General features: G+C 33.1%; 1 long non-coding RNA gene and 2 other non-coding genes across 3 annotated transcripts; 2 read left to right on the forward strand and 1 right to left on the reverse strand.

The window, feature by feature from the left end:
- The first annotated feature begins 5,708 nt into the window (after positions 1-5,708).
- Positions 5,709-13,563, forward strand: LOC138713740 (uncharacterized). The gene is made up of 2 exons (XR_011335981.1): positions 5,709-11,654; positions 12,003-13,563. It is a non-coding gene; the product is annotated as an uncharacterized lncRNA (long non-coding RNA).
- A 31,795-nt stretch (positions 13,564-45,358) lies between these two features.
- TRNAC-ACA (transfer RNA cysteine (anticodon ACA)) lies at positions 45,359-45,434 on the reverse strand. The gene has a single exon. It is a non-coding gene; the product is annotated as a tRNA-Cys (tRNA).
- A 62-nt stretch (positions 45,435-45,496) lies between these two features.
- On the forward strand, positions 45,497-45,572 carry TRNAC-ACA (transfer RNA cysteine (anticodon ACA)). The gene has a single exon. It is a non-coding gene; the product is annotated as a tRNA-Cys (tRNA).
- Positions 45,573-72,089: the final 26,517 nt, after the last annotated feature.

Genomic DNA, 72,089 nt, shown 5'->3' on the forward strand with positions numbered 1-72,089 from the left:
AAAGAAGTTGGTTGACTTGTAAAATTTATTGTATTTGCTTTTCTAATAGGTAAACAGATGCAATAACTTCAAACGTATAAAAAAAAAGTAAGTAAAACTAGTTTTATTTAATATTTTAATTCTATTACTAACGTATTTCATTCTCTTTTTTCTACAGTGATGGATGTTTCTGCCTTCGAACATTTCTTCAATCTAGAAACAGCTGGAAATGTTGATCAGTATGGTAATAGAAAGACCAGAAGAACACATAATGAAATTGGTTCTTTAGTATTATTAGCGAGCAACCAAACTTCACATGAGGACAAGCACAAATGTGAACAGTGTGGCAAATTATACAAATGGAAGCAGTCACTTCGTAACCATGTACGTCATGAATGTGGAAAAGACCCTCAATTCCATTGCCACATTTGCTCATACAAGACACATCGTAAAGAAAATCTTTCTAGACACTTCATATTGTTTCATAAAGTTAACCCATATCTCAAATAATGTATGATACTGGTTCATAGAAGCCATATAGACTACATTTCGTGAATAAATATTGAAACAAAGACATTTTTTAATAATTATTACTTTGTATTTATTTACCATTGACTGAAGTGTGAAACTTGTTATGAATTATTTTTCTACAGTCCATATGAGAAGCAGTGTTTCGAGATTTCTACATATTTTCTTATTGTAATTCCCTGTGAATCACTTCTTTGTTTTTTCAAATTTTGTGATTAGTAAGGAATACCGACCATTCTGATATTACAGCTATTAGTGTTGGTAATTATGTAATAAGTGAACAAATGAGTAGAGATTGCTTTATAGTATAGTGTTGTTATATGAATCAAGGTGTCAGTTGAGATGCAAGTATGATGCCTTCTTAGAAAAGGTAATTTTTTTCAAACAATACATCCATCACTAACAGCAAATCCACATTACAAATCAATCAAATATACATTATTTACATTTTTAAGAATACTTTATTTGAATATTAACTACTTTAGGAGGCGCACTTTTGTAAAATATTCTTGTGTGTCTTTTAATAAGCTATGTTTTGAAGTAATTTAAAATTACTTTGTTTAGGGATTGAATGTCTTTTGTGTGCAATCCAAGAAACGAAGTTTATTTTCTATTTGGGTGAAAAAGATTTAATTTATATATATATATATATATATATATATATATATATATATATATATATATATATATCTTGAAAATAAAATTAAAAAACTGGAAATGTTAGTATCATTTGTGTTGCTGCTTAACACATAAAATGTGTAATAAGAAAGTATGTGTCATATTTGTGACACAACATTTTTGATTATGTATTTTAGCATTTTTAAATTGTTTAATTTTTATTATATTAGGACTACTGGTTAGTACTAAATTCAAAACCAGAAAATAGACGAAATGTTGGTAGACAAAAATTAAGATCACTTGATAGTGTGGAAGAAGATTTTAGAGTTCTGGCGGTAAAATGAAGAAGGCTAAGAGTGTTCAACAAAGTTTGGTCGTCCGCAATAGTAAGGGAGTCTAAGGCTGACCTACAAAGATAAGTCACGAAAGAGGTAGTTGGTACAGCGTCGTTAAATAATTGACTTAAAAATGAGATTAGGCTGTGAAATTGTCTAGTCAACTTCGACATATTTTTTTAGTTTCCAATGATGGAATGATAGAAAATAGGAAACATTAAGTGGCAGTTTATCTTTTAGTAACTGAATATGGAAGAAATATTTGGATCGTTTTTTAATGAAATAGCAAAGGAATCACTGAATATATTTATTCTTTCATTTATATGGTTGTTCTTATAACAACTGTTAGTGAAAATAGAGGGTACTTTTTTACATAGTATTCTGCTGTTACCAGACCCTACCTGATAGGAGCATCACTGCAGAAAAGAAGATTGAATGTTGCCATAGCTTTGTTAATTATACAGTAAGGATACTTTCACATAACAACTTAAAATTAGAAGTTTGTTACCCAGCCAATCACAAGACAGGATTGATGCAGAAATGAAAGTCGAAAATTGATTCAAAATGCAGGATAAACTGGTCGTCTTATTTTTGGCATGTTCTCCATTCTTAACACTACTTGCATAAAATGAGCACTACTGCAAAGCCTGCTTACATTATCAAAATTAGTATCCCAAGTCCTTAACATAAAATATAAACAGACTCACTGCATTGGCAACAACATACAATTGACTCCTTTCCACAGTCGATTCCAGCAGTCGACAGTACCACTCAAGAACCAATATAATGGATTATTTCTCAGTTTATATTGACTGTGTTTAGGTAAAAGAACTTAACCCTCATTTTTTAAATATGACTTCTTTTGCTGTCGTTTGCATAAATAGTTAAAATTTAATTACAAACCATGAAGATATATATATATATATATATATATATATATATATATATATATAATTTTTATAATTATGCTTGCATTTCTTCATATAAAGTAACAAATAATAAATTTAATTATAACTGTTTCCGAAAAATTTTTCATTTGTGGGATAAGCCCTTTTACTTGAACACCATCAATATGTTACCGTACTCATTTTGAATGCTCGAATTTTCTTTCATATATCTCTGTTTATGTACAGCAATAAATGATTATGTATTATTACTATTCTGTTATTTATATCATTGTTGTTATTATTATTATTATTATTATTATTATTATTATATTTACTAGCAATGTTATAGCCTATTTTATAGTTGTAATATTAACATATTGTAACTTTTTATTCAAAGCAACAATGTAATTTTATTATCTCAACAATAATTATCACTCTCTACAATTTAATTCTGCTCCCGTCAACAATGGGATTTGCTCTCCACACAGTAACACAGTATTCGTTATTGCACTCCACAAACAACAATGACAATTTATTTGGACTATTACGAACAACAATGAACTGTTAATCTTAACTAATATTCACAAATCACTATTTACAACACAGAACTGTCAGTTCTCAGTTCACAGCTCGTTTGTCTTGGCTAGTTCTTCTAGCTCAGTCACTCGCGTTCACAGAATCTCGAACCCCAGACCTTCAGAGACGATTCGCTGCACTTCGAACTCAGGTCCCCCAAGTGCGGTCCACTGCACTCGAACTCCGGGCTTCAGGCTCCACAGTTACGGACACAACTCAAGTCGCGCTCTGGTCTCGAAGCTGGCTTCAATGCTACACAAGACTGGATGACTGGAACTGGAACTGCTCAAGTTCGCTCGCGTTTCTTCTTTTATAACCACAGCGACGTAGCCTGGAAAGTTCGAGTTCACGATCTTTCGACGCGTGTGTCCATTCTCGAATCATCTCGCACGCTGCTGCTCCCCTCCTTCACTGCGCGTAGCACATGCCCCAAAAGCAGATGCGCGTGCAACCTCTAGTTTGCATGGCTGCAGCTCCCTTCTCCACGTCACCCGAACCTTCCACGCGCACCCTGCCCTCTGTGGGACGTGTGATCGAGTCTCGATGGGCTGTCACAATATTCATGTGACTTAGTAATGTCATAGTAATTTAATTTTTGAAATGATTCGCAATGTTGTGCTGCATACATAACACGTGCTGCTGGCTGATGCTTAACATATTAAAACTTACTTACATATCCTGAGAGAGAAAGCAATATGCTTCTCTATCTTTCCGTCTCTCTTTTTTCCTCCCACCATGGTCACAAGCAGGTACTATAGGAAGCTAACATCATATTTTACTCATGCGTTCAAATTCATCTTGAGTCAAAGCATTGTATACAAAAATGAAATGTAAGAAACAACGAATAATAAAGTTTTGTCTGTGTACAAATAAAGAAATCTTTCTACATTTTTGTTGCTTTTTAACTAAAGGAATTATCTGCTAGAATTAATGACATTACTTACGGTAATATGTGAAATTCTGAATTTTATGATTGGTTTAGTGTTAAATTTCATATATTTTGTGCCAAGTTTTTAAAGTGATTACAGTAATCAAATTAAATTTCGTTATTTATGATTTTTTATCTGATGTGTAAATTCACTGATAGGGCAATAATTCTTGAATAAATAGGTCTGGAACACTTAATTCATTGAGATTTTATTCCCACACTATTCGATTCAGAAAAATGTAGCACTTCATCAGGATTTTATCAAGAAATGCAAAACTCTATTAAGATATTTAGTAAATGCTATTGGGTGGAAAAACGCTTCATAGATTTGTAACTTGTAAATCTTAATTTGTGTCATGATCATGATTGTTTGCGTCTAAGATAAAAATTTATTTTCAAGTTATATGTGAAGAACTGAAGAATTCGGAGATAGTAAGAAACTCCAGGCAATATATCATAAAATTATGTATGGACATTTTGATTTTCACAAGTTTATGGAAATTAATTTTTCACCTACTACTTAAAGCCTCCATCCTTAGGTCACTTCACTTAAGACCTGAAGGGTTCTCATATTCTGCTGGGTCCATTATGTTGGCCAGTCAAATTGTTAGAGATAGTCAAGCGATATGGGCACAGAGCAATAAGTGAATCTTCCAGGTCTTGAGCTGTACTACTCTAAGAATAAAACTTAGATTTAGTGCAGACACTTTTGAGAAATTTGCAAAACCAGATTACTTCAATACAACTTTCTTAGTAAAGCTGAAATCTCATAAGTAATAAAACAAAATAATATATGGAGGAAGGGGGAAAAGGAAAAGAATAGATTGTTTATGTTGAATCTAGGAATACATTCAGACTACTTTTATAAATTAATATTAAATTATTTTTTAAATAACATGTTGATATTCATAAACGATATGTAGGTAACTGATTATAGTTACCATAAGTGTTTGTCGATCTGTATTTTTCCTGTATTTATATTCGGATTTCTATTAGAAAAGTAGTTTTAAATGTCGGCCCAAGAGTATCTTCTAGGTATTGCGTTTGTTTTCTTTCGGGATTTTACATAGAATGTAATTTTCATTTAAAAGTGTAAGTATTGGAGAGTGGACATTATATCACATGCTATTTATGTTATACTCTTCATACAGTATTGATTTAAGACACTTGATCCTGAAGGAAATTTGAAGGAAACAGAAAAATTCTAATCCTTGAGAAAGGGTCTACCATTACATTATAACGTACAGCTTTTATAGTTTTCTCATAGTTTATTGTGAATATTTTCAAGGAAATTCTGTGGTCATCTGAATTCAAGAGAATATAATACTGAGATCCATTTACATATTGTCTGAATACTTAACAGTGTGCCGTAATTGGCGTAATTTTGATCTTATGTAGATCGATAGAATTGAATATGGAAACTTGTTCTGTTAGCAATTAATGCATTGTCTTGTATTTACTTTTGATTGTATTTCTAATGTTGTTTTTATACAAGACAAAATACATGCAAAGTTCGTATTTTGTGATAGAATAGCATTTATTCTATAGCAAGGTATAATTTTGTTACTTCCTCCTGTATTTGGTAGACATGTTACATACTGTATGTACATATTATTTAAAAATAGTTATAATTTCAAGGCGATATATATTATTTTTCTCCATTAAATGAATTGTTAAACTAGGCAGGAAGTTTTGACTTAGGCTTCCACGGCTGGTGTTTATAGGTTGTAGGTTTCTGGCTTTTTACCGCATTGTCATTGTTGTCTAAAAACTGACATTTTGACCATCTTATTGTGGTCTTCTTCAGAATTACAGTAACTTCTGACTGGTGCTATATAACATCCTCACTAGCAGTCAGAAGTCACTATAGCTCTGAAGAAGACCACAGTAAGATGGTCGAAACATCAGCTTCTAGAAACCAATAACGATGCAGCAAAATACCCGGAAACTACAACCTATAGGCAGGAAGTTACTTGAAAAAATGCTATGCTTGGTTGAAAAGAATAATAAGGATCCTTTCCAGTTATCTAAAAAGTAAGAAGTAACTTTATTTGCTATATTTTCTTCATTTTTCTACACAAAAATTCTGCCACTGGTTTATTACACAAGAATGGGATTTTTTTGCATCATCATGAAGAGTTTGTTTCTTACTGTTTTGGTAGTCATGTTATAGTAAGCATTTTCCTGTAACTCTGCAAGATTACCAGATATTAACCAGCGGATTATTGGTTATGGTTATCTTCAGCAAACCATGATAATTGATGAGTTGAAGGAGTCCATCGCAGATACTGTGACAGAATATTCTAGAACATGAACTCAGAGTGCTGTATAGATGCTGTTACTTGTACAAGAAGAAACTGATGGAAATATACAACTTTTACGGTGAAGTTTTGGCAATAGATGGTCATGCAAAAATTCCCATTTCTTGTGTAATATGCCAGCACCAGCATTTGTAAGATTGTGTAGAAAATGAAGGAAATACAAACAATTAAAGCTACCTCTTACTTCTGAAACACCCTATATATCTATTTCTCCTACTGTCCCGTGATCTTTCTCACAAGTTGGTTTATCCAGCAGTAATCCATGAAGGTTACATTTGAGAGATAACTTGACTGAATTATATAATTTAACGCAATTTCTTGCATACGTGTTTTTTGTTAGTGTAGTAATATGAAAGGAGGTTGAGCAGTTATCGTTATCTATATTAATAAGTTTTGAGGTTATATCTTAACTTTTATCTCAAGCTTTGTTTCAATTCAGATTCTAACATTGTTTTGGGTTTACTTTTCCAGATAGCAGCAGTGATGGGGATACCAAACGTTGGTCTGGTTGGTCAATGACTCGAGGAGAAGTATTGGCAGGCTTGGATCCTTCAGATTTCATGGTTGTCAAGAAAGAATCTAAATCTTCATCAAAGAACAGCCCTCGGAAAAGCACAACTTCTCGTGCTCGAGGAGTATTCCCTTGTGAGCGATGTGGAAGATCATATGTGCGTAAAGATTCCCTTCAACGTCATCTGCAATGGGAATGTGGCAAGGAACCTACCTTTCAGTGTCCATTTTGTCCACAGCGTTGCAAACGCAAAGCACACCAAATCCGTCATATTCGAAGGCAGCACAGTGATATGATCAGTCTTGTGGATCCCAAAGATCACGCTGGAATTGTGGAAGCTATAAGTGAATGAGATATAATGTAAATTTTTTTAACAGATTTACCATAATTTACCGTATTTAAAAAGGTTAATATAAAAACATTAATAAACCATGATATGAAAACATAAGTAATTACATCGTCATTTTGTGTGCCATTTTTAATTTGTTAGCAAAAACCTGATTTCACTGATGAATTCACAATTTATAGTTCTTTAGGCATATGCATCATTAATGAACTTATTTTCACTATGTAACAAATTTCTGTCAACAGATTAGGCATCCTCATTCATATTGTCAGGGTAGTATGTTTACTTTGCAAATTATTTATTTATTAGTATGTTGATATCTATCTGTCGCAAGTGTGTGTGTACGTGACCAATGGCACCCAATGCAATTTGACTTTTCATGATAGAAATATTTTCTTTGTGATGTAATTACTGTCACTGTCGCTTGTGTATTTGAATTATTGCAGTTACAAAACAAACAATTTTAGTGGGGAGATGTGGTATTTTCGTCACTTGAACATGTATTGTTTCCAATAAATAACTAATGATTAATAAAATAAAATAAATAATAAATACCTTTAAAATATTAGCCACAGTACTCCATTGGCTTCTTTTGTCGCATTTGTTGTCAAAAGATGCACATACCCTATTTATACAAGGTTGCAATATTGTGTTGTGGCCATTTTCCCAATGGAGTAAGGATGGCTAACTTTATTTTTGAAAGAATGAAAAATATATGCAAATATTCAAGATTCTCTATAACAACAATTTAGATACTGTCACCATTAATATTTTGAGTTACTTCGGTCTACTGATTTTTATTTCCTTTGCACTTAATTAGTAGAACATATAAGAAATAACTGAGCCTTTGAAGAACAAGAGACTCGTCATTGTGCATTTCATGATGGTATGGTACATAAAAGTCCTTGTTGAGTCACTTGGACAAAGAACATGAGATGAGTTGACATACTTCACTTTTTCCAAGTGGCTAGATACTACAATAATTGTAATATGTGTAATAATTTCATATGATCAGTAATTTTGTGACATTCTTGCAATCATGTGAGAGCAAATAACACGAGTAAACAGTATGATGAAGATCAGTTGGAGACATCATAATGGTAAACGTTTAAGCTATGCATGTATTCTGTATTTATACATTTTGCTTTAATTTAGAATTTACTTAACACCGCTTGCTTCTTCTGATTTGTATTGCTATTTTAAAATGATTAAATGTGCATTTGAGACAAACTGTATAAGCTGTGATATGATGTGAAAAGTTAATTTGGTACAATGTTACATACATGTGTGTGTGAATTATTACTAAATTACACTTTCTTTATGATAGTCTCGAAGCGCCCTCATTATTCATGACTATTATTATTCTTAATTTATTTAAACAATAATAGTATGAATTCGAATTACAAGTCACTCATAATGAAAAAGTTACACGAGAAATAACATTTTAAACATGTGTAATATTATTTTTCGGGAAAAGACAGTTATTTATGCTTACCCATCTTACATCCATTATACTCATGCCCAAGTGCACAGATTTCTTGATCACATGTGCATGCACAGTTGAATCATAATGTTGATATATAATTTTAGTGAGTAGTTCCTTTACACTATAGTTTAGCTATAATGTTAGTTTTGTGAATGTGAAAAATTGAATCATGCAGGCCGAGTCAAAACTATGAGACTGACAATCCTGCCATCTCTTGGCACTACAGTCTTGTAAATAATCTTTCGTATAACTAGTGAATTATTTATTTAAGGAAATGGAGAAATCTTAAAGCAAGGAGATGCACTATCACCTTTACTTTTTAACTTGGCTCTAGAATATGCCATTAAGAAAGTTCAAGATAACAGAGAGGGTTTGGAATTGAACGGGTTACATCAGCTTTTAGTCTAGCAGATGACACGAATATGTTAACATAAAATCCACAAACGATTAGGGAAAACACGGAAATTTTACTTGAAATCAGTAAAGTGGTAGGTTTGGAAGTAAATCCCAAAAAGAAAAAAATATATGATTATGTCTCGTGATCAGAATCTTGTACAAAATGGAAATATAAAAATTGGAAATTTATCCTTCAAAGATGTGGAAAAATTCAAATATCTTGGAGCAGCAGTAACAAATATAAATGACACCCGGGAGAAAATTAAATGGAGAATAAATATGGGAAATGCCTATTATTATCCGGTTGAGAAGCTTTTGTCATCTAGTCTGCTGTTAAAAAATCTGAAAGTTAGAATTTATAAAACAGTTATATTACCGGTTGTTCTGTATGGTTGTGAAACTTGGACTCTCACTTTGAGAGAGGAACAGAGATTAAGGGTGTTTGAGAATAATGTTGTTAGGAAAATATTTGGAGCTAAGAGGGATGAAGTTACAGGAGAATGAAGAAAGTGACACAATGCGGAACTGCACGCATTGTACGAGGCGCATCCATAAAGTAACTTTCCCACTCGTCCCACAGCTAGCAAACCATATGTTGTGCGTAGTGACTGCATATACGTGATAGAGTAATGTCCTGGCATGGCACATGCGCTAACGGAACTTCCCGAGTGCTCTCAGTAGCTTCGTTGAATTGGTTGAAGATGGACGTTCCTATTCCAGCTCCCGCTGTGTGAAGTGCGGTCAGTGATAAAGATTTTGAATGCACAGGGCATAGTGCTGATTGAAATTGATCGCCAGCTGTCAGCTGGGCCTAATGTCATGAACAAGCAGATGGTGCGTTGCTCCACAAGTCGTCTGTGATGATGGTTGGCCTCCCACTGCGCTCCTTGTCATGCACATTTTGGCATCCTGCTGAAAATTGTCTACAGCAGCACTGCACCATCGGCTTGCCCATAGACCTGGCACAGCTGACGATCTATTCCAATAGGTGCTATGCCCTATGCATTCAAAAACTTCATCACTGATCGCACTTCACACGAGGCGGGAGCTGGAATAGGAGTGTCCATCTTCAACCAATGCAACAAAGCTACTGAGAGCACAAAATGTCCTCCATTACTTTCTGTACACATAGTTCAGCAATTTATGAAGTTCTGAGACACTTGCTCGAGCTCATACTCACTAACATTACATATAGCTGTGTGTAACATTTCTTCTTATCGAGAACGGAGCCTGTTTCTTGTCACATATAACTTTACAATGCTATGTTTTCAGTGGTTGTGTAGTGTTTGGAAAGTGCTGCCATGACTTGGGTATACACAATTCACAGACTTCTTCTTTAGTAGGTACTATCTTGCAACAAGTAAAATGTATTGCTGTACAATGTGTTTAATCATGTTTAAAAGTACGTATTTATCATTAGAGTTCAGACAGCTGACTGAGCATGGTGCAGCAACTATTAAGGAAAACCCTCCCACACATTGTGTCCTAACCTTAATCTAAGTTGCTGGTATTCTTAGTCGCGAGATTCCTATGTAGCTATCATTGCGTTGAGTTTTTCTGGTCTCATGTATAGTGTCCCATTACTGCAACCAAATACTCTCTAACATTAATACTGGAAAGTTCACAATAAGAGAGGCGAATGACTCATCAGTGCTATCTAGCGGCAGGGAATGTTGACAGTGAGGATAACGTGACACATAGCGCGGTAAACTGTTTCTAACAAGAGTTTTGTACTTCAACACGTGGTGTAAGTCGTAAGGATTATTCTCTTGGTTGTTCCACAAAATGTCAGGGAAAAGTGGAATTGTTTGTTCTGTGTTCTTCTGTAAAGACTACGCTTGGCAAAAAAGATGCTAGATCGTTCTTCAGATTTCCGAAAGATACAGATAGGTGAGTGAGTAGTCATGTAAATACGAGTAGTCTATTACTTTTCTGCCACAGGATGATGATGATGATTATTATTATTATTATTATTATTATTATTATTATTATTATTATTATTATTATTATTATTATTATTATTACAGTAGAGGAGACAGTAGATAACTTGTTCTGTGACCTTATCATGTGTTGTGGCTATCACCAATGGGTATGGAGAAGGAAGATAATTAGTCTGAGATGAACTTTCGTGTCAGTAGATTCGTATAATTTTAATCATGAAACAAACTCTCTTTCAGTTAGCTCATTGTTTTCCCCACTCGCACGATTCACATGACAGGTCTCGTGTCCTCACCATCATCATCATCATCATCATCATCATCATATTATTATTATTATTATTATTATTATTATTATTATTATTATTACTGTTATTTGTTTTTGTCTTATAGATGTGCCATATGGGTAAATAAATGTAAAAGACAGGACCTAGACGAAACGTTTAAAACTAGAGGAACAGAGTATCTGTACAAAAATCACAGAATATGTTCAGATCACGTTAGATTATCGGACTTCAATAACCCTAATTTGAAAAGTCAGGGGTAAGTAAAAATAAGGTGTAATTGGAAAAGTACCGAAGTTTCAAATGAGTCATAGACCTGTTAATTTTTAATATTTTTTTTTAATAACAGACTGAAGAGAACAGCTATTCCTTCACTGAATTTAACAGCTCCTTCTTCCGAAAATATGGGTCAAAATACGATGAAAGAACTGCGAAGGTCCCCAAAGAAACGCATTAGACCTTCCATCGAGGAGGCGACAGGTTCTCCGATTCCAGACAGAAACGACGATAGTCCTCTACCAGGTACCTCATAATCAGATAGTACATTAGCAATAACATGTTCTCTGTGCTAAGTGAATCAGTTATTAAACTGCATAAAACTACTTTACTTCCATCATACCAAACACAATTTCTTTATAGTTTCTCCATATAAAATACTAAACGTCATGACTTTTTCAAACTAAATAGACGCATATTGTGATACGTAACATAAAAATACGAATTATTGATTTTGTGAAGAAAGTGTGTGAACTCATGTTTTCTCATAAAAACTGATTCAGTTATTTATTCGCAAAATATTATTTACCTAGCCCTAAACTTTGAAGACGTTATTAATATTTCACTAAATTAAGTCCCTATTTATTTTTTAAGATGCAAGAAATCCTAAAAGGTCAAAGATGGCTCAAGATCTTCAGATAAAGACACTTTCTAAGAAATTGATTGCAGCTCAAAGGTTGGTATTTAAACACAAAAAAAATTATTTCATCTCTTCGGGCGGAAGTGAGAGCTCTGAAGACAACCAGTTCAAATACTGATTTAATCAAAATTGTTTCTAATGATGAATTCATTATGTCGCAAGTGCGCTTAAAAAGAAAGAAAAAAATGGGAAGGCGGTATTACAGATGTCTCCGATTTGGATGTAACTGTTGATGACAAAAATGTACAGCATACAAATAAAGAAAACGTGTTGTAAGAAAATGCAAGGGCTTATGTGGCAGGTTGGGTGTGTAGCAGAATAAATCACGAAATTTGTCGAAGAAATTTATCTTGTAAAGAAAACCCCAACGATGACGTAACAACGCACATCGCAAATAAAAAATACTGTAAAGATTCAAAAATTGTTTTCCCTAATGATGTTTCTCTAATGCTCAGCCAATTGTGTTCTGATTTTTCAAAGAAATTGATCATGTTATTTGTAAAACTAGAACTGGTGTAAAAAAAGAACTAGTTAAAATGGTAGTGCTCCCTGTTAACATGTCCATTTGCAGTGACTGTGCCAATGTCTTCATTGATAAATATTTCAATGTGTTAATAAATTGTTACATCAAAAATAAAATTGAGAACCATACAGCTAAAAAACAAAACAAGCGATGTATGAAAGCTGCTAAAGTCATGCACAACTAAATTTCATCAAATTTGATAATATGAGAATTTATCAATTCATTTCTATTCTAATAACTTTGTAATTTGTTATTAATTAAAAATGTTATGAACAAAGTGACTCTAAAGTATACTATTTATTGCTTTGCAGCTTATTGAAATCAAATGCACACCTCTCCTCTTTTCTTCACGTAACCCAGCACAACGCACGGAGTGTGCGAACGTTTCAAGCCGCTAGATGGCAACACTGTTACTTTTCGCCACCGCTTGCAATGCTAAACAGGAAAGCTTTCCAGTATTAATGTTAGAGAGTATTTGCTTCAACATGTTAGAACATAATGGTAGACATCTCTGAGCAATTGTTCGAAATTCAAGTAAGATTCTCTTCATTTCCGCGAATAAATAATTCACTAGTTACGCGAAAGATCATTTGCCATGCTGTAGTACCATGAGATGGCTGGAACATTATCTGTGAGAGTTGATCTACTTGCGAGACTGTAGTACCGAGAGGTGGCATGAGTGTCATTTTGACTCTGTATTATATTATAATGTTAAATCTTGGAACTACCCATAAAATTACCAAACATTTCCGGGAGGGCTGAGTTATTTCTGAGATAGGTAAATGGGTATGAAAATATGAACAAAAATGAGTAGTTTATGACAATAAACATGTCTGCTACAGTAAAATCATATGGTACATAAGATGTAGATTGAAACTTGCGAAATAAATCTCACAATTTAGTGATAGTTTATTGCAGTAAGTATAAAAAATAAATTATGTAAGTTTATGACGAAATTGTATATGACATCTGAAATATATTTATCTCACTTAGTACTGTAGATGACTTGAAATTATTTGTACCACTTAGTATAATTCTTAAATATAAAATTAAGATCAAGTAAATTGCTAAGATTGTCAGATATTTTCGTAATACATGTGTGTGGGAAGAGCTTTTAAATATTTTGGGCGTCATAATATGGAAAATCATTCTCATTGAACGTCACTGTGATTTCGCATTTTAACACTTAAGTTTTTGTTTCCTTTCAATTTACAACTGTATAGATTTCTTTTGTTCCTTTCAGGCAAATGCAGGAATAAAATTATCATACATGCATTCGTCATTTTGTTCTTTGTTATCACAAACCACTAATTTGCACTAATTAGATTTTGTAGTTGCTAAACACCATTAAATAAACAGATAAATGATAATTTGTTTTGATAAGAAAAATTGTTATTTATTCCACTAGTTTCATACGATAATTCGATATCCATTCCTTGCGAAGATTTATTTTTACCAATGTGCATATAATTTTAATCCTAATAAAAAATTTGTTTTCCTTTACCTGTTGATACCTTTTTTTTTTAATTAATTTTGTGTTCGTTTGAATGTTGATCATGAAATATTTTGTCATTGATAAAAAAAAACACACAAACAAATGAAAATGTATTTTAGACATGCTTACTATGTTTGTGTGGGTGAATTTTGCTATTTAACAGTTATTTTTGTTCGAATAACGAAAGAGTGATTGTAATTTTGACTCTTAAGAAGAAAATTAGAAGAAAATGATCATGGCATATATAATGCAATTCTTTCTATGTGGTTGTTCACTATGGTCGCACAGCATGCTTGGGAATAGCCTTGAAGAAAGAATCATTCATGAGTTTCATGAAATTTAGATGAAGAGATAAGTTTTCATCATCAGGATTTGAATTTAAGATCTTTGAAATACATAGCTAATAATATGAATTTTTGGATTATATATTCCTAATGCAAAGAGATATCGTTAATTAAGACCTTCCTGGACTCTGCTAGTCAGTGTCTAATTTCACTTCTGTAAGGAGTAACTCATTATTATCAACAATAGAATTACATGATCAAGAAATGACTAGTAAGCTTGTTTTCCGTCATCTCATGCAGAGACATGGCTGTTTTACATAGGGTAACAGTCGCTCTACAATATGGAATTATCTGGTTTTACTTTTCATTTAAAAATCTGTACATCTTGATTACATAACTTTTAACACTGTATCGTCGACCTGGTTGGCGAGTTGGTATAGCGCTGGCCTTCTATGCCCAAGGTTGCGGGTTCGATCCCGGGCCAGGTCGATGGCATTTAAGTGTGCTTAAATGCGACAGGCTCATGTCAGTAGATTTACTGGCATGTAAAAGAACTCCTGTGGGACAAAATTCCGGGACATCCGGCGATGCTGATATAACCTCTGCAGTTGCGAGCGTCGTTAAATAAAACATAACATTTAACACTGTATCACTTCGGAATATGTATAATAAGACTTTCTTGTGTTAAATTCTAACGTGGCTTGTTTACATGTTTCGACCTTTTATGGGCCATCCTCAGAACTGGTCTACATTACACCACACAAACACACCCTCACAGGAAACAAAACAAAACACGCCAAGACCAACAGCGACCAGTTTCTGAGGATGACCCATAAAAGGTCGAAACATGTAAACAAGGTACATTAGAATTTAACACAAGAAAGTCTTATCATACATATTCCGAAGTAAAAATCTATCTATAGATTTAAACCCATGAATCTCGAATTTAATGACAGACTTTCATTTTGATAATTACAGTCTTGTTAAATCAACTATGCTAATTTACTTATCATATTAATGATTTTAATGGAGAGCTCCCTTTACAAAATTGTTTTGTAGTAAAACACGACCATCTTAAAGAGTGAGTTATTTTTAATGAGTAGAAGTGCATAATGGCTGCCGAAAATTATTATAAAGAGTAAAATGTTGAGATTGCAGATATTTTCCATTTCTGTAATAAAGATGTAATTAAATTCAAAATTTCTTATCAGAGAGCAAAGTATGTTATTTTGATATTTGTTATTTACAATATTGAAATTTAATATCCAGGAAATTATCTCCATTACACATGCATATACAGTACTTTATTTTTCTACAGTTTGTTGACGTTTTAAATGTTGCATAATGAAATATTTTTGTAAACAGTTATTTAGGTGAAGTAATTTTTTTGGACGCAGTTTCATATCAACACTTAAATTACCTAACATATCTCTTTCTTTCTTTTTTGTTATATTAATTCTGAAGAGGGTGTATTTTCACCTGACTTATAATAAAAATAAAAAAAATTATATCTAACTTTGTATGTTTTCAACATTCCAGTTACTGGTAATGTATTGGTAACCCAATTTTGTGTAATATTTAAATGCTGAGAAGTATGATAAATGTAGTTATATAACATGAACTCTGATTCTATCAAAATAGATAATATTAGAGTAGGTCCTGACATATCTTAATGTTTCTGTTTCAGAATGCATGAATAATGGAGGAACAAAACCTTGGTGTGGTTGGTCCATGAGGGCTGATGTTGTTGAGACAGGGTTTAATCCCTTTCAAGATCTTGTAGTTAATGCTGTTGAGCCAGTATCTGAGCCTATGATTGTATCACTTGAAAGCATCAGCCCAAATACCAAAAGGGAGTTTTTTTGTGAACAGTGTGGAAGGTCTTATATGCGTAAAGGTTCCCTTCAACGTCATAAGCAGTGGGAATGTGGCAAGGAACCTACTTTTCAATGTCCGTTTTGTCCGCAACGTTGCAAGCGTAAAGGGCACCATATTCGTCATATTCGCAGGCGACACAGAAATATGCTTATTTTAATGGATAGAAAAAAATCATCACAAAATTAAGTGTATGGTATACCAGTGCACAGTATAGAATGGAGGTATGTAATTATTGGTTATTTGTGTATAATTGAATAGATTATCCACAATACTCTCGAGAAATTTTAATAGTGTTAATTTTTTTCACATTTAAACATGTTTTGCCTCTTGTATTTAATAAAGGATTCATTAGTTATTTGCCATATACATGGACTTCAGTTATTACAAGTCACAGAGAATATAACGTAGTTTTTCTGCATTTAATTTGTGTTAATATGCTCTCATAGTTTGCAAATGGAATTTAATCCTTTGTAAGTATCTCTTTGTAATACTCAATTGGTGTTTGATGATACTGGGGACTTTGGAAAGATTGTTGTGTTGACTTTGATAATGCGATTTGTACTTCTTTCTCTACATATCACATTTATATATTATTTTAAGGTAGACCTAATGACTGTTGTATTTTCACCAAGAAGGCTGAAATTTGTTGGTAGAAGGGAATTATTTATATCGTACTCCTTACCATATTCATTCAGACAATTAATACATTCTTTTTTAAAATAATTAATTTAATTTAATTTATGCTGTACCATATTGCATGCTGCATGTCTATAAGATCATCCAGTGAATGCTACCGATACTGGGAAGCAAGAGGTCATATGGATTAATGGCAACTATGCCAAAATCCTGCCATTGGAAAAGTGGGGGGGGGATGTTGATGTATATAAAGTTCATTCAGGTCATTATCAGTATTCATGAACAAGACTTTTTTTTTAGTATGTTTATAATGAAAGTTGTGAATGGACATCGATTTTAATGAGAGATATCGTGTGTGGTATAAGTTTGGTTCATTTTATTTTAGTTTATTGCTTGAGGAATTTATTATTGATGGTGACTACTCATCTGAATCTCTGTTGTTCTTTTTGATATGAGACTTTGACTGTTCTAGACTCAGTTTATATTAGCTGAAGTTTGTATTTCAATATATGATATTTGTCTTGTTTGTTGGTGATAAATTACTGTGTTTGAAACAGCACCACTGATCCTCACTAGGCAGGCATATAATTTGTTGTTGTTTGGAAACAGGTGTCATCCCATTTTTTAATATATACTTGACATTTTAATATTTATTTATGGTTTAGTAACATTTTCAACATAAAAAACTATTGTAATTAATGTAAATTGTGAATAAAAATTTTCCATTTTTACATATTAATCCAAACAAAAATATGACATTCGTGCTTACTTAAATTAAAACATGCTTATTTCACAAAGCTTTTCTATATTATCGGTAGTAAGATAAATTTTCTAAAATAATAATGATGATAATAATAATAATAATAATAATAATAATAATACATACCTCCCCCTCTCCCTCTCTCCTCTGTCTCTGTTCCTCCTCCCCCCCTTCTCTCTCTCTCTCTCTCACACTCACACACACACACACACACACACACACACACACAGTGACAGGAAGAAATTTTCGGATAGAGGTGTGTGGTATTTAGTGCAGCAGTGCATTTAACAAACATCAAGAGATATTTGTTGCTTGATATTTGAACTATGCTACTGCCCTCCACTCGAAAAGTCGTCGTCTTCCTAACAAGTATTAGGCCAAATGGCCTGTTACGGTCTCAAACTAGAATTTTCAGTCCATCTCTTGATGAACTAAATCTTGGCAATGTTGTATCAGCTGTTTTAAGCTGTCCTATGGGTAGTTTTTTCAAGTATTAGGGTTTTAAATTCATTTATGCAATACATATTTCATTGGTTTATTTTACGACGTTTTGTCAACTGTGATGATTATTTAGCATCTGAGGAAACTTTTCAAAATATGTATTATTACTTCTGTTCCACCATTACAAATATTTAAAAAACTGCAAAGTCATATGCTGAAAAGTGAATGTGATCTTTGCAAAGAACCAGGTCTCTTTGCCAATATGATTATATTTATTATTTCCAGTATATTTTTGCTTTGGATGCAAAATAATTTAAAGAAGAAATATAGTAAAAGGAGAAAATTTACTATTAAGTGATTCAAGTGACGAAGAAACCAAGATAGATTTCACTGTATTCTGCACAGCTATTGGAAATTTCTATTGGACAATATGTTACATTTAAACATGCATGAATCTCGTCAAAATCCTACTCAGAAAATAATACTGCATAAATAACAGTACTGTTATATTATTTTTATATGCGAAATTAGCAGCACTAGAGAGAGAAAGAGAAATAAATCATCCGGCCTTAATTAAGGATGACCACGAGGATCCGGAAATAAATGAGAATGTCAATATCCAAGCACATGACAGTTACTCAATGTAATGAGAACTTGGTAAGAGTGTTTTTTTATTATTTATTTATTATGAACTTGATATTTTTTCACACTTTGAAATAACACTGATGTAGTTCATGTATTTGTTTAATTGATAAATAGCTATTTGATGTTTTGTCTTACTTCTCTGGTAATAGTCTTCTGTATCCCATTCCTTGTCACTATTTTCAATATGTGACTATTACAGTACTGGTACTAATGTTTTCTGATTTACTTTCTCCAAACAAAATGCAAGATTTTTTAATAAAATAATAACACGAATTAAACTAAATTTTACGAAAAATGTGTAACATGCTGTGTAGTTTCATGTCTGATACGAGATGTTATTAGTATATTGCTTATCATTATGAGTATTGAGTAGTACAAACTGGTAAATTCTTTTTAGTTAGAACCTTATATTCATTGATAGGTAATGTGAGCTATAGTACCTTGATTGGAGAATAATAAATACAGTAATAAAAGAGAGTGACGTATTTTTCTGTAAAGAAAAAATGTAGGCCTACTTTTTGTAGAAGAAATTGCAAATGTAGGCCTGTTTTCAAAACCTTTTTTACTTCTCGTGGCAAACATTAAAATGTTAGGTAGAACTATGTGGAGATGGTTTTTTTCCAAAAGGATTAGGTCTTTTTCACTAGCTCCAATAGTCCCTCTGGTACCTGTGGACATGTTTCCATGAAAGGGCAGCTCTGTTGGTTACTTGACAGTAAATTATAGATTATATTTAAAATAATTTAATTTATTTAATTAAAATAATATTAAAATGGATTTGAGGGAGGTGGGATATGATGGTAGAGACTGGATTAATCTTGCTCAGGATAGGGACCAATGGTGGGCTTATGTGAGGGCAGCAATGAACCTCCGGGTTCCTTACGAGCCATTAAGTAAGTAAGTATATAAAATATCATTATAAATTACTAGTACCTAATGTTTCAAATACTATTAAATGCCGATTATTGTGAATAACTATTTTGTTTGAAAATGTGCTTAATTATTCATATTGTATTGTATTTATTAATATTCCATGGTATTCATACATTGCTTCGCAGCTAGAATATGGAACAAGTCAAAAAACTTAATACTATTATAAAATCTTAATTTATAGGCATAGTCTAGATGAAATATATACAGAAGAGATTTACAATATAGTCTACTAGCACAACACAAAGTTTTAGTATCAATTTTATGAAGCATTATTGAATGTCATGAATTCACCTACAGAATAGAAGGCGTGAGAAATTAGGTACTTCTTTAATTTGGCCCTAAATAATCTTATGTTTTGAGTTTCATTTTTTATATCGATAGGGAGGCTATTAAAAATTTTTACTGCCATATAACGCACTCCTTTTTGATAGCATGATAGACTTGCCGATGGAGTATGAAAGTAATTTTTTTGACGTGTATTTATGCTATGAACTGTTGAATTAGTTACAAAGTTTTCACGATTACATAAGAGGAAGATTATTAATGAAAAAATATATTGACAAGCCATGGGCATTATTTGTAGTTTTTTTTAAATAGTCCTACAAGATTCCCTAGATTTGGCACCTACTATTATTCTAATTGCTCTTTTTTGTAATAGGAATATACTGTTACTATCTGTGGAATTTCCCCAGAATATTATTCCAAAACTTATTACTGAGTGAAAGTATGCAAAGTATATTGTTTTTAAGATATTGATATTTACTATCTTTTGCATAGATCTAATAGCTGAATTTAGTTTGGGGGTAATTTCTTTAATATGATTTTTCCAATTTAACACATTATCGATTTTTAAGCCAAGAAATTTGGTTGAGCCAAGAAATGAGTATGCTAAACTGCCCAATTCATATATGAAACAGGCCTAATATATCTAATTTTTTTAATTTGAAAAATGTCTGTTATAAGCTATGCATACAACGAAATTTTAACTCATGTGGATACATAGTGAATTATTTCATATCTAAATGATAGTTCAAGAAAATTAACTTATGAATGAAAGTATCAGTAGCAATTTGGTACGAAAAATGAATTACTGGTGTTGCAAAGCTCTTAAACTACATGAGAATGTAATGTGCCAACTTCATTACACCAACTTTTTAAGCATATTTACTTCACCTTTAAATTGCTCTGAATGTTGATTGAAGATTTAGTGTACATTAACTACATACTGTCAGTATCATTGTCATTCTTTGTCTGTCATCTTAATCTGTTTATTTTCATTTATAATATAGAAACAGTTGGTAAAATGTGAGATCTTAAAGTATTGAAAGATGATAGATAAAGTTGAATTTAATGAATGAAAATTAATCCGAAATCCAAAGACAACAAGATACCCAACAATTCTGCTTTCATCAGTTGAGAGGGGTAATCCTTGAGACAAACCCATCTAGATAACTTGTCTCAATTAGGATTTGAACCCAGACCCCCCCATTTCACAGTCAGGTCGGACATGTTAACCATTACTGCATAGCAGTGGACTTTGGGTGAAGCTTACATTTGAGTTTTATTCAATTGTGCTATTCCTCATTGTATCATAATCTGAGATTTCTCTTTTAGAGATCGCATAGAAAGAGCATCTGTAGCAACAAATATTCATTAAAATTTTCCTCGGCTCATGTTCGTGTGTTTTCATTTAACTCCTAAGAGCTAGATTAATGTACTTAGGAAAACAATAAAGTTATTTTTTTACTGACAACAGCTTTTCACATGCAATTCTTTGTGTTATAGAAATCTTTATAATCAGATCTGTACTGCATTATGATTACTACTACTACTACTACTACTACTACTACTACTACTACTACTACTACTACTACTACTACTACTACTATTACTACTACTACTACTACTACTACTACTACTACCACTACCACTACCATTATGTTGATGCTGCTATTACTATTGCTACTGCCCTTCATATACACCCCCTCAGTTCGAAGTTTCAGGCATTGTCAGCAGTTAGATTGTTCAGATGATAGAAAAATACTTTCACTACTACTGAGACTGCTGCTGCTGCTGCTACTACTACTACTACTACTACTACTACTACTACTACTACTACTACTACTACTACTACTACTACTACTACCACCACCACTACTGCAGCTGCATTAATCTGATGTATTGTTTCTATTCTCATTGTCACTTTTGCAAGTCCGCATATCAGTTAAGCTCTGGTAATAAAAAATTATATTCGTTTTCATTGACTATTACATTTTTACTACGTCATGCTACTTTTGACCAGTAAAACAGTACGAAAGGACGTCTTTCAATCAATCATGGCTGCTTATCGCACAATTTTATCATTTCCCTAGCATTTGTTTATTTTTATCACTTCTCTAGCATTTGTTTGCTTTTATCACTTCCGTAGTATTTGTTTCTTTGTTTGTCAACATTTCAAACTGTAAATTCGTTACAGTACTATAAAACATGCTTTGCGATCGTCATTTGTTTCCCGCATAGATAGTCGACTGAAAATACGGCTCCATTCAAATGTTTTGGTGAAGGTGACATTAGTGAAATAAAATTTTAGTAATTAAGTCAATTAATATTTATTTTGTTGTATTAGAGTACTTTATTTCTTCTAATCTTTATATACTTTTTTTTGTTTTTATCCCCTCCCTACCATTTGTTTCTTTGCCAACATTTCAAACTGCAAATTCTTTACGGAACTATAGATCATGCTTTGCGATCGTCATTTGTTTAGCGCATAGACAGTTAACTGAAAATGATGGCTCCGTTCAAACGTTTTGGTGGAGCTAACATTAGTGAAATAGAATTTTAGCAAGTCAATTAATATTTTATTGTATTTCTTCTAATCTTTATATACTTTCTTCTAATCGTATAATATTCAATTAAATCCCACTCGAGTTTTGATTTTCTCTAAATAAATCAAAACCTCTAGTGAGATTAGGCTACTGTTGATAATTGTTTTCACGTATCAGAGGTGCTGAAAATTACTGCGTTCTGCATTGTTTTATACATACTCATAGTTATTCCAGGAAGTTTTGAAGCTAAATGGAGAGACAAGGATGTTACTCCTTTTGCTGATGTGATGGAAAAATAGAATATACACTTTCTGAGTTTCCAACTTGTTTTAACTCTGTAACAAGGTCAGTGTATGATGTTTATTTATTTTGTTTGAATATGCAACTAGCAAGTTGTTAGTGCTTTTAATATTTATATCTATGCAATGAGAGCATTTCTTGATTTTTCATTTACTTTTCGTTTATTGAGTTTTATTTTTTTGTCTATTATTATATCTATGTCTCTGTGTAACAGGAGTTATAGCACGTTCAGTTGGCTATATTTTAATGTGTAAAGCTATCTTCTGATAGGATATGTTTGCGAGATTATTATAGTTTTTATTGTTGTTAATTTTGTTTTAGCTTCTCTTGTTTATGATATTGAATTTGATAAAGATGTAAAATTCTGAATTTCCTTAATTTTTTATTTTATTGCTTATTATACCTTTACGTTTTAATTCTGTGTGTTAAAACAACTGGTAACTTAATGTATGCTATCAGTTTTATTATGTACTGTGGAAAAATATTCGACTCTTTTACAGGTTCTAAGAAAATACTAAAAGTATGTATGATAACCTGAATTTTAAGTATATAAGAAAATGACGGTGTACATTTGTTAATAAAGATTTTTGTATAATTTTTCCAGTCAGTTTTCTTTGTAGCAATATAAATATCTCTTTATTATAACATAAATATTAGCATATGCTTTTGATACAGTATTCCATTTAACATCTTTTAGGAAGAATGTTAGTGATAGAAGCTTTCAGAAATAGGAAATTATGACTTTGGTGGTGATGGGTATAGAAAACATGAAGCTTTGGATGAGGGTTGCATGGTTATAGAACCTTCATATTCTTTTCTTATTATTTTCTACTCACTATTAATGTAGACTGTGGAACATATTAGCCTGTTTATTTTGTAAAATCTGGTTATCATATTGCTAAAATTGTATTAATTTAAGTAAGTCTTCTGCTTCAGTTCTGTCTATATATTTAGTTATTCCATACTCTGATCTTCGTGAGAGTAAACTTTAAACTTTTATTGTTTTCATGGCTAATGACGATATAATTGCATAGAAGGGAAATTGCTGCCATGTATTTCTTACATACGCAAGTTTAGTTAATTTTCAGCCCTATAAATCTTTACTACTGTTTCTAAAAAAACCTAAGAATGTCATGAAAGGTAATACAGAATGAATTCGTGGTTCATTTTATGAGCTTTGTTTTCTATATTCATTTTATGATGCATTAATTCACCATGTTCTGTTTATATAATTATGTTTTTGATCCTGGTGGAGATGCCTTTAAGAATTTGAGCAACAGTGTTTGTAACAACATTGATAAATCAGGTTTCTAAATTTTATTTAAACTTGACAGCGAATTTATAAAGTAATTATATGTGCCTAAAAATGATCTGCTTTCTTAATTTGTCAAGACTTCTACCCAAACATCTTCCTTTTATATGCACCATTACTTGTTCCTACAAGACAGCATCTTGTTATAGCAATGCACTTTGAGATATTAGAAATGGCTGTTGTACACAATGTGTAAGACTTTTATTCAGAATTTTTCTGCAGTAGTTGTAATTTGTTTATTTTTTCACACAAGCTGTTTTTATTTGTAAAGTATATTTTATACACTAGAAGTACTCACATGGGGTCAAGCCAAGTATTTGTATAACTTTAGTAACAAAGAGTGATAGAAGACGTTTGTTTTACGCACATTTAACATTTCAGTATCCTACCATACATTGTAACAGTAATATTGAAAATTTTTAAGATTATTTATGAAATATAAGCTTCATTACTCTAAATGCACAAATTAAATTAACCTTTACCATAAAAAATGTTCTTTCTTTACAATTACTTGAAAGAAATTGTTCGTAAACCTAAAGGTATATAGCAGTAAACTAATGAGAAATTACTACTACCCAATTTTCAGTACCCATTCATATTAAGTAGCTTTATTAACACTTGTCATGTACTTAAAATCTTTCTTACAAGTACTACCTAGGACTACTATTATGTGAATTTAGTAATATAAATTGTAATCATTAGATTTATAGGAAAAATGTTAAGTTGTAGTAAATGAATTTTGGTGGAAATACACTTCCCTCTCTACAGACCATACAAAGGCTCATAGTATAGCTGGAGATTAATGCTCCCACCTCTACAGACAATTGGCAGTATGGCATTAGGAATGTCAGTTCTATGTGCCCATCACCTTTACCTCCAAGCAAATACCATATATATACGAGTATATATTATATAATTACTATTTAATACGAGAAAAATTCGTACCAGCACCAGGAATCGAATCCAGGACCTCTCAGCTCTGCACGCTGAGCACTGAAAACAACTGAGCTATGCCAGGACACGATCCACGTCGCCGGCCGAACCCCTCTCGTAATGTTTTTTTTTTTTTCTCGTATTAAATAGTAATAATACATATTGGCTACTTCATAGTAGTCGTGTAATATTCAATGAGGTGGGCGAGGCCTCATACAAAATGAATATGTGATGTATTAACTGTTAACAGTTTTCACAAACTGATGTTGAATATGGCCATAAAGTCATTTAAATATGCGCTCCTGGATATATGACATGTATCATCGCAAATGCAGGTAGTAAGGCCGTAAAAAGCATTACGAGATGGGTTCGGCTGGCGCCGTGGATCGTGTCCCGGCATAGCTCAGTTGGAAAGAGCACTCATCACACAGAGCTGAGAGGTCCTGGGTTCGATTCCCGGTGCCGGTACGAATTTTTCTCGTATTAAATTGTAATAATACATATTAGCTACTTCATAGTAGTCGTGTAATATTCAGTGAGGTGGGCGAGACCTCATACAAAATGAATATGTGATATATTATATAATACCTACATTGTAAAACAACTTGTACTTTTGGCATAGTTTCTTTAACACTTGTTTGATTATGCCTCCTCTGTCCAGAGGTACTTCATACTGATAATACCACATTAGTTTCCTCAGTCACTATCTTTTAAATAATTTGGCACAAATTTCCGAAAATAACTTAAAATTTAGTGTGTTGCTGGAGAATTGAAACATGTGTGAATTTACAATTGAAGTGTTGGGCCGAATAACAGTCTGTGTTACAATCTGCTAACTGTGCAGGAGGAACAAAAGTGTTACATCGTAATTCCGATCATAAATTTACTATCAGACGGGCAACATAGACTGTTATTCCATCAATATGTTTTGTACACCAAGCGAAGTATATGATTGTATGTTATTGAAAGTCATATTACACATCATAGAAGTTCGTAACATTTTTAACTCCACAGAAATGCTACTGGGGAATACACACAATAAACAGTTTTATACAATCAGAATATTATGAAATATACAAAATCAATGTAAAGGTTAAAATAAATTATGAACAAAATAATTATGACATGAAATAACACCATGTAATTTATTAAAGTTACCGGTACACTCAATGTTATATTATGAATAAACATACAGTAACCTATTGATCAAATAAAAATACAGTTATTAGAAAATAACTGCAATATTGAGATGTAGGAACACCATTAAATTAATTAAAGTTGTAGCAATAACAAATGAATAAAGAAAATTAAATATTACAATTGAGAAAATGTTGGGGATGGAGTTTGAACCCCTGTCCCGAATATTCATTATTCATCTCAACAGATGGCTTATCTGTTAAGTATAAATTTGATTAGTAATGAAGACAATAACAATCACAATTTTAAATGTTGACTGTAAGAGAGTAATAAATTTTAAGCAGCTCCTTTCTGACCTCAAGAGCAAGCTGTGAGCACATCTCCTTACAAGAATTTCCACAAATCTGTTCCTGAAACAAAATACCTTGATAAAATTCTAAGATAAACTATAGTGGCAAAAGACAACATAGACCAACTAACACTAAGTAAAGTGTAAATTAAAATACAACTAATAAAATACTGCAAAAATAACAGACACGAACTTACATTATTAGGGGGTCTTTCCCACTAACTTGCAACTTCGTCTTCCTTGTTGTATACTCAAGACCACAATCTCTCAGTGACTTTCATGACACATCTTTCCACTTGTTAATATTAATTTTTCTGGATTTTTTTTAAGCCGGTCAATATCTACCGTAGAAATCGTCACTGTTTTGCAGTCGTCCATTTTACTTAATAGATCAACCTTAACCTGATACATAGAATTCAAGTACCCAGTATTCGTAAAGAGAACAAACTTTCGATACACTGTAAACAACTGGATACTCTAGAAGTGACTAGTGACATGGACCGTTGTCCCAACCAAGAAATTCATGGTTGTAACTCGTGTAGAAACGCCTCTGGTACAGATATTGAAAAACAATTTTTGTGACAGCTGTGTAAGACTATACAGAGCATTATTTCGTTAAGAACTCGATTTTGAAAAATTGTAACATAGACCGTTATTCAGCCCAATGCTTCAATTGTATTTTTTATTATTATTTGTAGGTATATAATTATCATCATCATCATCATCATCATCTGTGGTCATACAGCCCTTTTAGTTTAGCCTTGACCTCCTTAAGAATTGCCGCCCAATCTTCCCTCTCTAGGGCTCTCCGTCTCCATCTCTTAATTCCTGCTTTAACTAGATCATCCTGAACATTATCCAACCATCGTAGTTTAGGTCTTCCTGCTCTTCTTTTACCACTTAGCGTGGCATCTAGTAATCTTTTAGGAATATTATTATTGTCCATTCTGATAATGTGGCCCAGCCACTCCAGCCGTCTAATTTTTATATCAGTGACAATACTTGGATCTTTATATAGTTTTTGTAGTTCAGAATTGGTCCTAATTCTCCACTCTTCCTTATCATAAATAGGGCCATAAATTATTCTTAAAATTTTCCTTTCCCACGTATTTAAGATGGTTATTGCTCGTTCAGGTGGAGTCCAGGTTTCGCTTCCAAAAGTCACCGTAGGTTTAATAATTGTTTTATAAATCCTCACCTTCATTTTTTTTTAGATATATCTGGTTCTTATAATTTTATCTAATGCTCTGAGGCGTCGATTACCAATGGCTATTTTATCCTTGATCTCAGTTAATATGTTGTTATCCTCGGTGACTATCTAGCCGATATATCGGAACCTTGACACTTGTAGGTATATAACTGTCACAAAAGATTACATAATCACAAGTTAAATAAAAATTTAATCTGTAACAATCTTCCTCATGTTTATAGTTTTAGGAGAACCAGTTTAGTGTATTTCCAATGCCAAGTGATTAATAACATGCCTACTCTTTCTTATTTTCTCATCTCTATCTCTCTCTCTCTCACTACACACACACACACACACACACACACACACGCACACGTCTTGTGCCATAGCATCATAGTCTGAGGCATCATGTCTGGACTTGCATTATGGAATGAGCACTGGTTCGGATGCTCATGGAGAAAGAATTTTCTCATGAAATTTTGGCTGGTGTATGGCACCGGTGCTCACCCAGCATCATGATGATTTTTTAGAGCTATGATACATGTAAGTAGTGAAATCTTGTTTCGAAAACCAACTATAATGGCTGGGCAGATCATTGTGCTAACCACACATTACCTTAATATTAGTTGGTTGATTGTTCACCTCTGCTCAGGCGTGTGTACATGAGACAGCCCAGCAGTGAGTTGGTCAGTCTTGGCCCTGCATGCATACCACAGATTATTATTATTATTATTATTATTATTATTATTATTATTATTATTATTATTATTATTATTATTATTAAGTTTGGCCCACACTTACAGAGCTTATTTTCAGATAATTTTGAGTCGAACAATCCAAGTTAGCATTGGTCCGATTTACAATAATTACAGTGTTATAATAATTTGAATCTTCACTTAAGAAACATTAATAGTGTCAACTATTAAACAAAAAGAGAAATAAAACCAGAATAAAACATTTGCAAGGATACTATTTCATTAAACCACGAATGCATGCTTACAATGCAGAATGTTAGAAGCTTCATTCTTGAAGTTAAGCAAAATTTTTGAGAAAAGAACTTTTTTTTTTTTCATTTTATATCATAGAGCGTAAAAAGTGATAATCTTTTATGAATGACAAGTTTGTATCTGGTAAAGTAGCTTATTTCTGCTGTAACAGTTTTTAAGTAAGAATTACATGTACAGTATTTCTTGCAGTAAGTAATAAGAGTAATATGTTTACTATAAGAATAATATATTACTACTACTACTACTACTACTACTACTACTACTACTACTACTACTACAAGCAAATCGTCTTTCATGACCTCCCAATCTACCCGATGAATTATAAATAATTTTAAGTTTAACAAACACTATTATACTGAAGCCTATTCCTTGTAAATATCATTAGATATTACGTGTTTTGTTTCTGAAAGCTTTAGTTCAGTTCATTTGAAGCTTGCGTGGAATTGCATAATTTTATTCTTCATATTAATATGAGCATCACATGTCATCATAGTACAAATACATTTCTTTATGGTAAAATATTTGTTTTATTCAATTTGTCATCACATTGTGTATTACTGCTGTATTTCATGACAAGGAAAGTGTAATATAAACACGATTCCTGACTATCTGAATTTAAATTTTGCAAATGTATATTACTTTATATTTTCTGTTACTGTCATTTTATCATCATCAACCATCGAGTCTTAGATATTCTGTCTGTAGACCCAACATTCTTCAGGTCATCTGTTTTTCGTTTACTAACTGGTCTGTGATTTAAAAAAAATATTTGGAATTATGGTAGGTTACATTCTACTTATATTGAATATGTAGTTGTTTCTATAACTACTTTTCTATTTATATAAAATATATTTAATTCTTTTCTGATTGATTCGTTATCTCATGTTACATTCACTGAATTGTTCTTAAAGGTATCTGCACAAATTTACTGCAGTTCAGCTGTTTCTGTAGGACATATACTAACGTTTGTTTCTTTTTTCCTCCGTGTTTCAGGTAGCAGAAATTCCCCACATTCAAGAAGTCTTCGTGACTGGGATACTTGGTCAGCAGCACATCCATCTGTACCTGCATTACTTCTTGGGGCTATGCCCCATTCTGCCTCATTATTAGTGTCTTCACGTGGAAATGAAAGTCCCAAGAGTTTCGTGTGTCCACGTTGTGGTCGTGGTTATAAGCTTAAGAGTTCACTCAGGAATCATGAAAAATGGGAATGTGGCATGGAACCACAATTTCAGTGTCCATATTGTCCATATCGTGCCAAGCAGAAAATGCATGTCGCCCGACATATAGAGAGAATGCATAAGGAAAAAATTGGTCTTTTATAATGAAATGATCTGCTTGACTTATGACAGATACATATTATTTTCTTCTGTTTTGATTTTTACGATCTTCTAAGTTCTTAAGCTGAAAGTAATTATTAAAAATTACAGTATATTACACGGAATTTATGGGTTAAGAAACTAAATACTCCAGTACTGATACTTGCTGAAACGTTAATGTATTTTTCTTCTTTCATGTGAATATTCAATGACATGAAATTATGAATAATTATATAAGGCTTCAAAGGTTCAAATGTTATGTTGCTACAGGTCGTTAATTTTATATAATAATCAGTATTTTTGTTCCATGTAAATCACACATCCATATACGTATTTCACTTTGTATATTATACGTCATTAAGAATTCATTTTTGTTGATAAGTGCCAATAAGGAGGACATTTTCATGTTTTTTTTTTTATTTTAATTTTCTTTGATAATGTTTATTGTTATAATATATTTATTGAAGTACAAAGTGAGAATAGCTCAGGTTAAATTATGAATTGACCCGTATAGATAAGATTAAATGTAGTTTCTTTGTAAATATTATTTTCAGTTCCATTTAACTTATATGTAATAAAACATTAATTACATCAGGTGATGAAATTCGCAAAATAATGAAAATAGTAAACTTCAGAAAGATGTACAGGCGAGATTTCTATAATCACAGCATTGTCTACTTTAGACAGACATTATTGGAAATGTGCTTTTGTTTAATAGATTGGAGCTTTTTTGTCTTTAATTTATTTTCCTATATACACTAATATTGACTTTGGCCCATTACTTTTATAATTGGTCTGTCTGTGTTTTTGTTATCTCCCTTTCTTTTCTCTCAAAATGTGGACCAGACACTTCAGCTTAATAACATTGGAAGGCATTAAAGGAAGATATTTTTGATCGTAAAATCTGAAACTTTTGTTTTATAAAGATCCTAGTTTCAATTAGGAGCTTTGAAATAGGACTGAAATGATTTTATGTAATAATATAATTTGTCATAAGTCTTCAGATTGAAGCTCAGTAATGTTACGGAAAATTAGATGAAAGCAATAAAGGAATTGATTGGAAAAATTTACGGAAATTGAAATGCTAAATTAGTAACTTATCATTTTGTCAGTTCAAAAAATAACATAACCAAAGAATTTATTTCATTCACATTACATCTGGTGCTTTTCAGCATTCCAAATTTAAAAAAAATGTTCAACAGTAATCTCATTTTCATATAGTGTATATAAAATAAGTGTCAGTATTAAAAAAGACATAATCTATAATTGAAAACAGAACATCGTTCCCCAAATATGGGTTCAGAGAAGCAAACTTTTTGTGGTATGATCACTTTGATTATCATACTAGTTTCACTTCAAGTGCTACAATTTTCTATTGCCATTGAATACTTTAACAACATTTACCAATTTAGCATCAGTGATTCGTTTCACTATAAAGATTGTGATTATGTGAAACTTTGTTGATTTTTTTAATTTGTGAAACTTTTTTCTTTCAAAAAACATTGTATTGCGACACTTTATATGTCTTTATCAGAATATATGCAGACCAAAGGAAGATTACTAACATGCATCCCAGATCCAAAATATATTGCAGATATAATATTGTAGTGAGGAAGACAATAATTGTCATGTGCTTATATTTACTATACAAAAATATTTTATATAAGACATTGTAGGGAAGAAACAAAATTAACAATTAAGTTTTCTTGGTAGTTTTTAACCATGTGGCATACATTATTGAAAATTTCTGTACCCATTCTATTTACAGATACTAAAAAGTACAGCATCTATAATTGAATGATGATTTACCAATGGCTACTTCGGCATTGTCTTTGATTTAGACCTTCCTTCCAGAAAATTCGTATGAACTTCAATAATTTTATAATAATTGATTAAATGGCGATCTTACGCATGTTAATTGTGTAAGCATGTGCGGCTTACAGCTGTTTCGGTGCTTCTTCACACCGTCCTCAGAGCCTACTAGATCTCGGCGTCATCTCGAACTTTGCTACCTGTTGTGTGCGTGCGTTCGATTGTTGAAAAGTGTTGAAATGTTGTGTCAAATACACTTTTCAACAATCGAACGCACCCACACAACAGGCAGCGAAGTTCGAGATGACGCCGAGCTCTAGTAGGCTTTGAGGATGGTGTGAAGAAGCACCGAAACAGCTGTAAGCTGCACATGTTTACACAATTAACACGAGTAAGATCGCCATTTAATCATTTATTTATATTCAAGTGTTAAAAGCAGTGTATGAAAGATTCAGCATGAATTTTCTAATATTCAAATGTGTAAATAGTTCAAAGTACCGGTAACTGTAATTATTAAATTTAACATTTTGACAGCATTCACATGCACAGAAGTAAAAGTGCAACATGAGAAGTTAAGATTAACAATTAAAGTGACCATAACTTGGAAAGAGCCCTGAAACCCATGTTTATATGATTTCTGTTTTATATTGACTATATCTCTTTAATAGTGCCACTTATTTCAGATCCATTCTCTGTAATATTTATTTAAAGATTGTAAGATGTTTTTATAATTATTTCAATTGCATAATAGAAGCTGTTATTGGTAAGTTTATGCATACCATATATTTAGTGTTTAACGCCAGAATAATGAATAAAAGAAAATATCTGTTATGAACCTGAAGTAAAGATATTTTTAGGAGCAAATGAAAATTCTTTAGTGTTATTACCGGTCAGTTTCTTTTTAAACTTCATTTATGTCTCTCAAGCTCTCTATGCTATTAGTTTATATATTTTAATATTATATTTGAATAGGAACACATAATGACTTCCATTATCTGCAGAATTGTTAATATCTCCAATTTCAAATTTATTTCACTGTGATTTTTTTTTTTTTGTACTCCATAATCTTGTTACTCATTCAGAATATTGAGTGCATTGTTCGAAACTACTCCATTTTCTTCACAATAAGGTTAATAAAATTTCTGAATATCACCTCCTGATGAGCGCATGGCACTCTGTTTACAAAATATAAATCACATAATCATATGAACTGAGAAGAAAGAATAATAATTAACATGAGCTTCATTTGTAAATTTGTTACTGTTACCATGTAGAAGTGTTAATCCAGCCATCCTTATTTGTGACTAGATTACTATTTGTTGGAGATTATGTCTTTTGATTACGTTGCAGTTAAAAATATGATTCTGGTATCAGTATATTCATTACTGTTATACCACTATTTATTAAAATATGTTTATCCCACTTGTATTACAATTGTTTGTAGATTCTGTTTGAAACCAGATTCACATGTGTATTCTATTATATTTAGCATCTGCCTGTTTTGATGATTTTAATAGTTATCTCTAGTTACTTAACATAATTTGACAAAGTGCTTTAACTGAGAATTACTTTAAAAAAATACCGTATTACTTCTTTCGAGCTTCAAACTTCAAGATTAGAATACTGCAAGACAGCTTCGTTTGAGTAAGAATTAGTAATTTTTTTTTCAGTAAGTAATTTTTTTTACAGTCCCGGGTTCGATACCCGGCCTCGGAACAATTTTTCCCTCAAAATTATTCAAATTAACTTTACAGGGAGTTATTCCTGAAAGCTTGATTTGCATAATACACGTCACTGTACGTAACAGAAAACTACAATTTAAAGTTACACAGAGTTAGTGTGCACTCAAATGTTGGTTGCTTGACGGTTGTCAGCCCACTTTGAGGTCTGTGGATATAGAGGGAAAAATTGGATCGGTGTCGGGTAGAGTTCCCGGGTAGCTCAGTTGGGAGAGCATTGGTACGTTTAACCAAAGGTCCCGGATTCGATACCCGGCCCCGGAACAATTTTTCCCTCGAAATTATTCAAATTAATTTTACAGGGAGTTATTCCTGAAAGCTTGATTTGCAGTAAGTATCTATGCTGTTTGCTTCAGATTCTTAGATTGAAAATGAAACAAATAAATTTTATTTTCTGCGGTGTTTAATATCATGTTTTGTTACTGTGACCGAGAAGGACAAAGGAAACTTTTACATCATCACAATACCAGAATGAGTCTTATGGATTTTAAATTTTGATTGCTGATCGTGGAAGAGAACTGTTCTTCATATTTTACAATTTAGAGGAACTATACTGTACTTATTGTAAAGCTAACAAGTATACATTCTAATGGGGACAGATAAAAAAGTTAATTTTTTTTTCATTCACCATGTTAATAATGTCAAAACAAGTGACCGCAATTACGAGGCCGCGCAGAAAGTAATTTTCCCTGGGGTCGTTTACAGAAAGAAAACACAATTTCATGGAAAGATTTATTGTAACAGATAAAGCAATTGTTGAGCTATTTTTCAACATATTCCCCCATCATAATTGAGTAATTGAGACATTTGTCATACTGTAGGATCAACAGTGGTGCAGATGGCTGCCACACACTGATTCTGATCCCATGGTATGACAAATGTCTCAGTTTCAGTGGGGAAAATTTTCAAAAATAGCCCAACAATTGCTGTATCTGTTTCAATAAATCTTTCCACGAAATTCTACTTTCTTTCTGTAAACAGTTCCAGAGAAAATCACTTTCTGGACTGCCTTGTAATTGCGATCGAGTAGCCAAAATTTGTATAAGCACATGTTTCGACATTAACATGGTGGAAGAAAAAAGTTTAACATTTTTATCTGCCCCCAATAGAGAATGTTTGCTTGTAAGAAGAATTCGTTAGATGCTAAGTAAAAGTAGCCTAGTATTAAAATTTATTTACTTTTGCATATTTAGTTACTGTTACATTTATTAGTAGGCCTACTTTTCACCACGAGAATTATAAACTATTTGTTAATTACATTCAACTTTACGCTTGCGTGATTTGTGGAGCAGTTATCACACAGTTTCTCTTCTATTTTCATAAATGTTTAAATCTCTTGAATTTTTTTTTAATTGAAGAAGTAATGTTTTTGATAATATTGTACGTATTTATTTATTTGGAAACTACAAAAACTTGTCCTCATTACGTGGTATTTACTTCCGAACTATGCAGTGGCCTTTATGCTATAAATAGGTGTTCCAATACACGAGAAATAACTGGCTTATTATCTAAATAAAAGAATGCTACCCGAACATAAATAAATTACACTATAATCTCGAAGTGATGAACCCTTCCTCACTGTGCTTTATATCTTTTAAAAAATGTTTATAGAAATATAGCGAAGTTATCCCCCTGATATTTAAATTTCAACACGAATTTTGTCTTTACATTCATATAAAGAGTGAGAATTATTCTGACTTTGTATGTCCTGCATAAATATAAATCACAAGAATTTAAGTACAGAAACTGAGTTTACTACAATCCTCGAAAAACTGTACTCATTGAATATCCACCTATTCCTATTCATTGAAAAAATTGAAGTGTACATGGTTTTGTTGTTCTGGGCGAAATAGGCGTAAGTTTTCTCTTCTCACAGTTCAAAGAGGATCAAGATTTAATATGTTTTTCATGGTTTGAATATGCATTCAGATATTCTTAAATTAAGGAAGAAAAAGGAAACTGATTCATTATTAGGCACAGTCATTGCATACACATCATAAACATGATTTGCAAATGTTAAAATACCTAAATTTGTAATGTGAAACTAGTTCAAAAGGAGAATAACTGCATGCGATATTATTTCTTTCTTATGGAACATGAAAAAGACAAAAAAGTATGTGCACAGACTGTTTGAAAAGTTTGTGAACTCATTTTTTTCTTCACATTCCAGAATGGCGTCCTTTTTTTTTTTTTAAGTAATTTCTTGGAAAGTGATACACTTCCTACATTGCTGTGTCTGCTTCTGAAGTTATTTACCAACATCTTACAGAATAGTAGAATGGGCACTTTTCAGCTCTTGAGAACTTTGAAACTTCTTGTTTCGCAACTCTTTTTTCATAGTTGAAAATACTCCAAAATTTCAAGGTGCGAGATCTGTGTGATTAGCTGAATGCATTTTTTCGATTTCATTGCGCATTTTCGTACCAGTCTAACTTTGTGACCTTGCATTATCTCGAAATGCCTTTCTTGGAAAACATTTGGTCTTTTTTCTCTCTCAACATGTTCTTCAAATTTCTTCCAAGGACAGTAATGCAATATTTTCCATTGGCATTTGGTTCATTGCTGCAAAATAATCTTACTAGTACTGAAGAAGAAGATCAGCATGATTTTACCAAAAGGTGAATTAGTATTATTCTCTTTGGATAGAGGAGAATTTGCGCGCTTCCATAGTGGAGATTGTCTTGCTTCAAGATCGGAGCTTCTCACATAACTGTCATTCCATAATTATAATGGTGTTGAAAAATGATGGATAAATCCGTGATTGTATTTCATGATAACAGATTTTGACTTATTCTCTTTTCTGATCTTGTGTAGATTACGTGAAGCCCACATTGTACAAACACAATTCATGTATTTTTTTTTTACTTAATTACTTAACAATACTGTATCAACTACTGGGTTATTTAGTATCGATGGAATTGTTGATAGCGAGATGGTATTTGGCAACATGAAGCCGAGGATTTGCCATAGATTATCTGACATTCACTTTACATTTGGAGAAAACCTCGGAAAAACCCAACCAGATAATCAGCCCAAGTGGAAATCGAACAAATGCTCGAGTACACCTCCAAATATCAGGCAAATGCACTACCACCTGAGCTACATTGGTGGCCATGATTCATTTTAAGATATTCAGTTGCAATGTGATGAATCTTCTCTCATGACATTCCTCCAAGAACACAAAAATTTCCAGACAATCGTTTATCTTCAGACAGTAACTCTTTTACCCCGACACATTTCTATATGCACTGATTCGTATGAGGTTTATCATTATAGTGTTTCAGCTATTTAAAGAGGTGGAACTTTAACTGAGAGGATTTGATCCAACATCGGGATGGGAATCTGGTGTGGCTTAGTGGATAGAGCATCAGCACGTAGAGCTGAAAACCCGGGTTCAAATCCTGGTGCCGGAGAGAATTTTTCTCTGTTCCGCTCATCTTTCATCATATGATGACGCAAATTATCTGCACGGAAATATCATATGTACTTCAGTACATCATAATAATATTTTAAAACTGCAGATCTTTCCAATGAACTTCACCATAAGTCTGAGTAATGAGGCAAAGAGTTTTTGAACTACTATGTCCAAACAAAACACAGAATTCAGTTTATTAGTACCATACTACATAGCCTCTGCAATGCTGAAATATGTCATGGCTCCACCGTTTTAGAATGGATATGTTAACATTGTAATAAGTCTGCTTTTGCAATCGAAAGAAAATGAATACATCATTTTCAAAGTACATATATGTGCTGCTATAATGTTATGTTGTTTGTTGTTTAGCCAAATACATATCTGAACCTCACAAGTGATACCAACAAGGCACCACTTGTGAGACAACTAGGCCAGGAAAAAATGGGGTAGGGTGGCCAGTTTCTTTCCCCCCTCTATTGCATATATCGCCAATTAGCTACATATTACATTAATCAGACTTTATATGCATACAAACAATTGTTCTTCCTCTGACACATATCGTCAAGTGAGATGTATTGCCTGATAATACAGTAGAACTTGGTTATAACGACATCCAAGGGATCTTGAAAATTATGTTGTTATAAACGAGTGTCGTAGTAACCGAGATTCATATTATCAGTCTAGTGAGGTGGAATATGAAAAATAATAAACATAATTAGGCTTATTTTAGATTTATGTATTCACTTTTAAGCATACCATGAACACAATAAAATGCATGTACAATGATAAATACAGTATTCTGCATTAAAACAGTTTGTTCATTACTCACCAGACTTATTTACTGAGGAGTGAAGTAATCAGTCATTTTACTCTGTTGTCTCCTACTTGCCCAATATACACTTTCTAAATTAAATTCTATGTTCATTATTTCAGTTGCAATTTCACTGCTCCTTCTCCTAGCTTCATACTCCCTCCTCTAGCTTCATAGAAATATTCACAATTCTAATGGCTTCTAAGGGGTCACTCACTTCTTTTAGTGGCCATACTGTGTTAAAATGCGTGCACTTGGTGAAAACTTCCTGTCGAAACTGACCGCATGCAGGCACCATTAATACCGTATTAATTCGGGCAGGTTACAATGGGATGGGGAATCTGCCTGCATTCCAGAGGTCTATGATAGAAGGGAACAGTAAAGGATTTGCCAGATTTCAGCAAAATATTTCTTAAAATACTTGGGATCTTAGAAAATTGTATTCCAAACTGAGGTTGAAAATGACGTTATATGCGAGGTAGACGCATATACGTTTGTCGTATTAAGCAAGGTAGAAAAGCATATATCTTATGGGGAATTAGTTGGGACCACAGAATATTTGACGTTATAGGCGAGGTGTCGCACAAAATGAGGTCGCTATAACCAAGTTCTACTGTAGATGTACATATCAGCCAGAATCTCAATCAGAGGCAAGCTATATGTTGAGGAGTGCCAATCAAGTCTTCTTCTCGCCATCTTGGATATCCTAGCATTTGGATTTGTTTCCATTTTTCGAATTAAATTAACTTTTCCCGCAAGAGAAGATTTTTTTCTTTTCACAACCATTTTTTTCTAGTGATATGTATAATAATGGTGAAAAATTCCATCTCTTCATTGTAGTAGAACTGATACCACACTCCTCAGCGAGCACAATACAACAAAGATAAGAAGTGATTGTCATGGGTGCTGCTACATGGATTATTGAATATGATTGGTTCTCGCAAAGATCAGGAATTTGCAGACTTTGTTCTGTTCTGCTGTGTCTCATTCTACTTGTGATTGGTTCTTGCAAAGGGTGGAAATTAGCAAACTGTTTGTGTCCTGTTCAGCTTTGTGTTATTCTGCTTGTGATTGGATCTCACAAAGGGTGGGAATTAGATGAATAGGAACGCAGCTTCATGTAGACATGGTGAGGGAGAGGGAATCATGATGGTGAGGCAGCAGCATTGCCAAGTCAAAAAAAGAGAACTATTTTACACATTGAATCGAAATGCATTTATTTTTGCATTAGTAGAGATTTAAAAATATCACTTAAAAACAATTTTTAATGTAAAATGTGGGTTTCACAACAAATAGAATAACTCTAAATCGGATATAAAAATACATTGATCATAGTAGGCCAATATTAGTACATTATGCAACGAGCCTATAATGGTTGTAATTAAGAAGCGAGTATGTTTATGAAACGAGCGCAAGTGAGTTTCATAATTTTCATACGAGTGTCTTAATTACCATTATAGGCAAGTTTCATACGACTTTTTATGCTCGACCATATTTCTAACTTGAAATTATTCATAAGTATTCATGTTATTCTTATCTGACTGGGCAGCAGAACTGACCTTGTGCAATATCTCGTAAATTGTGAGATGTGTGCAGATGCGAAAGTATTGATTTTTTCCTAGAAACAAATGTCATTGACCTTGATATAATCCAGAGAGTAAAATATAGATTAATCTTGATATAACCTTGAAATTGATTTAGATATTGAAAAAAACGAGGTGACAAATTGAGTTTATTTGAATATTATTTACAATTAACGCTAATTATTATAGTAACAGAACGTAACCTTCTGCGACAGTATTGGATTTCCAGCCTCCGTGATGTTTCGCTAGTTGTCTTTCGATTGCATATCCGAGAATAATCGATACTTGCGCTTTCATATTGCTACAATGGTGTTTTCTGATTGGTGGAACACCTGAACTTTAATGAATAGGTGTACTTTAATGAGGTCCATTAAAGGGCTGCTATCAGGTGTATAATTACTACATTTCGCCATGGTCGAGCATAAAATAATTATTGGCATCGTGAAATTTCGACGTTAAATGCGGAAAAATGTTAAGTGGAGGTTGCCTAAAATCGGATTCTACTATATTGAAATCTTATACAGTCGTAGTTAGCAGTATGATTGTTGTACTGTTTGTGAAGGATTCATGTGAAACTGCACACTGTGCTGCTAGACGATTGTCTTTGCTAGGAATATTAACAATAGACAATTTTCTCACAAATTTAAATCAACACTGTCGATTTGATCTATACTTAGCGAAAGTATTCACTAATAATATAATAATATTTGATGTTTCACATTGTACTCTTGTTTTAAAATCTACCTCCACTGCAGTAACACAGCTATTTGCTTGACTACCAATAATATACTATAAATATCGATACATCGTCAGTCTAATCACCCAAATACTGGAAATTTTGTGTGGATTTCACCATACAGAGTTTCCAGAAAATTGGAAATTTTCGAGGTTGGAAACCCTATATCTGAACTACATACGCATCAACAAAATTAACTTCAATGTATTTAAAAAAAAAAACGAAATGAAGACAATTATGAACACAATAATTGAACAGTTATTATAAGTTGGGTAATACCTACAATAATTATTGTAAATTTGTATGAATTTCAATTTAAGTGTGTTATGCATGAACTGAATTTTTTTCGATATTATTTCTTTAAATAATTAGACATTTTGACTTGTTTCAGTCTCAGATCAATTCTAACCTCCTTCACCCTCAAGTCCATCACCCAAATTTCATTCAAGTTTGTAATAATATTATGAAGTATATTAATGTAATGCATATATCTGAGTAGGTAGTATGCTTTTTTACGTCTTTATTTGCCTAGTTAATTTTCTGTAAATATTATTTTGTGTGAGTCTTTCCATAACTTGATTATTTGTAGGTACATTTTACAAATAATATGTATATTTCTCTTCTATGTTATCAGCCACATTTTTTCATTTAATTTTTTATTGTCATGAACACATATTTGTTATACATTTATTTCATGAACAACTAGAGATTCAGAAAAGTAAGCTTTTTGTATCTACACAAAAATGCTTCTTCTGTCAGTTAATTCTTTCTTCTCGCCATTATTTAAATTTTTCTTACATTCTCATACAAATGATATTTATCAAAAAATCAATATCGTGAGAAAATTAATTTTACATGTCTGAAAATATACACGAATATGTAATTATGTACATTCTCATTGGTGAAGAGGTGCATTAAAAATGTGCATAAAATGTGTCATGTACCATAATTAGATTTTTTTGTGGGTAACAGAGAGACATTGATTATGAATGGAGATAGACTCCAAGACAAGTGTAGTGGGTTATTCTTTATAACAATGTTACTACTGTAGAGTTTATAAAATATTTATCACTAAAATATCTTCTGTGACAAACAATTTAACATGTCAGTTACTGACTGTTAATGGTTAGGGTTTATGTTATATAATAGCTGTTTGTTGTATGTATCTTTTGCGAGCATGATCTGTATGACTGCCTGTGAATGTTTTTTTTTTCTACTCGAGGATAAGGGAATATTTAGTATACCTCAAAGAGGGATTAGTAAAAGTTTATTTTATTATGTAAATAGTCCATTTCGAGAAAGTAATACTTCGACTTATTGTGTAATTTTCTGAAAGATTATTTTGTTTTGGATGAATTAATATTTATTATGACACTTTCACATGTTCATTTATATAGGAGGAAACAACTTTCAGTGCCATAAATATTGGAAAAGATGTTGAAATATTGCTTAAAAAAGTACAATTTAGTGTGAAACTTGTTATTATGCTATTTGTTATACAGGGAATTTGTGGTTATGTCTTATGTATAAACAGAAATATGCTTCTTGAATGTACGAAGAATTGATTTCATTCTTCATTTGATGCAGAGTGAATTCTGATTGATGTGCAAATGTTCAGATGAATCAATTTGAGGTCTTGCTGAAGCAACTTTTTTTCTTTTTTTTTTATAGTTTCTTTATGTTTAGTCTGTAATGACAGTTTCTTAATCATTTTACTGATTACAAGTAGCTTTTCCCATTATTATAGAATATCAATCATAGCAAATGCTACATTTCTCAAGAAGCTGAACTGTGGTGGGTAGAATACCTTTATGCATGTGGCCAATTTTTTTATTGCAGTGATTGTACAAATGCATCTTCTCTTTGGTGTATGCATATTATTCGTTTCACTTCTAATGTAGTTTATACATTTAGTTCATGTATTTATTATCCATTAATTCATTGAAGTTGAAAAGGAGCTCATTAAGCGTGACAAATAACCAAGTGCTGCCTTATAATATTTTATTATAATACATATTTCCTATATGTGAATCAATCATTTGTAAATACCATAACATAATTCTTACAATGCAAATAATTATTTGATCTCACGCACTGTTCAGTGAACATGAACATGTTGTGTCAAAATCTCAGTGCAACAATATTTATTGCTAGGAGAATCTATATCAGGTGTTAAATAAAATTTGGGGTTATATAATATTATCCAGATTCTTGGCTGTATGTAATGAATATTTATGAGTTATAATAGGACAAGTAAGTGATGTATTTACTGAATTTTTTTTTCTTAAATGCTGCTTCTGAATTGGTTGTTACATACCTATATTTTTTTCCCAAACTTTCTTTTTAATATCGGTTATTTAACAATGCTGTATCAACTGTAGTTATCTAGCATCAGAATTGGTGATAGCGAGATAGATTACCTGACTTTAATTTTACAGTTATGAAACATCTCGGGGAAATCCCAACGAGATAATCAGTCCAAGCAGGATTAGAATCCACGTCTGAGCATACCGTCAGATCCAGAAACTAGCATCTTATCCCTGAAGTACATCTGTGACCTCCCACAGTTAGTGTTTATACAAATATTGCTGTTATGTATATAGTCTTTTGTGCCACACAAGTGAAATCGTAGGATATTATATATTACTGCTTTGTACAATAATTTATTAGGTAGATTCCTGCAAATGAATGTCACCATATCCTTATACCAATCAATATGAAACTATTTACCCTTAATACGAGGCGCGTCCATAAAGTAACTTTCCCACTCGTCCCAAAGCTAGTAAACCATATGTTGCGCGAAGCGACTGCGTGTACGTGATAGAGTAATGTCCTGGCATGGTGCATGCGCTAGAGGAACTTCCAGAGTGCTCTCAGTAGCTTCGTTACATTGGTTGAAGATGAACGTTCCTATTCCAGCTCCTGCCGAGTGTGAAGTGCGGTCAGTGATAAAGTTTTTGAATGCACAGGGCATAGTGCCGATTGAAATTGATCGTCAGCTGTGCCAGGTCTATGGGCCTAACGTCATGAGCAAGCAGATGGTGCGTTGCTCCACAAGGTCGTCTGTGACGATGGTTGGCCTCCCACTGCGCTCCTCGTCATGCACATTTTGGCGTCCTGCTGAAAATTGACTACAGCAACAACACACCATCTGCTTGCCCATTGACCTGGCACAGCTGACGATCAATTTCAATCGGCACTATGCCCTGTGCATTCAAAAACTTTATCACTGACTGCATTTCACACATGGCGGGAGCTGGAATAGGAGCGTTCATCTTCAACCAATGCAACAAAGCTATGAGAGCACTCGGGAAGTTCCACTAGCGCAATCGGCCTGCCAGGACATTACTCTATCACGTACACGCAGTCGCTTCGCTGGTTTGCTAGCTGTGGGACGAGTGGGAAAGTTACTTTATGGACGCGCCTCATATTTACTCTTAATAGATAAACTAAATACACACATAACTTGGTTTTTATCAGATTTATAATGACGTGAGGCAAAATAGTAGTTCTGTTGATAGACATTAGTTGTTTCACATATTGATAAAATATGCCGAAGATGAAAAATGTTCGTTTACAATTTCAAGCACTGATCTTTAACTGAAACCAGTCTCATAAGGAAGGGATCACTTGCTAAAAGAAAACAAAAATCGAAGGTAGAGCTAAATGCACATAATAATTTTAAAAAGGCACTACAACAATAAAATGTTGTAAAATCTCTCCATAAAATTTTACCTGTTGTGTTATCTACTTTATCTTCATGATACTATTCCTTATTAGCTAAATTATTTTTCACACAAAACAAAGACCTAATTTAGCTCGTCATTCTCTAGACTAGCATATAAAAGCTTAAATTGCTGTAGGATGCCTTGCTGTTGGTATACATTTTCTTTCAGTACTCTGTGAGCACGTACTCAACCAGACCCTACTATTTTTGTTTCTCGCAACGAGAGATGCATTGGAGATTAGAAATTTGTGAAATGTGGCAGAAAAGAACAAAGTATTGTGAAGGACAACACTTTGAAGTTCTGTGCCTTTGCCAGCAGATTTCTATTTTATGAGCAACGTAAGAAATTCAAAGTTAATAGTTAAAAAATTATAGACTAGGTTTAATTTAAAATGTAATTAGTTTTAACGTATTTTGTAGCTTTATATTTGGTAAAAAAAAATATTGTTTGAAGGCCAGTTACTAAAAATGTTATTCAATATGATGACCGCTTTTATTAATGAAATACTGTTGTGTAAACAGTATAACAGACGAAAAACAAATTGTAATACACTCAGAATGAGTTGTGCCTTGAATGTGCGTGATGTATTAATTATTTTTAGAGGCAGCATTAAGACATTGGGTTTTTTTATTTTATTAATACAATTTTCGTCTGAACGATATTTATTAGAAGTTTGTGGCCTTGATATCAGTACTTAATATCATTATTAAAAAAATCGAATCTTCTTATACAAGTTATTGCATATTTTCGTTCTACAATTAAAATATATTTCAGTACAGAACCAAATACTATACAATTTGAAGAGAATGCAGCATCTTGCAGTACATACATGCATAGATATATTAAATAAACACTATAATATTAATAATAATAATAATAATAATAATAATAATAATAATAATAATAATAATCCTTTAATGTCCTCTGCTTTCCACATCAGCATCATTTTTGGTCTTTTGTCACTTGTTATTCTTTTCACATGTCTCTCCTCCAAAAATCTGCCTCTGTTAATATAATAATAAATGATAATAAATTAACTTTTCATTACGAAAAGGTTGCAGGTTTGACAAAGCTTATTATATATAATTTGGAAAACACACCTACAAGGTAAAATGATTTACATTTGAAACAGTTAGAAAATCGAAAATACAAAACATCAGAAAAATTTACACCTAAATAGCTTATATGCTTATATTGCAGTTAAGCAAAGGATATTAGTATCATAAGAAATGTTGGAATGATTTGAATGCATATACTGCGAGAAAAATAATAACTACGGATTTATTGACATTGATATCAAAACCCATCAGTTAAGATAACTTGAAATTTCCATTATCATTCCCATACAAGTGATTTCTCAATATCTGAACTGATCCTATGAAGGCACTAATGGCTATTTCCTATTTTTTTCCTTATTGTCTGCATAATGTCCACGTTTCCTCTCCATATGATAATAAATTTTATACTATAGAGCTATAAATAAGCTGTTTTATTTTACTATATAGTACGAGAAAAATTCGTACCGGCACCGGGAATCGAACCCAGGACCTCTCAGCTCTGTGCGCTGAGTGCTCTTTCCAACTGAGCTATGCCGGGACACGATCCACGGCGCCGGCTGAACCCCTCATAATGCTTTCGGCCGGTGCCGTGGATCGTGTCCCGGCATAGCTCAGTTGGAAAGAGCACTCAGCGCACAGAGCTGAGAGGTCCTGGGTTCGATTCCCGGTGCCGGTACGAATTTTTCCCGTACTATATATTAATAATACATACTGGCTACTTCATAGTAACCATGTAGTATTCAATGAGGTGAGCAAGACCTCATTTAAATGAATATGTTTTATTTTGTTCAAAATGTTTCTACTTTATATAGTAACAAGTTTAGTGTTTCAATTATTTTTTATCCTTCACTTACTGTACTATTTCTTCAATTTCAGATGTCCTTATTCCATTGATCTTTAATATTGATTCCAAATATTTGAATTTATTAACTGCTTTAATTTCCTCATTTTCAATCTCCAGTTTGTCACTCATCATCATCATCATATAATAATAGTAGTAGTAGTAGTAATAATAATAATAATAATAATAATAATAATAATAATAATAATAATAATAATGGATGTAGTTTAAAATGTACAAATAACCAAGACGAGTATCAGTGTTTTTGTCATCCTGTTGCTGAAGTTGTTACAGTTGAATAGTCAGATTCTTCAGGTGTTAGTCTACCAGAATCTGGCTTTGATGTCATTAATTAATAATTGAACTTACATACTTTCAAAAATTTGATCCGAACAAATGTAACATTTTAAAATTCCTTTCCAGAACGAAAGTTACATTTTTTCATATCAAATTTCTGCACATTTAAAGGACAAAACTAAAATTCTTTCAATCATTTATTATTATAATACATTGCTCTCTAAAACGGACTCAACATACTGGGAATTAAATCAATGGCTTTCCCAAAACACATAATGAAATTTTTCACGTAAAATAATTTTTATCTCGAAAAGGAAGCACAAGCAAGCAAAATTATATTAACCTTTTTTTGTTTGAAATATCTCAAAGAATAACCTCCTAAAATTATTGACATTATTTACAGTTCACCTTGTAATATACTCTGCATATACACCACTATGACATTTTCTCCCAGACAAACTTGGTTTAAAATTCTATAAGTTAATAAGTAGTAATTTTTAATCATATAAAAATGCATTCAACAGATATAATAGCTCAACTCTTGAAAGTTTAAAACAATTTTCAATTCTTCATGAGCAAAAATTTGACTACAGAACTAAAATATGCAATACTATATAGCAATTTGTTTCACGCCATTTACTTGTTTTATTATATACCATTGTATGGTAGTTACTATGACCAGCCATAAAATACGTACACATCAATACCATAAATGTAATGACTTTTCATAGGTCTTTGTAGTTGATGATTTTAATAGTAGTTGAGTAGGAAGGTAGTTGGTTGTACCATCACAAATAATAATAATAATTTAAGTTATTAGTAATATTCTTCTGTACAGGTGTGAAGTCAAATGTTTGTGTATGACAAACTATGTGTAATAATTCTATTACATTGCTTGAATTTTTACCTTTGCTTATGAAGAATTATTTTAATATTTGGTCATCTATTGCAATTGTTTTTCAATAGATCCTGAATGTCCTATAAACTGAAGGCTCTTCTAAAAACTTCATTAACAGTTGGTTTTATATGAGATTGCTATAGGGAATTGAACTAATTAACTGATAAGAAATAGAAATGTTTTGATATTAAGGGCTTGAGGCGTGAAATATATATTTTATTGATATTATATCAAGGTTTTCACATGCATTTGTGAATTTTTTCGTGTAGTTTACTATTATATTATAAATAAACGATTGAAATTGAACGTCTCCATTTGTTTAAACCAGTGAAATATCTTTGATCATTGGAATTTTTCAGTGAAATCCCTGTTTATTCATTATGTTATTACCGGTAATGCTAGAAGAAATAGTGCTGTGAAAAACATTTAATTTTTCATTACTATCATTGCCCCCTTTTCCCTATTCATCATTGTCATCATTACTATCATCATTATCATCATCATCAGAAGCAGTCGGCCTTGGTGGCGCAGTCAGTAGAGTGCTGGCCTTCTGTGACCTAGGTTGCGGGTTTGATGCCTGCGCAGATTGATGGCATTTTAAGTGTGCTTAAATGCGACAGACTCATGTCAGTAGATTTACTGGCATGTAAAAGAATCCCTGTGGGACAGAATTTCAACACACCGGCGATGCTGATATAACCTCGGCATTTGCGAGCGTCATTAAATAAAACATAATTTACTATTTTTTTCATCAGCAGCAACAGTACTATTAACACCAGTACCATCTATTACTGCTGCTGCTACTAGTGTCACTACTACCACTATTGCAACTACCATAATACTATTACCACTACTACTGCTACAGCTATTGCTACTGAATTATTTTAAGTTTTAAATGTTATTGAACTTACTGCAATTGTGGCCAGCAGCAAGTACAAAGCATACCAAATTCAATAAATGTTACAAAAGTACAAAGATTGGGTATTTTACTATTATAACTTCTGTTACCTTATACAGTGCAAACAAGAAGTCTTCCCGCCATGGTGTAGCCAAGAATCCAGTAGGCAGAGAATTCAACTGGCAGCACTGGTGCTAAGCATGTGATGGACTGAGGATGTGAGGTTATCAAACCGGAATTAATGGGAAGTGCCAACTTTTTGCAGGGTTACTAGAACTAATGGAGCTGTGGAGGGACTTTTTGATCGCACTGTATTATTATTATTACTATCAACAAAACATTTACTGCTGCTGCTACTACTACTATTTTGATTATTGGTGCTTGGGTTTTCTTGGCCTAGCAAAGGACACAATGCATGGGTTTTCCTATAAATTTTTTCACGAAGCCAGTGACACAATTCTGCTGACATTGTCAGTCACAGTCAGTTGTCTGAACTGTATTAAAAATACACGTATTTTTAACCATGGTTAGGTACTCAATACAGCAACATACTTTTTGGTATCATACAAATTGTGTTTATGCAAGTTTTAGCTTTTTTTTTTCCAGAAGCTGCATAGCCATCCAAACAGCGTGTTGGTAATTATTTAATTAATAATTAGCGAGAAACAGGTTCCGTTCTCTATAAAAACGTTGTCTGAAGTGTGCAAGGTAACAGAATGAACACATGAAAGAAGTGTGAAGATGGAATTGAGCCCAAGAAAATGTATCTTTTGCCTAGGACGAGAATTGAACATATTGTAATTTTCTGTGGTAAGAGGTTTGAAATTTCTTAAATTTCATTTCTATAATGTGTTGGTGGTTCATAAATTGGATCGCTTCTGAAATTTGCACAAACACATTGCATACGACTTCATCAGTAGATGTGTTTTGCTATATTCTATATCTTAACCATAGTTAAAAATAAATATTTCTCAATACAGTTCAGGAAAATGACTGAGGCTGACAATGTGAAGTGCTAGCAGAATTGTGTAGTCGACTTAGTGCAACAACTTATAAGGAAAACTTAAGCATTGTATTCTTTGCTGGACTTGGAATGCCAATGACTTAAATATGACTCACTTTTTACAACTACGTCCGTTGCTGCTGTGTCAATACTGAGAATTATTTTTACTCTTTATGCAACAATTTGCAACATCAATCATAGGATTTTTCTTCAAACATATCTTATAATATTTTATGAATGGATGTGAGTCATACAATATATACATTCATTAAATACATAGCATATTACATTATGTTTCTCGGAAAATTTTTTGATTACTTGGAAACTAAATATTTGTTATTGAAAATATTGGGATTTTTTTTTTTTTTTTTAATTTTCACCATTTTCTGCTGATACGCAACTTAAGCTATCAGTTGCTTAAAGATATTTTGAGAGATCATTACACTTACTTGACGGATTTTATGTCTGAGACATTTATGTATATGCTACCGTTAAAACTCGAAATTTGTCAAAACCAGTTTCAACTAGTAAAAACTAGCTTAAGCAAATGTAGGTAGATAGCGAGTTTTCATAAGATCTAGAATCAGTGACAGGTTAGGTTTGGTTTGTTTAGGTTTTAGTTTGGTAAAAGCCTAAATAAACCGAAAACCTAAACAAACCAAACCTAACTTGTCATTAATTCTAGATCTTACAAAAACTCGCTTCTGTCTATCTGCAATTTGAAAACTATTTTTTACTAGTGGTAACTGGTTTTGATGGATTTCGGGTTTTAACGATAACATATATAATAATTGAAGCTCTCCGGTGCAAATAATGATAACCCATAATGAATATCGCCCACTTTTTACTTCTCATTGCAAATACAAGAATGTATCTTATTGTTCAAGTTGCATATTCCTACCATCTGTTAATATATTCACATAATTCTTTAACCATATTAAAGATGATGTGCTTTATAGCCAAAAATTATGAATTACAATTTTGCGGTTGTCACTTTTTACTTTCGAGGTCTTCAATTATATTTACATAGATCCTACTAAATGTTTCCTTTTGCTTTTTGCTATGAGAGGCTAGAGCACGAAGTAACATAAGTATGTAATGAGAGAGTAACTTACAGATTCTTTTTTACAATAAACTACTTATCACTTAAGTTTAAGATTGAAAGAATATTATGTGAAACATATAATCTGCACAATAGGAGCAGCTTGCTTCTTACAGGTCCAGCATTGTTTCTACTATATGTAGAAATAAATGACCAGACGAATTAATACACATGGAACTCTGTTTCCTATTACATTGTAAAGAGCTTTTCTCTTCTCCCTCTATTCCTTTTTCTCTCCCTTCCATTCCTCTTTCTCTCTGTTTCTCTGGGGGAGGAGAGAGATATAAAATCACACACATAAAGTTTAATGTTGAGATGTTATAAACTCACATACATAAGAAGTAATGTTTTTATTTTTTTCAGAAACAATACTTTGATGCTGAGTTTGAAAGGTCCTTAACAGGAATGGCATGTCGAAATATAATATATATTACATACTCTAAATATGTGAGTTGTGAATTTTGGCACATTACAATATTTGCTATCTTAGGTTATTTTTTCGTAGACAGGAAGAAATGTTCATGGGCTTGAAATTTTACTACCTTTCAACGACTATAATAAATCATGTCTGTTTCCCACTTCCCATGGAAATGAAAATTTTATTAGTTTTTTAAGGAGGTTGATCCCGGGCCAAGTTGATGGCATTTAAGTGTGCTTAAATGTGACAGGCTCATGTCAGTAGATTTACTGGCATGTAAAAGAACTCCTGCAGAACAAAATTCTGGCACATCCGGCGATGTTGATATAACCTCTGCAGTTCCGAGTGTCGTTAAATAAAACATAACATTAATAACAGTAAAGATTAAATATACTAGACCTTTCAGTTCACTTACGATATACAATTACTTTTAAATTATTTTACAGAAACTGACTTCATCTACTGCTATATGGATATAGATCTTTGTTTTTCCTTGGATTAAATACAGTAACAATTAAAATGATAAAGAAATTGTCCAGCTATAGCGAGATTATAAAACTACTCAAGTGCTTTAAAATTATGAAAAAATGAGAGAGCAGAAACTGTTAAGACAACTTTAGGTAATAGTTAATACATCATCAGAGATTTAACATCTGATATGCATGATATGGAATTTGTTTTATTGACGTAGATATTTCTCAAGGTACTATCATTTCTTCCTGCTTAATTTTACTGTTTCTTTGATACAACAATCCATTTTACTGATGTGAGGGATAGAGAGAAACTGCTACTGTAGTTAGTGATTGAAACTGAAGGATTTTCAGGTAAAATACTTAATATTTCCAGCTAAGGAAATCCCTTAAAGGTGAATCATTATCTGAAATTGTAAGACTTTTTAAAAGAATTTTGTTGAAATAATTTTTGTAATTAAAATGTTTATTATAAAAACTTAATGATTGTACATTCTTATATATAAAAAGTGTTAACAGTGATCTAAAACTGTTGTTGAAATGGCGAAACAGTCATTTAAATATATGTTCCTGCATATATGACACATATGTCTAAAATGCAGGTAGTAGGCCATTGATGATGCAGAGGAGGAGAATTCAGCCGGTGCTGTGGATCGGGTCCTGGCATACCTCAGTTGGTAAAAGCACTCAGCGCGCCAAGCTGAGGATCCTGGGTTCGATTCCCGGTGCCGGCACGAATTTTTCTTCACTAATGGTGATTAATCATTGTAATATATGTAACAAATTGCACAGCAATATTGTCCATGAGCTTGATGTAGAAATTAATACTAAGTTAACCCCTTTCTAGTTGGTATATGATAGTCAATAAGTCTGAAGTTGACTTGCTGTTTATTTCTGCCATTACTGGTGTGGTTTTTGTGCTGATTTTTTCAATTCCGCTTTGACAGGTGTGAAACTGGATATCTACAATTGTATACATGTCACTCTTACTTTTATGTACGGATACCATGTTGTTTACTTATATCATATCATACAGCTTTGCTATTTTTGCAATGTGGAGGTATATCCTTTGGAAACAAAAGCTTTTTTTTAAATAATCTTATTCTTTCAGGAATATTACACTACCTGGGAAGAAATACATATATCCCCGTATAAAAAAAACTTGCAATCTGTGTGTCTGAGTCACTGTTTCACAGCTTCCACAAAGGAGTCGTTTTATTCTAACTTTTTTTTCTACAGATACAGTTTTTTAACTTATCAGAAAGACAGTTATCTGATGTTGTTTGTTCATTGGGCACAAAAAACATCAGGCAGAAGTGAGTATGCCAATATCCACAAATAGCCACACAGTTCTCAAAACCGAATATCAAAAACTTTGTTCCAGCATGGTTTAAAATCGATTCTGAACTACCTGCTCATGCACAGTAACTCAATGTGCGTTCCAACAAGACTTGAACTGATTCTGAACCGATTCTGAACTCCCAGTTTCCTATATTATGATATACCGAAGTACATATGATATTTCAGTGCAGAAATTCTGTGTCATCATATGATGATGGAAGAGTGGAAGAGAGAAAAATTCTCTCCGGCACCGGGATTTGAACCCAGGTTTTCAGCTGTACGTGCTGACGCTCTATCCACTAAGCCACACTGGATTCCCATCCCGATGTCAGATCGAATCTGCTCAGTTTAAGTTCCACCTCTTGGGTTCCCTCTAGTGGCCTACCCTCATGCACTGCGTCATAGATGTATGACAATGGCACAATGTCCACACATGTGCAGAGGTACACTCGTTATGAGTGACTAAGTGGCCAGGATCCGATGGAATAAGCGCCATCTTAAATCACGAAGCGATTATTTTTTGCATATCAATATATTACGATGTACCGAAGTACATATGATATTTCAGTGCAGAAATCCTGCGTCATCATATGATGATGGAAGAGTGGAACAGAGATCACGGCCACTTAGCCACTCATAACGAGTGCACCTCTGCACATGTGTGAACATTGTGCCACTGTCATACATCCATGATGCAGTGCATGAAGGTAGGCCACTAGAGGGAACCCAAGAGGTGGAACTTAAACCGAGAGGATTTGATCCGACATCAGGATGGGAATCCAGTGTAGCTTAGTGGATAGAGCGTCAGCACATAGAGCTGAAAACCCGGGTTCAAATCCCGGTGCCAGAGAGAATTTTTCTCAGTTCCACTCTTCCATCATTCCAGTTTCCTGTTTCAACGTGTTTTGGAACTCATTGAGAACAAGTGAAATTGGTTTTTGATTAAGGGCAGGAAATGGGAATTCTGTATTGGTCACGCATGTGCAGATGGTTTAATCTGAGGTTAAGACTAATACGCTTCGAGACTGGCAGGTTAAAATCAGAAAATAGTAGATAATGAGTGATTTGAAAGGTGATAGAGATATATTTGATGACGAATTAAGTTCGGAAGATGAATATAATTTTAATATGAGAAGAAACTCAGAAGGCTGTGAAAGAACAATTCAAGAAATGTTCCAACAACGTAAAATTCCGAACTAGTTCTGAGAAGTCTTCAACTGGCGCATGCGTCAAAAGATATTCAGTATTAGTTTGTAATGCGTTTTGAATTGCTTGTTGGAACATACCTAAAGTTGGCAGTATAAACAGCATGGTTATGACAGAAAGAAGTTCAAGTACGAAAGAAATGTGACACTGACTGGTCATAAGAGAATCAAGTGTATGCGTAATGTTGGAACACAGTAAGAATTTTCAAATGTCTGTGTGAACTTGATTCCAAACTTATTGACAGATGATATATGGCAAAAATGAAAACTGGCATGATCCATTTTGCCTGATATTTTGTGCCCAGCAGTCTGGAACTGTTCAGTTTCTAACTTGTTAGGTAAACTTTAAAGCCTATATTCGCACACAACGTTTGAATAGTTGTGAAACAGTGAAAATGCGGCTGAAATACGGGTTCTGAGTCTACAATGCAGCATAAGGTTGTTGAGAGAGACGTGAATATGTAGTAATACATTTCGTTTTTGAAATGTGTATGTATACAAGTTGAACCAGCTACCCCTTATAATTCTAGACATATGCAATCTGTTAAGGTGGTGATGATGCAAAGATCAATATTTCTTTGCTTGCTTCGTATACTGTATGATAACAAATCACTTTGTGCCATAAGAATAATCCCGTTTTAAAACAATGTCATTCTTTCATGCAATGAAGTTAAGAAAGTGATCAGATGGAATAGAATGTGCAGTTAACACTTAAAACCAAGTTACAGCAATATGAATCTGTTATGAAGTGACGAGGTGCAAGTGACCACATAAACATCCATTAATTGGAAATGAGTTTGTGAGACAACACCTGACTCAAAAAGAGAGGGGGGGGGGGGGAATAAAAATATTTCTGTCCAATGTTCAAACCTCCCTTCTCAGGACCCTGCTAATCAGAAATTTGGCAGATTGACTGCAGATTACAGCCTATTCGATACTCTTTACATGGTTGCAACATACATTTTCTAAATAATTGATTAAATGGCGATCTTACTCGTGTTAATTGTGTAAGCATGTGCGGCTTACAGCTGTTTCGGTGCTTCTTCACACCATCCTCAGAGCCTACTAGATCTCAGTGTCATCTCGAACTTCGCTGCCTGTTGTGTGGGTGTGTTCGATTGTTGAAAAGTGTTGAACTGTGGTGTCAAATAGTGTGTGTGTTTTGAAATTGATCTATGTGTTGAGAATTTGATCATGGTGTTTTAGTGTGTCTGTATATTTCATATTGTTCTAGTGTGTTGAGTTTTTGGTTTTTGGGTTGTATGTGTAGGATTTTCATGTCTGTATTTATGTTATTGTATGTGTGGTTAGCATTAGTTATGTGTTCGGCATATGCAGATGTATTGTGTCCTCTGGTTATTGTTTTAATGTGTTCTTTGTATCGAGTTTGGAATGATCTGCCTGTCTGTCCAATGTAGAAAATGTATATACAACATAGCATACAGAACAGAAAACACACTGCAAAGACATCTCAACACACAAATAACACAAACAAATAAATACAACCACACAGGCATATACAAACTCACATGCAATAGTTGCGACAGTTTCTACATTGGACAGACAGGCAGATCATTCCAAACTCGATACAAAGAACACATTAAAGCAATAACCAGAGGACACAATACATCTACATATGCCGAACACATAACTAATGCTAACCACACATACAATATCATAAATACAGACATGAAAATCCTACACATACAACCCAAAAACCAAAAACTCAATACACTAGAACAATATGAAATATACAGACACACTGAAACACACCCTGATCAAATTCTCAACACACAGATCAATTTCAGAACACACATACTATTTGACACCACATTTCAAACTTTTCAACAATCGAACGCACCCACATAACAGGCAGCGAAGTTCGAGATGACGCCGAGATCTAGTAGGCTCTGAGGATGGTGTGAAGAAGCACCGAAACAGCTGTAAGCCGCACATGCATATACAGTTAACACGAATAAGATCGCCATTTAATCAATTATTTATATTCAAGTGTTAAAAGTAGTGTATGAAAGATTCAACATGGATACATTTTCTATTGTACGTATGTTTCATTCACACCTGTGACCATTTTGAGAGTGTGTTAATGGATAATACATAGCATAAGAGTCCTTCTGTCTGCTCAAGAGTAGACACAAACATATTCTTTCCTTAGTAATTACATAGCAGCAGGGACCAATGCTTTTAGCTGGCATATAAATTGCGAGTTTCATAAAACTAAATTGTAAGTGGCAGCTGATTCAACCTGTATATTACAATGTTGTGGAATAAAATGTGATTCAAAAATAAACTTGTGGTGCATTATATTTGTAGTGACCTTAAGTCTTATATTTTATATTTATAAGGTATTGAGTGTGAATTGCCTATTAGCTGGAACTACCTTTTTTCTACTTCATTTCTGCTTGCATCCTTACCTTTGTTATGAACTTAGAAAAACTGGTGATAATTTTCTAGGCTTCCGAAATTTGAATGCAATATTTTGGTCCTGTGCCCAAGTACATTTTTTAAATATTTTATTGACAAAGTGTACTGTAGAAGACAATGTTGTAAATTAAGACAAAATCTAGTTAAATGAAATTGTAGAATGTGTTTTATAATTACATTACTTATGAGTGAGATGTAAACTTCGGTATATTGCTTGAACTAATGGATTTTTTTGTTTGTTTCTTTTTTTTCAGCGGTTAAGATTGAAATTATTCCAAGCCTGCTTATAAAAGAAGAGCCATTTGAAGACCCAGTTGATGACGATCATTGTTCTTATCTGGAAACTACAGATATGACATTGAAATCTGAATCTCAAGATGAGGATAACAATGTGCAGTCCCAACAGTTTTCCCCTGAAAAGATTAGCATAAAACCCGTGAACATTAAAGAAATACGCAGAGCAGAATTGAATGAAGCAGAATCTCAAAATCAAGATAATAATACAGAATCTACAAATTTTTTTCCTGAACAGACTACTGTCAAATCAAGTCGAGAAATAGGCATAAAAGTCATAAATGATAAATTAACATCCAATGACAAATTGAATGAAACAGGATCTGAAAGTGAAGATAACAAAAGAGAGTCTGAAACATTTTCTCCAGGACATACCACTGTCAAAACTTCTCGAGAGATAGGAACAGAATCCGTGAACAGCAAACTGCCATACAGTCAAAGTTTTTGCAGAACTTCTATTGAATCGGACTTAAATAAAATGGAAAATTTGGCTGTCACAAATGATAATAATGATGCTGAGGACAATCATAACGATAAATATCACCTTCGTAAAAGAGTAAGGCCGAAATGTGCACCAAGATTATCAGCATTCGACAGACTTTTGAATTCTGGAAGAGATAAGCCGGAGAAATGTGTACAAGTTGTGAAAAGGAAACCAGTAGGTAAGATTACAGAACTCAATTTCAGACCTCTTCAACCCAAAGAACAAAGAAGTATGTCAGATACAATTGTCCGTCAAAGTCAGCAAAAGGATAAGTCGTCACCTATGGAATTGCCACTGCCAAATAGTGAGAAGGCAAATTCTACAATAACAGTTTTACCAACATATGAATCTTCTAGCACTATGGGACAAGTGAATACTGCGAACTTGATGGCAACACAAACGACAGAAGAAAATAAGCTTGTCAGAATGCTGTCAGGTCCACCAGGAAAGGTACCTATATCTAGATTTAGAAATGCAGCAGGAAAATTACAGTCTTTAACTAGATTGTCTCAAGTTGAATCTATTTTTTTATCTAGTGACAACAGCGAACAACAAAACTCATTGCTGATGTCTTTGTTGAAGTGTGGGCAGCAAGCCGCAGGTACATTACAAAAAAATACAGAAACATCTTGGATGTTAAATGAAGAGAAAAATGATGAGCAATCATTAACAGATACTATCACAAAGAGAGCGCTAAAAATACTGAAGACTAGTGATCAACAGAGAATTTCTAAACAAACAACAGATTCTCCAGGATTTTCTAAAACTTTAACTGAAAGTTTTCAGAAAGAGAGTCAGCCAAGTGCGGGAATGGCCATGACGTCGTCTAACCTAGTTTCAAGTTCTGCTTCTGGGAGTATATACAGTCAGTGTCAGACAGTCATTGCCTCTGCTGGACAAATTTCAAGCTCATCTACCCCCTATGGTCAAATGCATGCAGTTCAAATACCTTACGCTAGTGGATCTCCTCATGGTCAGCTGCAAGCTGTATTCCAACCAGGTTCACCCACCTATAAAGCAGTTCTTCCTTCAACAAGCAGCAGTGGACAGATGATCCAGCTTCAACCACTACTTTTTCAGTCAGGTGGACAGTTTCAAGCAGTAGTTGCGCCTGATGCACCTCCAGTTCCGTTACAAACTGTTATGCCACCATCTGGATTAGTGTCCCTTACAGGAACACCGATTCAGTTTCAGACTGTTCTTCCACCAAATGAACAATTTAAGATTATTAACAATCCTCCAATTGAACAATTTCAGCGCAATCCTCCCTTTATGTGATCAAACAATATAAAGAGTGAACTTTAATTTGATAAGTTGAATCATTTATTAGTCTGCAGTTAATTATTTATGGTTGATCTTCTACACTAATACTTGCATTCAACATAAATATCAGTGATGTATAATTTGTAACATATAAACACTCTTCGATATTAATATAAAATGCAATTTCTTTGCTTTAAATTTAGTAATTTGGATAGATAATACTCTCTTAGCATAATGAGATGGATATAGTAGCAATGTATGCAGGGATTTCTCCTGCTTTCCCCTTCCTTGTTTTCTTTCTTGATCTCTCCTTTTATGTTTGCTTATGAACATCTCATTTGTTTGCATATTACTTTCTTCAGTGACAGTGTATTTCTGAAATTTTAGTTTGCCTTTAGAAACATAGAAATTGCCACCATATGTTCACAAATACTATGTAACGCCAGTGACAGTAGTATTTAATGTTGATTTTTATTCTCAAAATTAGGAACCTAAAAGAAAACACTTGTGATCGTTTTATTAAAAGTATTAAAACACTTTTTGATTATGCAATATTTATCGTTATGAGAGCTTATATTTAATAAAGGAAGACCTGTAAAATACAAGTAATATTGAAATTGTGTCATTGATTAAAATAATCACGTCAAGTCAGATGATAGACTTCCTTGATTGGGGAAAAAAAAATGTTTTACATTATTTTCTGTTAAAATGAGAATATACTGATTTTTAAGAGTAATCCATATTTGAGTTTCACTTGAAAATTTGTTAGAAATTAGAGTTTGTTTCAGTGTTATTTTGAGAAATTGTTACAGTTTTCCAGGACATAAAACTATATTATATTGTAATGCTACTTACTGGACGCTGTCCTATTACAGGAATAGAAGATTATTTAATTATAATGTTATCTCGTCTCTACAATATCATTATTCTATTTTTAAGTTTTTGTTATATAAGTTATTAAGTTCATCTGCGCTATTTGCAATGCAATTTGAAATAAATATTTTAGTTTATGAGTTGATAGTAATGTAACCAATTGTAACTGGGGAATGAAGAAGAAACACTGAGCAAAATATTTAAATGTTCTGTATCTTATTTTGAGTCCACTACTATGACTCAGTGGATAGTATGTGCACTTCACAACCAAGCAGTCTGTGGTTCAATTCTCGGCGTGGGCGAAATTTAGCTCCATTTCACGGGATTGTATACTTATCCCTTGTCTTCAGCTCAGCTCCTGTCCCAGAACATTTGCTTCAGACATGCTTGAACAGCCAGCACAGACTGCATCATTATCGGTCTGTAACTTCCCGCATATTTTAACGCATGTAACTTTGATTTATAATAGCATGCACACAATTATATTTTCATTTCATAATGAGTACTAACATGTGTTGTACGAGTTGTTCAAAATGGTGTCCATTTGTATTCACACATTCCCGACTTTTTTGATGAAATTGTTATTCATGCTCCAAAAGAAAATCCTAAAAATTAGTGTATACAGGAGTAACCGACACACTATAGACTAGTAGTTCTCAACCTTTGAGAGAAACTGCGACCTGGTAAATTCTATAAGACGTGGGCCTGGTCCTAACAAATTTACTCATAAATACCTTTCCAATTTTTTTAAAAGTTCATACATTTAACTAACAGAAATATTAATAACTAGCCGCACCCGTGCGCTCCGCTGCACCCGTTAGAAATAAATATAATTACATAATTAAAATAGGACATTTGATCCAGGGAACATTCGTGTTTGATAGAAGGATAAATCGTTTAATATATTACTTAATTTAAATTGTATTAAAATAATTAAAATGCGATCATTTTGGTCCAGAGACACTCATTTGGTGCAATGACAATTCCTTTAACCTGTTTCTTAATTTTTATTACATGCAACCATAGTTTAATGAAGATTGACATCATTTAGATTTAATGTGTATATTTTATTTTACTTGGTATAGGTTTCCATTGAATTATGGTAATAACTTAATTTTAACCCTTGTTTTCTACGTATTCAGTAAATGTCGCTTGGCCTACTATGGTTGTGAACCCTTCAAATAACTTAAATTATATTATATTACTAGCCTTACCCGTGCGCTCCGCTGCACTCGTTAGAAATAAATATAAAGTAATTACATAATTAAAATAGTACATTTGATCCAGGGAACATTCGTGTTTGATATAAGGATAAATCGTTTATTATGTTACTTAATTTAAATTGTATTTGCATAATTAAAATGCGATCAATTTGATCCAGAGACCACTCATTTGGTCATAAAAATTATTTTAGGAAATACAGGAAACGAATCTACAGAATAGCCTATCAAGTTTTCTGTGCATAAGAAGCTATTTTAATCTTACCTGTCCTCGATTCACTCAGAAGTTACTGTAATAACATTATAGCATTATGTCCATCTAGAGAAACTACACTTTCCAATGGTGAATTAATAATTAATTATACAAATCGGTTAATTTAGCTTCCGATATTACTTCATATAAACACAGAAACATTATCTGTAGGCTATCTTTTTTTATAGCTTTCGATTGTTGCTGTCCAAGGCCCCTTATAGACGAAGTCATTTGTTTTTTAATTCATTACACGGCCTTAGATGGCAGTTATTTTAATTTTAAAACTCATTTATCTCATTAAATATCAGTCCTATCAAAATTTTTCAAGGAATAAAACTTATCGGAAATTATTTTTAAAGAAACTTTTGTTATGTAACATTTTTCATAAAAATCAGTAATAAGCGAGATATTTCGATTTATTTAATTCAAGCCCCCTTATAACCCCCCTTTTAAATAATGTATTTTGAATGCCACATAGCCTAAAATCTAAGTTGCAACGAACTTAATTTATATTCCAATTTTCATCGAAATCGGTTCAGCCATTATCGCGTGAAAAGGTAACAAACATACAAACAGACAGACAGACAGACAGACATACAAACAAAAATTTCAAAAAAGCGATTTTCGGTTTCAGGGTGATTAATTATATATGTTAGGACCAATTATTTTTGGAAAATCGAAAATTACCAGAAAAATTTCGGCTACAGATTTATTATTAGTATAGATTAAGTGTATCATAATCTTAAGACTTAAAGAGTATTAGTTCACTACGAAAACAGTTGACATATTGAGAAATAATTTAATTCATTATCAATTATGGAATAATGAAATGTTGTAGCATGTTGTAGTTTCTTCAATGCAACATCAATTTATGCTAATTTTCATCGACATATTATCCCTTTCTGACCACCAAAAACTTGACACAACAAAAATTAATGTTTGATCATTGTATTATTGAATTGATTTTAATGATGTTTGTTTGAAAAAAGAAAAGGTAAGGGGAAGAACGATTATGCACTGTAACTCATCACAGAAGTCAGCTGAGTAGGGGAAGCAGGAAATATTTTCCTAAGAACTTTATTCTCAAACGCCCTTAATTTCTGCACATACATGCGACAAATGTTTTATATACAATATCTACATGTAATTTTGTGTATAAAAATGTATGAATATTGTAATTCTAAACACTAGTCCCAATGCTAATAATATTATAAATTTAAAAACGCAACACATTACCACAGCAATAATTATAAGTTATTGAAAAAGTTAACCTTAGTGTTTGGTTTATTTTATTTTTTATTGCACCTGAGAATTTTGAAGGATTTAGCAAGGCTAGCGAGCCTTCTGTTGCTCTTTTCTGTCCGTTAGCTTGTTAATTCTATATGAATTGGACTGATAGCCAAACGGAGACAGAAAGTTGCAGGCGGTTCCTCTATTCCGTTTTAAGCATCAACACGGCAGAAAATGCAGTTTCACAAAGATATGTGGTAGAAAAATAGAATAAATATGATTGCTATGTCATGTAAGTTTAGATAGAGACTTCTGGATCTGCGCTTTTAGACACAATCGTGAAAATCATTCTCTTAAGAATATTTCTGCTATAAAATATTTATTCGCGAAAACTGCTTAGAAAAGTAAAATGACAAATTCAGGAGAATATCTCGTGGCCCGGAGGTTGAGAAACAGTGCTATAGACGAACTTGAAGACAGTATAAGAAGAGAAATTACAAACATTATAGAAACAGAACTTTTACGTGAACAACTCTTAAAAATGTAAATATAATTGTGAAGTTGCTATTACTATTAAGCAAAGTTATATAGGAGGTTACCAATCAATAATGATGCACATGTGCCAGCCATGCAAGCATTTCTGGTGTGCGTGTTTCAGTCACGAACCGAGCTAAATGTTCTGTACTTGTATTGTGATGTCTGTGCAGTGGCCCTACATCGTGATAACCACACAGTGAGTAAGATCTATCATATGAGTGAGTCTAGTGTTGATTCAAAGGAAGATCAGAACATCTGGATGATGATGTAATGTCTCAGGAATGAGAAGACATCTAAATATTTACTGATTCGTTTCTGTAAAATAGAAAGAAATATCTATGTATATACAGGACATTTATTTCTTGTGTTTCATTATTTAATTACACAGATTAATTAAATACTTAGTCTAGTTATTAACAGTTAAAACAATAAGTAAGAAGGTTCAGTTTACATTTATGATTAGAATGTTCATACACACATCATACACACATTTAAAATAAAGATATAAATTTGATTTGATGTTACAAATTAAAATATTAAATACTGGTACTGCTGACATCAAAAATATATTTATCTTATCCTAGTGATATAGTGTACTGTTTATCAAACTGTTAGCAACTGTCATAAATAGCTCATTACTTCGCACGTGAAATAATGTTTTCTTCCCCAAACACCACATATTGACGTTTAGCCATTTGTGCTTCTGCACACTTTTTGGTGATTATGATGAAGAATCCTGTTCTGAGGTTGGAACACCCATTAGGTCGGATTCTATTAGCTCCGTGTAATAGGATGATGTATGAGTATGGAATGGAATGCAGGGGAGGACACTACGACCTTTCAAGATCTACTGTGCTAACCCTAAAGTTAGGCACATTCCCAAATTCCCACAGGCTAACTACACCAAGGTTAACTACCCAGGTTTTGTGCAGGTAGCGTCACTCATCCCTAGGCCAGCTCCCTCCATGTGTCACCAGCCGGCATTAGGGGAATGCTATGAAATGAGAACGAAATGTCGACAGAATGATGTAGGCCTAATATGGGGAAATGGGAGAACCCCGATAAAAACCCCAACTGCGACCTTCTTCGCTACAAGTGTCACTGTATTTTTAATTGACTGGAACTCAAACCTGGACCGCCTGTGTGACAGGCTGAAGGTCTGATCATTCAGCTACCACAAGAACTGTGAATGTGAAAGTAGGCAGGATGGCTGAAAATGAAGGTGATAAAGATGGTGAATAGTTGACCCTCCACAGGAAACAACTCTATCTTTTTTTTTTTTCAGCAAAATCAATAAGCATTTCCAGTTTTAGAAAGGAAATATCAGACAAACTGAGAGAAATTAGCGAAGGGAAGATGTGGGCGAAATTGGTAACGGAAAAAGAACATCATTCCAGAAACTTCCCGAAGTGAAGTTGTAGCGGCATTCCGCCTAACTACAGGACATGACCGCTTGGCAGAACACCTCCATCACTTCAACATTCTGGATTTACCAAACTGTATGCTGTGCAGAAGAAATTCCATCATGAACTGCGACCATCTTAGAAAATGTACTGCACTTCACAAATTGTGGAATGAGATGAATGGACAAATATATTGGGAGGCTAGAAGACTAATGGCTGAGTTTCAATAGTCTGGAGCATTAGATTAATAATAATAGTAATAATAATAAAGATGGTGAATAGATCCTAGGATGTGGCACTGAAAGTTACCTAGCATTTGCTCTTAATGGGTTGAGGGAAATCAACATTCTAGACTTTAAACAATTCATTATGACTATCTAACAGTATATAAGAAGGAAAATAATTACATTAATAACTACTAGGATAGGGCGGCCGGGTAGCTCAGTTGGTAGAGCAGCTGGCTACGCACTGAAAGGTCCGGGGTTCGATCCCAGGTGGTGACAGGATTTTTCTCGTTGCCAAACTTCCAGAACGGCCCCGAGGTTCACTCAGCCTCCTATAAAATTGAGTACCGGGTCTTTCCCGGGGGTAAAAGGCAGTCAGAACGTGGTACCGACCACACCACCTCATTCTAGTGCCGAGGTCATGGAAAGCATGGAGCTCTACCTCCATGCCCCCCAAGTGCCTTCATGGCATGTTACGGGGATACCTTTACCTTTTTACTACTAGGATAAGATAAAATGTATATTACACATAGCTAAAAGTCATATTATGTGTTCACAGGAAATTATGACATACTACATTTTTGTGTCATAAACATTTTACTTACAAACAATGATCAATTTAAGCCACTTATAAGGTAAATAACTATTATTTGAAAAATGAAAGAAAATTATGATAATAGCTAATATTCAGACAACAGATACAACAAATAGTTCCTTCAATAAGTTCAAAATTGTCTGTTACATATGATCATATATTGTCATAATTGACCTTCCGTTCGACTAGCTTTGAATTTTTTTTTAACAAATTCTTCAGTGTAGAGTTTTAATACTCAACAGAAACACAACTTTCGTTTACCAAATGCTGATCTCAGCTGTTATCAATGGAGTGCACTATACTGGGATAAAGATATTTATCAGTTTACCAGTAGACATATAAACTTTAGTTACCGTAATAAGAAAAAAAATTCAAATTATATTTAAGTAATTATATACACACAATTATACTCTTTTCAAAAATTCTTTCAGAAAAGGTGCATTTCATATATAAAAATTCATCTTTTATGAAGTACATGCAAGACACAAATTGTTTATACATGTGTGAGTGTGTTTATATGCTTATGATGTTTCTGTGTATCAATATCACATTATTTGACGTACTGGTAGGTTTGTGTTTCATGTTTGTCTAACTCTATATCCTTAGGTTTTGGGATTATCTTGCATCTATGGAATGTCTTAACTATGTAAGTGAATGTAAGTTAGGTTAATGCAATATAACATAGTGAACTGTTAACTAAACACAATCCACACTACTCACATTAAATTTAGTAATAGAGCAATTATTTTTCACCTATAATTTTATATGAGTGAGAGTATTGTGCGTGCCTGTGCACTTGATCTGTAAATCAAAAACTGAGTTCTCAAGTCACTGAATAAATTAACTGTTACCTGTTTTAGTGTAACAGACAAATCTATTAAATTTATATGTAGCCTACTCTATATAGATTTCACTTTTGAAAAATGTAACCTAGATGTACATTTCATTTGATCTTCTTATAAATCCCGAGATTGAATGTTTTATAACCGTGTGTAGTTCATTTGAATGTTTTATAACCATATGTGTAATTCATTTGCTTTTGCACAGAAATACAGTTTAAAAATGACTAAACTTTGTATTGTGGAAGATATGAACAGACCTATACTGCTGGAAACGTCCCTTCCCCTCCTCTAGATTTATTCGTATTGGTATTTAATATTGTCTTCTAAGTTTTGAGGAGAATAAAATATGTAATACCTACATACATAAACTTATTATGATATATGTTTATGTGTCAGTGGAAGAATAATTGTTGCATTTATCTTGTCTGATTAGTGAAATATCTTACTACCCAGCAATATATGCAATGGAGGAGGAAACGAGCTGATCATCCTACTTCACTACCTTCTGGCTTAGTTGCCTCATGAGTGATATCTTATTGGTGTCACTTATGAGGTTCCAACCAGTCTTCAGACTTTTATTCCGCCATACAGCCTATGCCTTGTATGTTGTTTATCTCGGATTGAACATTGAAAATTACTTTTATTATTCTGAACGATCGGATATGCCAGACAGAGAAGTACCATGACCCGGAAGACAGGTGCAAGTGCAAACTATGTGGATCAAACTGTGACCGATACCATCTATTTTGGTGCAAAAAAAGGAACAGCTCACTAACAAACTTCTGCAAAAACTGAACAAAAGGAACATGCACATTGTGCGATATTCCTTCTATTATTATTATTATTCCAAATGTTTGTCTGCAATTGTAAAAGTGTTAGCATGTTGAAAAGAATTGATGTTTTTTTAATGTGTCCACAGGTGTAAGTTTGATTTATCATCTACTCTATACTGATTCTTTATAGCTAATTTTGAGAAATTACAAAGAAATATTTGACATTGAATTAAGAAAGGAAATATTTTAAGATGAAATGGGTTTTTTGGCTATGTATGAAAGGAACGCATCTGTTTCTTCATAAATTTAGGTATTACATTACTTCGATTGATTTTCTGCTTTGGAGTCAGTGAAGATACTGTGTTCTTTTAATTTTTATCTAATTTAATATACTTATCTTTGAGAATGTTGTCATAGTTCATATATTCCGTAGAATTTTGTTTATCTTAATTATATGTTAAATTTTTGTTTCATAAATTGTCTTTTATTGAAAATTTTGGTTTGATACTCATGTATGCAGATACATTTTGCATTCCAGATGATATTAAGATCACTTGTATTCAATTCCATTTTAACATATCTTCTTTTCAGCACAGTGTTCTTTCTTCTGTCATTTCCTTTATTAGCTTTTAATTAGGAGACAGATTTATAGAACAACATTTACTTTTACTCTCTGCTTTCAACGGAAACTATTAATCATTTCTATGTATGATATTTTCATAGTACGTAATTGCTATAATTAGCTGAACAAGAAATGAAAAACATACTAATACTGTCACACATAGGTTATCAATTGAAAGGATACAGAGTAGCCACCATGGTAGTCTAGTGACTATAGTGCTGGACTTACAATCCTGTGGATCCAGGTTCGATCCACGGCATACCCCCAATTTATAACTTGTGTAGGGCAAGCCCATGGTCCAGGTAACACAGGAGTTTTCTCTGGGAGCTCCAGTTTCGCTGTGTCATCTCAACAGATCTCCATCATCACCTCATCTCGTCGTGGGTATAGTACTCTGGGCTGTTTTATGTAAATTTTATGATGTGACAAGAGCTTTTGACACCATAACCCATGATATATTAGCCGAGAAATTGATGTTTTATGGTTTTAATTCAGAGGCAAAGAATCTTATAAATTCTTACTTAAATAATAGATTACAGTGTGTAGCTTATAATGGTTCACTATCACAATTCAAGTCTTTAGTATATGGTGTACCTCAGGGATCTGTTTTAGGTCCTATATTGTTTATTATTTATATTAACGATTTACCTAGTGTTGTTAATAGTAACTTTGTAAACCCTTATCTATTTGCTGACAATGTGGCTATTCAGCTAGCTGCTGATTGTTATTTTGACTCTCAAGATTTGTTAGATGAGAATGATATCTTAATTAAGTCATGGTGTTCTTCTAATTATTTATGTATTAATGAAAGTAAAGTGACAGATCTTAAATTTAGCTTAGATGGAAAAAGTGATGCTTTTCATAATAACATCAAATTTTTGGGTATTTATATTGAAAGCGGTTTGGGCTGGGATAGCCATATCAATATGATTTCGGGTAAGATATCTAAAGGAATATTTATGTTAAGATGTTTGTCCAAAACTGTGGTCACAAAAGTGCTATCAACAGTATATTTTTCATATATTTATAGCCATCTTCAATATGGTCTTTTATTATGGGGGGAATCATAGTTCATCTTTTAATATTTTTAAATTACAGAAGAAAGCATTGAGAATTATTTGTGGTGTTGGACCAAAAGAACATTGTAAACCTTTATTTCAATCGTGTAAAATTCTCACTCTTCCATCACTATATGCATTGCAGTGTTTGTTATATACCAAAATGAATATAGATAATTTCCCTTTGAACTTGCATTTTCACGAACACCATACGAGAAGTTGTAACGATATGAGACTTGATTTATGCAGATACAAGACTACACAAAACAGTTTTTATTATATGTCTCTGAAGTTTTATAATAGCTTACCAAATTCAACTAAAAACTTAAATTATGATTAATTCAAATCGTTAATTAAAAGAAAATTGTATGAACACAGTTTGTATAGCATTAACGAATATTTTAACTTGGCAAATAATTTTGTATGATTTTATTTATATTGACGTTGCTATGCATAATGTACTTACGTCCAAGCAATAAAGTAGCTATCTATCTATCTATACAACTGACATTGTGTGGGTGAATGACGAAAAGTCAGGTACATTCTTAGTTTTTAAAAAAGGGGGAGAATACAAAGTTACTATGCATGTCACAAACATTTCAGTACATAGGCATTTCCAGCTAGTTACTATGTTTGTCATACTGCCACAATAGCTCAGTACTAGAGCACTGGGTTTATAATCCAAGGGGCTCCTGGTTCAGATCTTGCTCTACTCTCAATTTACAGTATAACTTGTGTTGGGCAAGTCCATGGTCCAGGTAACACAGGTGTTTTCTCCAGGTACTACACTTTCCTTCTGACATCCCAACAATTCTCCAGCATCATCTTTCATTACGAATGTAATGTGGACTTACCACCTGTACTGCACTCTGAATAGTCTGACGAATTGAGTGGTCTATGCTTCTCAGCTCTAGCGACATCTGTGAGGCCATTCATAGCGTCGGGGCAAATAACAACAAGTTAAGGATCTTGACATTGTTCGTCATTGTATAGACATTATAAGTGATAAGAGCCGTAAGGAGTTTTAAGTTACTGTACATGAGTTTCTTCTCAAAATGGTAAAATTGTAGGTTTCACATACTCACTCAGAATGTTACTGTATTTGTGATTTAAATTTACATCAAAGTTTAAGTATAATGTGATATTGCAATAAGGTTAACTTGTGAAATCTGCTGCTTTGTCCTTTTTTGAAAGTTTCGATTTTAATTATTACTGACTTAATAACAATGAAAAGATTATATTAACCTCTGTCAGCTTACTGAATATTTATAATATTCTTCATTAATTTTTTTGTGCTACTTATTCAATAATATAAAACATTAATTATTGTAAATTGGACATTATTTTGAAGTATAATATATTACACAGGGTGTACCAATGTAAGGTCAATCAAGTGATAGAGGATCTGATTTGCTGCAAAAAATATTAATACCATTTTTGCGAATTCGTCCCTGTTCTAAAATCACACGATGTTAAATGTTCCTTTGAATGTCTTATTCTATGAACCCATTTGTCGTTTTATTTAGCTAAATATGCTCTATTGTGATTAATATACTGTATTTTTACAGCTTACATTCAGTTTATCCAACTTGTGATTAAGCATGATCCAGTATTTTGGCCGGCATGATCTCCAGACTTGACACCACTGGACTTTTATCTATTGGGCAACTTGAAGGAATGTGTCTACAGTTTTGAGATGATCTAGTAACAAAGATCCACATAACTGCAGTGGAGATATGACAGCAGGGAATATCGAACTTGCAGTGCGAGATTAGTTTTGTGTGAGACATTTTCAACATCTGGTCTGATAGACTTTAATGATATACCATAGTAGTTATGCTTATCCACGTACTTACCATGATTATGTAGCGAAATGAAATACAAAATGGGTCCATACAGTATGACTTTCATACAAAAGTTTATCATTGTGCAACTCGAAAATGGAGACAAATTCGAAAAAATTGTATTAACATATTTTACAGAAAATCAGGTTCTCCATTTCGTCCTTAACCTTTCGATACACCCTGTACAATATATGTGTCATTAAAAGTTTCCTATAACTCAGCATTGTAATATTAAACTACGTGTTTTATGCAGTGTTTCATCACTGCCAGACCTGGCTTCCAAATAAGCATAGTGAACTTCAGTTTTATCTTAGTTTAAAATACTTCATATAGAATAAGCATTAAATATGATTTTAAAATATTTATTTTATCCCAGGAACTGCTTACAATACCTACTATGTGATAACCTGCAGAAATGTTGGACACAAATGAATAATATGAGTATTTCTGCTCTTGCATTATTTTTTAGTTCTTACAATGTCTAGAAGTAAACAGATTTGTACTCATGACTTAATAGTTGTTTAAAACACAGAGTGCCGGTATATATGTATATTGTGGAATTTACTTTTTTTACCTCCCAGAAATAGATATATCCAGGGGTGTAGTCGTGCCATGGCATTGCTTCAGTACTTTTTCCTGCAACCTGGAAGCGTCCTGCTTTTTTTTAAATAATATTTGTCTTACTTGAGTCTTACTCAATTTTGTATTTTATAAGTATTGATTAGTAGTACAGGTAGGCTGTGTATAATATCAACGGCACTACTAATAAGTAAAATATTAAATATGTTTTATTTAACGACGCTTGCAACTGCCAAGGTTATATCAGTGTCGCCGGGGTGCCAGAATTTTGACCCGCAGAAGTTCTTTTACATGTCAGTAAATCTACTGACATGAGTCTGTCGCATTTAAGCACACTTAAATGCCATCGACCTGGGCTGGGATCGAACCCACAACCTCGGGCACAGAAGGCCAGCGCTATACCAACTGCACCACCCAGGCAGATACTAATAAGTAGGTAGGCCTAATAATACATGTAATAATAATTATAGTCTAATAAATTATAATAATAACAATAATAATAATACCATAGTATTTACCTACGCACTTAAGCCTACCCTCTTATTCGACCCTTCACCTGCTGGCTTAAACCTACATAGGATTGCAGTACCTTACCTTTTTCCAACACCTTTCTCAAACAACTTTCCTCAGTCGCCTGTAATTCTGGAATTTTTTGTTGGTTAATTTGTTTTATTTGGAGTATTGAAGTCTCTGTGAACTATGATTGTAATTACAATAAGTAATTCGGAATATGTATGATAAGACTTTCCTGTGTTAAACTTCAACGTACCTTGTTTACATGTTTCGACCTATTTATGGGTCATCTTCAGAACTGGTCGTTGTTGGTCTTGGCGCCACTTGTTCTGTTTCCTGTGAGGGTACGTTCATGTGCCTGTCTTCAAACTCAAATGTAACACCTGCAACAACTTCTACATAGGACAGACAGGCAGATCGTTTCAAACACGTTACAAAGAACACATCACAACCATAACAAAATTACAAAACACCTCCACATATGCAGAACATATCACAAATGCTAACCACACCTACAGAGACATCAACACAGACATGGAAATACTACACATCCAACCAAAAAGCCAAAAACTAAACACACTAGAACAATATGAAATATAAAGACACACGAAAACACACCCCAACGAAATTCTCAACACACAACTCAACTTCAAAACACACACACACACTCTTTGACTCTACATTATACCACATGAACGCACCCTCACAGGAAACAGAACAAGAGGCGCCAAGACCAACAACGACCAGTTCTGAAGATGACCCATAAATAGGTCGAAACATGTAAACGAGGTACGTTGAAGTTTAACACAGGAAAGTCTTATCATACATATTCCGAAGTGGTACAGTGTTAAAAGTTGTGTAATCAAGATGTATAATAAGTATTAAATGGAAAGCTCTTGTAGGCTTACTGATCATATGTCATTCAGTAAATAGATATTTAAATCGTTTTGAAAATGCGATTATTCATGGTAAGGGTTGACATATCAGGAGAACAACTGTAAAAGACTTTTCTTTTTTTCGAAAGAATTAAGTAGACTGGCCTACATACTAGTGCTGTAAATAACGGGGCAATACTGTACTATACTGTCCATGAATTATGTAATTCAATGAGAAAATCGTAACAGATGCTATAGACTTATGCATGTAAGTCAAAATTAGAATACCTGCCTAATTATGCAGTCCCTGTAAATACGCGGTTTACACATGGTTTCTTTAAGAGCGTCTTGTCGGGGTTTTACCCTAATAATAATAATAATAATAATAAACTTTTCGTGAAGTGCCCTGGAACTTTCTTATTTACGATTACACCCCTGCATATATCAGCCCTATTATTATTTTAGAACTTGAAGCACACCATATAATTATCTCTTTTGGCATTGTGCATTCTTGAACTATGTATATGGGAGTTTTCTGCTCTCTAGTACATATTGTTTTGTGATGCCATATGTCACAGCTGTATAATTGAGTTATCTGGGGAACAGGAAAAACAAAACAAAAAAGAGGGTCATTTTCACTAGCAAAAATTTGTATGACTTCCATAATTGGGTGACAGTAATTCTTGAACCATTGTCATTTTGTAGCGTTCAAGCCTGAGGAGCTTCATTGCAGTTCTGTCATGCAAGGTAGTGCACAGAGATTTTTTAGGACTTTTGGCTTTACTTTAACTTAACA

Source organism: Periplaneta americana, chromosome 14, assembly GCF_040183065.1.
Source record: "Periplaneta americana isolate PAMFEO1 chromosome 14, P.americana_PAMFEO1_priV1, whole genome shotgun sequence".
NCBI classification, from domain to species: Eukaryota; Metazoa; Arthropoda; class Insecta; order Blattodea; family Blattidae; genus Periplaneta; species Periplaneta americana.